A 72,089-nucleotide genomic window follows, 5' to 3' on the forward strand; every position below is an offset into this window, starting at 1 on the left:
GGGGTTGAATAGCCCTGAAAAATCAAACACAACCCTTTCTCGTACGATTAAGCTAACACATAAAAAATAGATTAAACAGAAAATAAAGCATAAAAACGAGGCACCGAATTTGACTTGGTTACAACCGGGGAGGTTGTTAATCCAAGGATGAAGATCGCACTAAGAGCTCCTTCAGGCGAAGAAGCCTCGTTTACAGCAGTGTAAGCACAGAAAGACAGAAGCTAAACTAAACAGTGGAAGCACACAAGTGTTGTTTACAATTTCTGAACTGATGAAGAGCTTCTGGACCAAGGCTATATTTATAGCCTTGGTCGGGGCGCCTGGAAGGGTTCCGGGCGCCCTGGGGGGGATAAAGTTTTATCCCCCAACGTTCAGATCGCGTAAATCGCGATCTTGGTCAAAATCAGGGTCCGGGCGCCCCGGACAGCTCCGGGCGCCCGGATTGGTTCCGGGCGCCCCGGAGCAAAAAGTCAACTGCGGTTGACTTTTTGTCCGGGACCACTTCTCCGTTAAGTCCCCGTCTCGGTCCGGGTCTTCTGCTCCGGATCCGCTTGATTGGGTGATCTCTGACATCCGGAATAGGGCTCACCCGAGCCCATCTTCCGGTCTTCTCGAGCGTGCTTCCCTCCGGCTTCTCGTCCCTCGGAATTGCCGCGTGTCCCTTCTCGTCCACCAGCGTACTCATCCGCAGACTTCGTCCCTTGATTGCACCCCGTGCCAACCTTCGTGCTAGCTGCGTCTCTTGCTCCCTGAGCAATCTTCCGCTCCGGCTTTCGTACCTCGGAACCATCGCGCGCACTTCCTTCTCGTCCGCCGGTGTACTCTTCCGCAGCACCTCGTCCCTCGGACGCACCGCGTGCCGTCCTTCTCGCTAGCTGCGTCTTCCGCTCGAGTACCTGTGCTCCTAAGCTCCTACACACTTAGACACAAGGTTAGAAAACAACAGAACCTAACTTAACTTGTTAATCACACCAAAAACTAACATTGGGGTTCCAACATATAGAAGCTATCCAGTAACTGCTACAACATATTTAGGGTGAGTTTAAAATTTAAAATGTATACCGTGTAGAAACTACTTAGTAGTTCCATTTTAATTTTTTATCAAAAGGACATCTCACCTCCTTTAAAATGAAACAAATTATTCTCTAGCATTATTCTCATTATTATCTTATCTATATTTCCCACTTAAATTTTGAACTGGTCAAGTGTATTTGTAGCAGCCATGAAATCGATTTCTTAGCTACTTCACGGTAGCTACTACACATCCATGAAATTGATTTCTTAGCTACTACACGGTAACTACTACAGAGTTATAACAAATATTGTTTCATAGCTATTATAATATGAAAAAAAATTAAGACTCAAATTATTCAAAGCCTTCGAAGAATACTTAAACAACATTTTTTCAATATGAAATTAGATCGTTACAAGTTTCACCTCATAACTAGTTGTAGATCTCTAAACGAATTCAATTTAATATATTGTACGTCTAGTTATTCAACCAAGTCAAAGTTATAATCTCTCAAAATTTGTAGTTTAATATTCATATACGTTACGTTGTAGCAACTATAAAATCGTAACTGCTAAAACTGCATTGTAGATCAATTATAACAGTTACGAAACTTTAATTGGTACAACATAAAATATTAAACCCTTAATTTTAAGAAATCATAACTTTTGACTAGGGTTGAACTATGGGATGTATAATATATCAAATCGAAACTCATTCAGATATCTATAATTACTTATGTGGTGAAACCCGTAATGGCTAGGTTTCAAACTTAAAAAATATCGTTTAAATTTTTTTGAAAGTTATGAATAATTTTAATTTTAAAAAAAATTATATTATAGCAGTATTGAAATACTAACTGTTACACCATAAGTACTCAATGGGATCTAGAATTTAGATAGTGAATAGTGAATGCGTGTCCGAAGTGAATAGTATATAGGAGTGTATTTATGTTATTTTATTGAAGCGAACGTCCAAAAATGAACCCTCTTTCTATTTTTGGCCGAATATTTTTTTTTTTCATAATATCTGACTAAAAAAAATGTGATACATGAGGAATTGAATTGTATGGACAATGTGAAGATGTGAACTGAGAGCCAGCCAAAAGACTTGAAATTAGTTCATGATATAGCTTCAAAAATTGACATTAAATGTGGAGAGAAATAAAAGGTCTTCAGATTTAAAGCACAAAAAACATTATGAAATTGTGTGATTTTTGCTGCTCAAGTGTCGTTTTCAGCACATTATAAATGTTTTTTTTTAATATCGTTTATCGAGATTTGGCACTAATCCGACCTTATATTCTGCCCAACTAAGTGAATTCAAAAAGCACCATTGATTGTCATAATCAGCTTCACCAATAATTTAATAATTGTGTCGAATATGATTATTTGGGAAATGCAACCTGCTTTTTATAAATTATTTATTTGGTCCATTCAACTGTATCAATGGATTAGCTTCTTAACTAATACGTGACAGAATTTAGACAAGATAGATTCGGTGTGCCATTGTTGTGTTTCGATTAATGCAATAACTATCTCTAATTACTCTAGTTCACGCCCAACTAACTAACTCAATCTCAACCGTCCAATCCTGTTTATCGTTCTTCACCGGACGGCTGCCGATATCCCGTCGTCGCGGCTTCCTAAATCCCGATATAAAATGAGGACTTTTGAACAGACTGTGCTCGTCTTCTCGATCTGTTTTGTGGGGATTCGAAAGGGCATTTGGCGGTGCTTAGGCATCGATTACTCTTCAATCCTTGGGCGTCTGGCGATAAATATACGGTTTTTTTAGGTTATCATCAGGTGTGCCAATTTTGTTATAAAAGATTGAATTTGACATTGGCTAGAAGCAATCTTCACAAAAAAAATAACATGCAATAGACAGATAAATAAAGAAATAGAATTTAGAATATAATTATCCGGTTGATTATCCTTAGAGAATTTATTACCGAGGTGCTGCAAGTCCCAACTCTGGTGTCGGGCCCCGTGAGCGCAAGGCCTACGGGCTGGGGATTTACACCCCCTGCGCGCGTTAATCGCGCACGTGACGCCCGGTTTATAGATTTCCGGCTATTTGGACTTGACCCGTGCATGCGTGTAGGTCTTCTTATCATTGCTAAATAAGGATGGAAGGACTTCCTATATAAGTTCTTCCAAACTTCTCCACTTAGCAATGTGAAACTAAAAACATTATAAAAAAAAATAGTTTGAATTTAAAATAAAATTCAACATTCTCCTTGCTCTCTAGAGTGAGAAGCTTCATTTCTTGGATTTTAGGCGTGCGTTTAGGTCACTGTTTCTGATGTTTAGGTTGGATTTTAGGCGCTCTGTTGAATACTCAGCAGCCAGTGATGCTAGCGTTCTTCTCGGTTTTCTTCATGGTTTGGATAAAGTTTCAGCAGTTTCAATGCGATTATCTTCTAGATTGGTAACGTTAGACTGAGGGAATGGAGACAAGGACAATGAATCTTCATTCCGCTCTTAAAAGGTTGTTTAGACAGTAATGCCTGAGGCAAATGTTGTACTTTTCCATCCTTAGTTTGTAGTCTGTAAAGAGGTTTAGCAATTTGACTTCCACTAAGAAATAAATGATATGTTATTTGTTAGATGAGACTTAGTTTAACATCGTGGCAAAAGGTGAATACGTTTGCCCCCAGCGTCCCCATCAATCCGTCCCAAGGTCAATACAGAGGAGGTAAATCATGGACGGCTACTAGCCTTTGGAATAGTGACTAGCACATAAGAGAGGTATTTACCTCGGTTTTGCCGAGATTCGAACCCTAAACCTCATTGTGGCAACACCTCATGCGCTAGCCACTAGACCCATCCGAGAGGACGAGACTGTAACTTAACATTGTGGCAAAAGATGAATACGTTCGCCCCCAGCGCCCCCGCCAACCCATTCCAAGGCCAACACAGAGGAGGTAAATCACGGGTGGCTACTAGCCTTTAGAATAGTGACTAGCACATAAGGGAGGTATTTACCTCGACTTTGTTGAGATTCGAACCCCAGACCTTATTGTAGCAATACCTCATGCGCTAGCCACTAGACCCATCCGAGGGGACGAGACTGTAGCTTAACATTATGGCAAAAGGCGAATACGCTCGCCCCTAGCGCCCTCGCCAACCCGTCCCAAGGCCAACACGGAGGAGGTAAATCACGGGTGGCTACTAGCCTTTGGAATAGTGACTATCACATAAGGGAGGTATTTATCTCGGCTTTGCCGAGATTCGAATCTCATACCTCATTGTGGCAACACCTTATGCGCTAACTACTAGACCCATCCGAGGGGACAGACTGTAGCTTAACATGTGGCAAAAGGCGAAATCGCTAGCCCCCAGTGCTCCCGCCGCACCCGACCCAAGGTCATCACGAGGGAGGTAAATCACAGCATCCTGAGCGAGCATGTGGCAAGTGGGGTGAGTTACATAGGGACCGGAGATTTACGCCTCAACTACCTTGAGTTTCGATCCTGTAACCTCATATAGCAAGTATCTTACCACATACTAACTCGGATGACCTGTAAAATGAGACTGTAACTTAACATGCTCATTACTTATGTGGAGCATCTATTTCAAACTGACCATGATGTTAGGAGAAATTAATCCTTGATCTGTTGCTGAATTATTGTGATACCCCCACTTTCTCAGCGTTTTGACTTTTTTTGCACCCATTTTTTCTTTCCTGTCTCCAAGTGCTACAAGCAAATTTTGTTCCAGCACATAAATAATCAACTGATTCTGCCATCCTGTAATTAGAATTTCTTGAGCCACTAAACAGATTAAACTTTATTCGTATCAAAATATATATATATATATATATATATATATATATATATATTCAGTATGATATTGCCACTAGATCAATTGTGGCAGAGTAAAAAAGGTTGTTGTTTTTTCTCTATATGGGGAAGTATCTATAAGTTTGAGGTGACATAAGCTAGCCATATGATATCTGTTATTAGAGACGTGTCAACTCCTTTGATATTATTCTAGCATTATCAATCTGATATGCACCTTTATTCAATCCTAGCTAGTCACTGCTCTCACCAAAGACTTTTGATACTTTGGGGCATCAACTTCTTGTCGACATGGCAAAGTCATGGGTCGGGTCAATTGCTCTTGTCTAATCTTGGCATAAGCTCATGATTAGCCGTTGATACGGTGAATAAGATGGACCCCTGAAGTCGGGGACAAAGTTAATTAAATTGGTTGATGTGGCGATCAAAGTCAAGGAACGGTCAACACTCGGGACCAACATGATCACATGTTTCGACCAAGTGGTCTAGTCTATCGGACCTTTGGTCCGATCGGATCTTGAGTCCCTCAGGGTCGATGAAACCTTGAGTTGTTTCAGTGTCATTTGGAGCTAAGCCCGCTGGGCCACATGGGGTTAACATGGGCACGTGTCTCGGCCGAGTGGTTTGGCCTATCAGGCCTATCGGACATACTAAGCACACACCCCGGTCGGGCTCTTTGGCCGAGCAGAGAGGCCGAGCGAAGGCTGAGTCCTCGAGAGGATCATCCTTCTTTAACCGACTCGACCATGTACGCAACGAGGTCCGATCAGGCGATAGAGGCGACTCAACTGGCTTACCATTAGAGCATATTAAGGGTCCATAAACCCAATGACCTAATATTCCTTTTTGGCGTTTTGTGTAATGGTTGTCAGAGAATCACATGAATATTCACTATGGAGTCTTTACGATGGATCCACCCTGCAAAGCGCAAAGGTGGTGGGTCTATTTTTAGAAAGATGTTAGAGTGTCAGAATGATCGGTCCTTTTTTGAAAATGCATCAATATTCGAGCATAAAGGAAAATTGACACTATATAAGGGATCTCCTCCTAAAGGTGCAGGTAAGCTACGCTACGCGACATTACGCACTTAGAGCTTATTGTTGCTTTCTATTGTTCACTACATTCTGTTTCATCCCGATCACTTAACTGACTTGAACGTCGGAGTGTCTACTTCGGGAACCCCTCCCTAGCCCGGCTACCGACGTTTTCTTACCTCCACATTCTTTTTTGACAAGCAGGATCGTTCGACACCTCCTATTCTCGGTACAAAAGTCTTTTCACGGTCAACAACGAAGCTACCTACCTAGCGCACCACCTTCTCCGATTTCAGACAGGATCATCTGTAAAATGACGGCTGGTCCTCACATACATTCATTTGATTCAACTTTACTTAAAACATAGGGTTTGATCCATATTAGTATATAATAAATGAGTATCCTCTAAATTACTATTCCCTTCATGTTAGTGAGGGGTGTCTATACAAGACAAAACACTGAAAGGGACTTCTCTTTAGGAAGAGAGCATAGGATGACCACATGATCAATCGATCAAACACATTTTCCAGCCTGCTCTATGAGCAAACTGCAATCATGGCTTCTCCTAAGAGTGACCCCACCCACAGATTGTTCTTATGCATGGTTTTTCCTCCTGCTTTTCCTTTTTCTCTCTAAGTTTACTCAAATCATAATTGTGGTGCCTTGAAGGGGCCCCTATTTTAGACCTTGCGACCAAGATAGCTCGAGAATCAGGGAATGTCCATGCAGTTTTAATTACTAGTGATCAGTATTTTTGAAATAGGATTAGGGAAGAACCGATGGTACCGACAGTTTAATTTTGAAAATATATTCTATGCCTATGCCTAAATTTTAGTCTCTAATCGGAGCCAGATAGTGTCAGTGGTGTTGTGTTGAGCATGTCAACATGAGGAGAGGAAAATCCAAAAGAAGGCAGACACAAAAGGAAAAACAAAAAAGAAATTAACTTACCTCATCACAAAAACCAGTAGATCGACTGAAGCTCTCTTTGGTATCACAATTTCAAGTAAATTTTATGTAGTGGTCAAAATGTGAAACGGTAAATTTGTTCATACCAACCAAAACAGTTTTTGCCTTCAATTTGACTGCAAAATATATTAAGGATTTTACTACATCTTCAAAAGAAAATCTAAAAAATAACTAAACGAATCACAAATTGGTGTGAGATGATTTGTACTTGTAGAGGGAGGAATGCACATGATGTCCTTAAAATGTACTGTCATTAAAATGTTCCTGATTTCCTAATACCTTTTAATATGATTTCCCTGCTAAAGCAATCAAATAAGTTATAAGGCAAAAAAGGAGCATAACAGTGGATGCTCTTCTGACCTTCTGAATTTATTATTCAAGCAATCTTAATACATTATTTTGTGGGTTGTATTTTTATTTCGATCGATGCTTTCAATTTTTATCTTGTAAACTAGCCGCAAAACCATTCTACACAATTGGATCTTATGAGAAATTTGACCTTTTCGCAACTCGTTACAAACCTTCCAAATTTCCTCTTATTTTCATGGCCAACTAATGGTTGATTTACAGATGCTAGGAAGCACTCTCGTAAGTAGCATTATCACAACAGTGCGCGTTTTTGCAGTTGGATTTCTTCTATGTTGGAGTATTCACAGAAAAATCGACATTTAGGTTCTCTCTCAATGGTTCAAATATTTATTCATCTTTATCAGGCAGGGCTTTAGTTGAAGCTGGAGACCTTGTAATTTAAACTATTATGTATCCAGAAATTTTGGATCATAAATGACATTTTGATCTTCAAGATGCAAGTTTTTTAATTACAACTTGTATCTATTTCTGCTGCAGTCACCCAACGTGCAGGTGCCAGGACCAGTTGTTATTGATTATGTTCTTATGGCAAATTGTTAATTAGTCGGTATGCAATTGGCTGAAGACAGACTATGAACAAAGAGCAGAACCTTATCATACAACTGGAATATGAACACACAAGGATTTAGTGAAGAAGACTGAGATGCAAAACTTTGACTGTCAACAGTTAAATTCTTTTGCTGTAATTTCATATGCATTTGGCAACCTTCCAAGCAACAGACAGAACAGAATCTTGCCATACTTTTTGTAATGCAGAGTAATCTTCAATCAAGAGGTTTTGTGAAACTTTGGTCATAAACAGATCACTAAGTTCTATGTGTCATTTAACTAATTCTTATCATCTCCAAATTCCTGAGTCATTCAGTTTGATAATTTGTTTTCTGTGGACTATGCATGAAAATTTACATTGAAATGAATTTCTGCGTGTTCATCTACTGAGAAACTTGCCAAACTCATTACAATTTTTTTAGATGTTTTACATGGTTGGAATTGAACTGCACAACTAACCCCACCAAGATCATTATAAATATAAGAAGCATTTCTTTCAAAAGATGAAGAACTGATGGGACTGGGGCCTCAAAAGACTCGTGTATGTGATCAGGTCTCCTATTTTTTGTCTCTTAATATCATCATGTAGTAATATAGCCTCTCTATAGTATAATGTATGGAAAAAAAAAAAACTTCTTTCAACAGTCTGATTTGTTCTTGCAATCTATGATCCCTTTGAAGGCAAAATTGTGCATTTGTGCTTGTATTAGACTTGGTGTAAAGTTAGTCATTTATGAATGATAGTAAGAACTAAGCATACACTGGTAATTTGTATGGAGGATCCCAGTGCTTCATGTAAATTCCATTATTTTAACTTCAGTTTTGCTCCTGTACTTTAGTCATTCATTATCAAAAGTATCATCAGCAGACCTTACATTTCTTGTCACCATCAAACCTACATAGAGTCCACTCCTACCAACCTCAGTGAGAAGTGGGCAGACCTTACATTTCAACTTGGGTTTCTCTTGAAAAAGATAGGATTGCAAACATAAATAACTCTCCCCCTATTATTTTTTTTTTCTTTTCCAGTGGCATAAGTGATTGGAGAAAAGTTCCATAGTCCTGAAAGCAGGGTGAGCAGGTATTAAGTAAAAAAATTCTTTCTTTCTTTCTTTTGTGTGTACTCTAGCTTTTCCAGTTTGGAAGGTCTTGCATGCTTATTGCCAGGGGATCCTCCTACCTGTAAAAAAAAGGCTACATTATGCAACCTGTGTCTGAAGGATCTCTACTAATGATTATAATTTACTAATGAGCTTAAGCTATAATTTTCTAAAACTCAAAACTAAATAATATTGCATTCTGCACTGTCACTAACACTGTTAGGCATCTATCTCCAGAAAGGGGCATGGTATCAACATCATGCATTCTTTATGTTAATTTATTTGTTGTGGAATGTCTCTGCAGGGCCTAATTAAGGTGCATAAACTAATATAGGCAAATAAACTTAGCCTGTCTTTTTCTTCTTTCGATGAATTCAGCACACTGGTGAGTACTAGTGGGAGTAGATGCCATTGTGCTGCCTAGGCGTGATACCCTAGCAAAACCACTCACTGTCTAGGCCAATTTTTTTAAAGCCAACCTCTCAGAAAGAAGCATGGCAGAGGAAGAAGAAAGCTAATAAGGTTAGCCCCCATAAACAATTTCTCTTCGTATTGTGATACAGTTTTCAGCTTTATATGTTTCTGTTTGGCATTTTTTTATGGAAACAAGTAAAAGCTTTAATCTTTGTCTGCATCTTTAAACATGTATCTTACTTTGTTGATGAAGGGAAATGAATGAGTCATGTTGGTTGGTCTGGTAGGGGACATGGGCTAGGGTTCTTGAGATTCTCAGAGCCCCAGCGAATAAGGGAAAATGTCAAGTAGAGAATTTTGCACTAAGCTTTGCTCCCTCGATGGTTATCAATTATCGTGTGAGGAAATTTTTTGCTGCTATGTCTTACATCAGTGACTTAATATTATGAATGATTAGAACTAGATTCTTGCTGAGATTTTGTTGGATTATACCATAACAACTATGTTTTCTTTCTGTCAAGTTTGTCATTGAGTGGGTAACAGAGACTTGAGCTGAAAATTTGTAATCGATCAAAATTGAAACATTAATTAATTGCACAATTGACATTCAGCACCCATTCACAAATCAATCTTCTCCATAGTGCTTTTGTCTTTTGTTTTTAGCATATGATATTCTAATAAGTAATAAGCTCTCATTGTCATCATCATGATGTTAAGAAAAAGTTGACCCTTAGTGCTTAATTTGTGATTGATGTTTTTAATTGGCAAAAATAATAATAGGAAACGTTTGATGCCGTTGCATGAAAAAAAATTGTTTATTTTGCTAAAGGAATTAGAATGAGTGTTGGAATTTGCATGCTCCATAGTTTAATAAGCTGATCATAAAGGAGGCAATTAAAGATCTTCTAATTGGTTTGGTGAAGGAACACTTGCCTTTTATCTACTAAAATTTAGTGTTATCTCCTAGCAAAGTTAAATTATGTAATATATCATTGTCGGTTCACAATTCAATATCAAGAAAAAATAAGTCTACAATTAATTATTGCAGGAGTCAGATCACCACAATTCAATTAATTAATTCCATTCAATTATAAAATAATCCGATACACAAACTTCCGTCAATATAAAATTTTAGGAAAGGAGTTGGATTATATTGAATCTATTATTTCAGAAGACCAAAATTCTTGTTTAATAGAAGAACAAGATAACTATTTTACTTCAAAGAGATATCAAATTGGATGATTAACTTATTTTATATTAGAAATAATAATAGGAAATTCAATAATATGGATTCATATTTATGATATTCCATGATCTAAATAATTAATTGAATCCAATGAAATCACTATGGTATGATTATAAGAGATGGGACGAGCTTTTTAAAACTTATGATGTTGGACTATTCGTCAAAATTTGTGTGTTTTCTGATTATTATTGTGATCGATGAAAAACTTTCGTTAACTTTAAAATTAATTGAATATGTAAAGATTGAATAGTTGAATTACCAAAAACTGAAGTCTTTTGTTTTTATAAAGCAAATTTATAACATTACTAAGATTATTTTCAACATTCAAAGATGTGACAACAAGATCATAATATCATAATTTAATATTGGGCTAAAGCTCTCCTCCTTAAAATATTCAGAAGTTGCACCATGCCACAGCTCTAGCTAGGCAGTATATTACTTCTCTCCCTCCCTCTCATAAACCCACAAGCCTCTGCTCCCTCCCTTCGCCGTCATGCATTCCATCTTTCATGAAGGCATCGAGGCCTCCATCGCCAGCTCGTCGCCTCTGCTACCCTCTAGCAGCTGGTGGCCGCCGCCCGTCTCCTCTTCCTCTTGGAGCTACCAGTGGCAGCCGCCGCCGCCGCCGCCACCTCCCTGCGGCCCCGTTGTCGTCGCTAACTTAATATCCTCGCCGTCCTCGTACGACGAGCCCAGCATGGACGACTCCTCTGCTGACCTCCCTACAAAGCCAGTAGCCGAGAATCATCTCTGGAACCAAGTTCTAGTGTAAGTGTTCCAAGTCATATTTATCTCTAACTATTTTAGATCGATTAACGACGTGAAGCTATCTTTGCTTATGGCTCCCCAAGTGATGATGTCCGTGGTGTGTTCGAGCCCACAACAGCCTTCGACTACTTGAAGAAAATGGACAGCAACTGGGAGTTAAATCTGAACCCTAATTCCTCCCTCAGCTGGTTCATTGCTCCTCCAGTTCCATGCCATGATCAAAAAGCTTCCACGAGTGGCTGCTTCTTCCATGAGGCCAACGCTCCATGGAGTTTATCCGACGGGATTCCCTTCGATGGATGCTCAGACGCTAAGCGATCGACGGCGAGAAGTGGCCAAGGAAAGAAGAAGAGAAGTGAAGAGACTGCTGAATCACTCAAGAAGTCCAAGTGTGGTAGCTCATCAGTTTCATCTCAAAAGGTTGGGATTTTGTTTGTGTTTATAGATTTGATCATTTTTTTTTTTTCGTTTGCGGATTCGGTTTTAAGCAAATTTCAAACAGATGCAGGTGCCTAAAGCAAAGATAGCAGAGAAGATTAGTGCTCTCCAGCAAATTGTCTCACCGTTTGGAAAGGTATAATTTTTTTTTAATCTTTTACAAAAAAAGAATCGATAAATAGATATCGACAAAATCTATAGTCCGATTAATGTTAATTTGTTTTATGGCATTTTATTTCTGGCAGACAGATCAAGCTTCAGTTTTGATGGAAACCATAACTTACATCAGAATTTTACAGGAGCAAGTGCAGGTAAGAACTGCAAATATCATAATATTGCAAAGCCTAATTTTGTGTAAAATAATAATAATAAATATTTGTGAATAATTTTGTTTCATTTATTTTTATTGTCTGCCATGGCAATGCAGCTGCTGAGTGATCCATACTTGAGGTCGAGTGCCATCAAGGTATAGATAGAACAATCAAATTGTCAATAAGAAACAGTTTTATTTTTGTAAAAAAAAAAAATTAATAGTTTATGTGTTTTTAGGGGCAGGATAGTTCGTGGGACGGAGAGATGGAGACGACGGTGGAGTCAGAGGCGTATGAGCTGAGGAGCAAAGGGCTTTGCTTGGTTCCTGTTTCTTCCATCCCTCCACTCGAGAGTGAGTCGAATGGACCGGGATTTTGGATGCCGGCATTTCACAGCTGCTTGTATTGATAATAGCTCGAAGATGTATCTTCTCGTATAACCTTGTGATTATAGTCGTAGACAAAGAGAGGGTAGCTAGAAGTACTATCTAGAGTGACTGAGCATAAGGCATTTGTAAGTGTCGTCTTTGAAGTCCACAGTTGAATTCAAAGTTCTAGTATGTAGATGAGAGATAGGGACAGGGAATTTACGATGGCAATTGAAGTGTAAGGGATGAGAATTTGCAATAAAGCATTGGATGTACATTAAAAAAGAGTTTAATTTCCTCAAGAAAAAGTCTTCAAACAAAACTAAGAAACTGATACATTTGCAAAAGACCAAAAACTTCAAAAAAATTCAGATGCAGTTGATACAAGATAGAACACAGTCTACACTTGAAACAACCATACTGAGTCAATATCGGAGCATGGCAAGAAAGAAAACAACATAGTCCCATCAGCTATTTGGTGTCGAAAGTCAAATTAACTTAGCAGCGATTCGAAGGTCTGGAATGCCAGGTTACAAATCCAAGCTAGTTGGGAAACTGAGGGTGTGGCACTCTAGATTCCTCAGATTAAGCTGTGGATCAGCAATTAAAGCAGCAGATAGGGATGAGCTAGTTGATGTAAATGCATGAAATATAGAAGTAACATCATGTGGTTGGCTGATATTCAAAAATTAAGTTTTCAATGAAGCAGGTTAGGTAATTAGTTACGTGTTGACGTTTTTTTGGCTATCTTAGCATCTGTCCTATCTTCAACATTATCCTTGCGGTAAAATTGCAAAGGCAGGACTCCCTAATAGATAAGATACATGAGCAAGAATAGACAAGTACTATGTCAATTGAACTTACTAGTGGAACCTAAACTCAGCAATTCATTCTTGTTAGAAAAAAGTTTGGCAGCAGAACTTAAAAGAGACTACAGGTTGAGCTGATGAATGTTCATTGCATAGTATCAATGGTTAGAATGTTACTAGCACGAGGGAACCTACGAACCTTAAAAGTTTTTGAGAATGCTTATATGCCACAATAATCAGGTTGTGCATAGAAAATTGTTTCCTATCATTTGCTAAAATTCGTCAGATACATCTTGAAATGGCTAGGTAAGAGAATCCAAAATTGACTATCTGAAGCTCTGGGACAATTTGGACAGTTAGGAATTAAAAAAAAAACAAATTAACAGACTATTTGATCAATGGAGTCTCCTATTATGAAATGTTATCGGGCTGGGCTGATTTTGGAATATTAGATACAGCTAGGTGTGTTCCATTTTATCCTTTGTAGCAGGAGTCTCTCACCCTTCATGTCTCCTTATATGCATTTCAATCCTTTCATACTAAATTTCATGATTTCCTATCCCTTTATCCAAAAAACCACTCAGCATCGTTTATGTTTCATATTAATCTACAAATATAATAATAGGTATTTGCAAACAAGCTCATTTCTCTTTTGGATACCATGCATGTTTAATATCTAAACTACAATCCAAGAAATTAGCTAAAACAAAACATACCACAACAGCATTGCCAGTCTCACAAAATTTTGGGATACAAATGAGCCTCACTAACTGCTTCTCAGGCCCTGCAAACAAATCAAAATGTGACAAATATAAATCAGGCATATTGAAAACAAAATTGTAGCAATGATTTTTACCTTGTACTAATGTGGTTTCGTATTTATCCTGATTACCAATAAAGTACACATGTGGACAACTTTCAATGAGGAAAGGATCTCTATCGGTGAAAGGATAACATCCTAAATATGGGAAAATGACAAGAAGTGTTACCAACAGAACAAACCAAAATAGATAGATCAATGAAGTTATGACATGCTACTCATCTAGACAAGTGAACATTACCAACAGTGTTTGGAGCTGTCGGTACAAGGTGCCTCCATTTCAATGTCTTCTCCAAAAATTCAAGTCTGTTTTTAGCCTCAGAATATTTGAACAAATCATCTATATTCTGGCCAGATGTTCCAAGAAACCTATTAATCAGTCACCCTGTTAAAACTTGTAATTACACAAGGAAAAAAAAGTAGATTACAAGTTTGTTAAGTGCTCACAGAATGTCATCCAACTCAAACTGATGAGGATTTGTGCATGACATAAATGTGTTATATGCAGATGCTCCAGGAAACAAGCATCTGTTTAGAGGCTGGCTTAAAGAGCACAAATGAATACATATAAAAAATTGATTATTAAAGAAAGTCACTACCAATAGATGAGTTTTGTTGAACGAACACATGCTGGTTAGAAGGCAAGATCACTGGTCGGTATGAGAATAGGAAAGTAGACAATCACCTGTTGAGGTAAGGAAAAGTTTGCCGGATCATTGGGTCCTGGCATTATATCAACAGGCATAGCTGCAACAAGCTGCAAACCCAAAATAGGCAAGTGAATGGAAAAGTTTGTTGTTCACTATGTCATGTGCATGATATAAAACAAATTATCCTCTAAAAGAGAAGAAAATGAATTTTATAGAAAACTCTTAACCACAAGGTTTCTTCTTTCATAATCTGATTTGTTAAAATGTTTCTCAAGGTGTAAGTTGACGGGGTTGAAAGTGCATACCTGATTCAGTAAAATATCTAGCTCCTTTATTGGTTCTGTTAAGGTAGACTGATCCCTGGGAGCAATTGTCTGGTCTCACATGTATACAAAAGAAAGGTAATAATCCTTATAAACCTTGAGAAAAAATTACATGAACCAGCACAAAGAAGCCCTGGATGCAAACAAAGAACCTATCCTTAAAAGTATATAAATCAGTAGGAAAAACCTTAGAGAATTACATGACCACTAAGAAGTACTTGTGGAATTTGTACTGAATTTCCAGCAACAACAACGTGGACTATTTGCGATGCAATGCTTTGTTCCTGTTGTACGCAGAAGCATAAATAAACTCAAACATTGGTCTCCCTCCAATGACCCAGCGAAAGATAGAACGTACATTTCTATCACCTAAATGACCCGTAATATGGTCAACAAGAAGTTGGAATTGAAGTGGATTAAATATGCTGCTTCCAATACTCAATCCAGATACAAAAACAACATACTTGTCTTCTCCTGCAAGAATGATGAGACAACCTAAGATCCCGAGTTGCAAAGGTGAAACATAAGTCACGTTCTTGATACACTGAACTGAGAAAAAATATTATTCTTTTAGACACAACTATTCATTGATCATGTAACATCACAATAAGCAGATAAAAGGAACATGGAAATATCTTTTTTTGGTTTGAAGAAAAATAGATATATCTTTGGACAAGAAAAAAAATTGTGAATAGGAATCTCCATGTGATTCAAAAGTTTTATTGTTGCAGATGTTTGTGGTCAATTCACTGCATGACATATATGCATTACGCAGAGGCATATGTGATCAATATTAAATATTCAAAAAAAACTATATTGGTATTTAAAATATTTATCAGTTGCAAAATTTAACACCTACAAATTCCAAACAACTAAAAAGGGTCGCCTAGGGCTTTATTATAACCAAAACATAAAATGTGATGAAGTCAGTGCAAACAATTATTTCATTTCACTAAAGTACACAAACTAGGGTCTCCTTAAACATCAGATTAGCTATCTCTGATTGCTCCCATTGCTTGAAGATAGACTTCTCTCGCTAAAGAAGTTTGAATTTGTTTTACCATCAGAACTTGTACATGAGCACACTGGCCTTCCTAATAAGTACACTAACTAGCTATTGTATATAGACATAATGTTGAGGAAAGGTAAAATAGAACAGTACTTGAGCTAAGTGGCAGTTCAGTTTGAGGAGGTATCCCAGCTTCGAGCATATCTTCAACAAAAAAATCACCTTCACTAGTTTCCTTCCCATGAAGGGCAACAACAATACCTGAGAGAGATAGTGATAATATTATGCTGTGCGAAGGACTCCCTTTGACTATCTGAAAACTGATGATGAACTAATTACATATAAATTTTACAAGATGTATGTACCACACTATATATCAAAAAATAATAATAATAAAACTATTATAATGCAGTTTGCACCTGTTACAAAAGCAGAAGGGTCAAGCAAACTACCCGTAAGTGTAACCCTACCACTTTCATCTTCCAAAATAAGATGGTCATCAGGGTGCACAAAATTGTGAGGCTTCACAAGAGGAACTTTAGATCTCTGTAAACAAAATTGAGAGTTGAAAGTTAAGATTGGTCCTAGTAAAGACATGCACCTTCATGGTTCAACACTGGATGGTTGATTTAGGTGTACCTCCTTGGAATACTCATCAAGTATAGAAGGCTTAAGTTTCATGTGTTTGTATATCGTGCCAACAATTATGCACTCTTTCCCTTCTTCAAGTCCCAAAATTGTTTTAACTGCAGGAGAAAAGAGGAATGAGATACAAACAGTAAGTCCTAACAAAATTCTTAGTTTCTTATTTACAAGAACCCAAAGTTTTAATTTTGCTTTCTAGTAATTGAGATCTTGAAATACAATAAGGAACCAAAGAAGAATTATTTATTCTGATTTTCCAAACGATTCAAAAATCACATATGACTAAGATTGACTAGTCATACTAATTGGATGTCAGCACAAATAATCTGAGACAAGACAAATGTTTAAACAACAACAAATAATATCTCAAATACATTCCACCTTATTAATGTATTGTAGGAAATTGCCTTCTGTTTCCTTTACACAAAGGTATCCATCTTCCTAAAGAAGCGAAAAAACAAAAGATCTCAACCCTGTCACAGTCTTCTCTTCATACATCAACTTTGATTGAGTATTTAAAAAACTCAAAAAATATAGCATTTTCAGAGTATTTCAGCTGCACAATAGAGCTCACATATCAAGGCATCACTCAAAGAAATTTAACACAAGATCCTCAACATAAGGGCAGTTTGATGAATCAAGCCAATAGTGGAATGGCAGACACTTGGAAAAAAAAAATTGTCATTAAAAAGTATTCAGGTAGCTAAAATAGAGGTGAAAAGGCAAATGATTTTACAGGATAGAAGAAAATTTTTCGCTGATTCAAAATTGACCAGTCATCAGAAAGCTTTATAATTGAAATAAATATTTGGAATCTACAACACCTAACCATGCAGTTATTCAAAAATAAATAAATACAGCATCACTATGTACTTGAACACTAAGGCTTTAGTTATGCTACTCTACACTCATATGTTAGCAAATAAAACACTTAGAGAATATTTCAAATCCAATCAAAACTGTTAGACATCCAAACCCATCACTCCGAAATTATACAGTCACCAGAGAAATCCAGGAAATCACCGGGAAGGTTGGGCTTCCAATTGGGAACGAGCGAGTAAAGAAGATTCCTCATGTGGTGGAGCCGACTGAAATATATGTGGCTGTACTGCTGCCCTTTGTACTTCTCCTTGTGGATCTCAAACCTTTCGTCCTGCAACCGAACCAAATGATCAACATGAAACAAAAACAAAAAAAATAACAAAAATAGCATAAAATATAGGCTAGATGTAGGGATCAACCGTTACCAGATTATTGTATATAGCTTTCTCCCTCTCGAAAAGCTTAGAACTTGCTTCGTTCATCTCGACGTCTGCTCCCATGGTGGGAAAAAGAGAAGAAGGAAAGCAGGAAGTCGGGAATGGAGCTATATCCCGTAATTCCTAGAGGGTATTCGAGGTCAGAAGCAGATATCACTGTGATTTACCAGCGCTCGATGAACATTTGGCAAGTATAGCCGGGTGGTCGGAAATTAAGAACAATTCATACCATACCTCCTTCAGGTATCCGAAAGACGTGCAAGGTCCCAAAGAAACGGAGAGGCGGGTGAACGATGCTGCCTTCCGGAGACGGCAAAAACCACTGCCGGATAGAACGTAGGGGAGGAGAGCGGGGAGCGGAGGCGACAAGAGAAGAGAAGAAACGAGAGCGGGTGAGATAGGGTTTATAGGTTCCAGAAGACGAAACAAAGGTGGCACGTGGACTGCGATGGTTGGCAAGAGCAGTATTCGGTAGGCGAAGCATAACAGGTGATCTTTTTCTTCTTCAGTACGCATAGCGGGAAAGCAGAAGAAACAAAGCGATTTTAGAACCATTTTCAAAAATATTAGATTATTAATTACATTGTAATTATTATTAGCAAAAAAAACGTCCCCAATTTTTTTTCTAGTATGTGTAATAAATTATAGATGTGAATTAATTTTTTATTTTTATTTTTGAGATGCTTTTGCAAAGCATTATTTTAAAAATAAATTGGAGAAAAATCCCTCAGCACAGTTTAAACTTTACCCTGATCGCTATATAAAATATTTATTCTCACTCTCTAACTAAATATAATGAATATTAATTTACCTAATCTTCTTTATTTTTATAGATATAAAAGTCTAAAAGGAAACGTAATTTTTCCTAAATTTATCATCATTTAAAAAGAATTTGATTCAGCTTAAGTCAATCTATTGGTATGAACTCCCAATCGATTGGTCAGGTGAAGAAAAAATCATGCTCAATTTGATAGAAAATATTAAATTCTAATTTAAATATACTTAATTTAAGAAAAATTATACTCCTTTTGAATTTTTTATACTTATAAAAAATAATTAAGTAAATCAGTATACATTACAAAATTGTATAAAAAAAATTACATGGAAAAAGTGAGAATATTTTTTTTTTTTTTTTTTTTGACCGAGGTGGAAGGATAATTTGTTATTAAGGAGTTTTGAACCATTTTTCCTTATTTTAAAAGGTTCAAAATATTTTGAAAGTTAAATAAGATTGTAATATCGAAAGTGATTTCACAGTTTTACTGAAAGTACTGTATCCCTGAATATGCATGTATCCGATGATCAGATTCGGACGTTGAATGGACGATAAATCCTCCCTTCAGAATTTATCCAATCCTCTATAAGAGCAACGTCACACAAAAATTTCATTAATTCGATTGAAAATTGAGTTAATCAATTCGATTTGTTCAGAAAAAAAAATAATTTATTTGGTTTAAATTAATTCGGTTAAATTTTAATAGAATATTCAGTCCTAAATTCATTTAACTTTATAACATAAAAATATTAAAAAAATTTGATAAAAAATTTATTTACTAAATTACTATGAGATAAACTTGTCTCAGTCTATCAGTTCCCAATTGTATTTGATTCTTTTTTTTTCAACTTTATCATTTAAAAAAAAAACAGTTTTTCAAGTATCAAACTACCTAACTTTTAATCTTTTCTTGAACTGGTCCACCTAGATAAATCCAATCTTTTGCCATATAAGTTTGATTTAATAAATTAATCATTCAAAGCACTATAAGTCACACTTCAGTCTACACTCTTAAACATTACCGGTTCACCAGTTCTTCTTTATATATATATATATATATATATATATATATATATATATATATAATCCTAGGGATGATGGGTAAAAACTTTCTTACTCTATAGAAAATACAAGAACTTGTATCACTGGTACAGATTTCAGCAAGAGACAACTGCCAGAGACGATATGTGAGATAAAGGTCCAAAAATGGAAAAAATTTGAACTTATAAATTAATCAAAGGAGTAATTAGTCAACATTCTCCAACCAATATCAGTGTGTTATTTTGAAGTTTCTTAAAACTGAAGCAAGTTACATAGTCGTGTTTGAACTAATTCATCTTCTTCGAATTGCTTTCGCTTGCCAGTACAATTTTTCAGTATTGTACATGAATGGAAATACAAGAACTTTGTTTCAGTGATCAAGATCTCGGAAACAAACAACTAAAAGAGATGGCATGTGAGGAAAAGTTACAACTTCCAGTTACCCTACACACTTCAACCAACAACAGTGCATTCTTTAAAAATTTCTTATGTCTAAGAGTGGATTGCCACCACTTCCCAAACTAGTCCCACCAAACTTATCAAACTTACAGGGAAGCTTCTTGCTCTTTATTTTTTGCCCCCACTTCTCATTTTGATCCTTCCAAGTAGACATCAGTCAGTGGGACAAGAAGAATTTAAAGTAAAATAATCACACACATACATCAGTTTTCAGCTTCTTGGAGAAAACTCCAATTTTTCTTCACTGCATTCTGTTCTTACCTCTTTAAAAATTCGCCTGCCAAGACCCTTAGTGGAGGAAAATATAGTCGACTGGTGGAGGAAGAGTAGTCTTTCTCAATCAAACATAAAGAAGTTAACAAAGGACTAGAAAATGCTAGCTTTAGGTTTCTTGAACTGATAAAAAACAATATCTTTTAAAGCTTTTAATGGAGGACCAGAAGTTAATATATATTCCAGATGCTTAAACTTACATAAGTTTGTTTGTCTACAATATTACACAACCCTCAGACACCAATCTACAAGAAGAAAGTCTTAACTTCTCACTCCCGCTCCTCATTTTGATCCTCCCAAGTCAACATTAGTCAGTGGAACAACAAAAATTCAAACTAAATAATCACACACTTCCATCTGTTTAGTTTCTTGGGGAAGATTCAAATTTTTTTTTTCAGTGTATCTATTCTTACTTCTTTAAAAATCCACCATCTGAGGCCCTTGGTGGAGTAAAATATTAGCCCAGTGGTGGAGGAAGAGTTGTGTTTCACAATCAAACTTAAAGATGTTAATAAATGACTAGAAAATGATGGCTTTAGGTTTCTTGAACGGATGAAAAATTACATTTTTAAACGTTTATTCAACATCTAATGGTGGATACATATTCCGGATGCTGCAAGTTAATTTCTTTTGTTTGATTTCTAGTGTACTTTATTATATAAAGACATCAATTTACAAATAAATGGCCTGGTCACAAGAACAAACCCTAACCAGAGAGATGCAATTTACAATTTTACTTTTTCTAATGAAAGAGTTAAAGAAGAATACTTTAGGGGAGGAACGTACTGGAGTCGCGATCCTCTCTAGCCTGGGCCACTTCCTCCGCCGCAGAGGCGGTGGAGGTGGTAGCGCATGAGCCCTCAGAACTAGCTCCGCACGGCCTTGACGGCTGGGCGGCGGGAGCGGCGGCGACGACGAGAACCCGGCGGCAGGAGGGGCAGTTGGAGCGGGACACGAGCCAGGTGTCGATGCACCCGACGTGGAATCCGTGTCCGCACTGCGGCAAGATGCGGATCTCGTCGCCGCCCTCGAACTCCAAGAGGCAGATCGGGCACTCGGCCAGCCTCGCGTCGGCCGCGGCGCCGTAGGAGATCTTGGGAAGATCCCTGAGCGCCTTCTCTGTGAGCCCCTTGCACAGCGGGGAAGCTGAGGCCCCCTGGCGGAGCCAGGCACAGCGGGCCACGAGCGCGAGCCCGACGACGCAAATCAGGGCGCAGAGCAGCGCCGCGAGGATCACCACCGCGTCAGAGTCTACGGATAACGGCTCCGACGGCTGGGACGCCGGTAGCATGCCGGAGTTCGTCTGCAGGAGCCTCGCCGCCGGGGGCATTGGCGCACCGAAGAGGGATGTTCGATTGGATGCCGAGTCGTCTGAGCTCAGAGCAGACGGGATCGGTTAATATATCATTAGCCGAAAATAAAATACCAATTTTGCCCTCCGATAGTCCCCTCCTCTTTTTTAAAATATTCTTAAATTTTAATTTAAATAAAAATGACAGGCATATCTAATTTTGTAATTGTGAAAGATTTACGAGCTAAATAATTTTGTTCTAATAATAAAAAAAATCCATGAAAAAATTGGATAAATATTATTATAAATATAGTTTTGATATCTTGATATAAGACAATTAAATCAATTCAATAAGAAAGAGACACAATGAAGAAAGACAGACACCAAGAGAAATCACACAATTTAGATGACATGAGAGAACAGAAAGGGGAAAGAGAAAACACACAATTTAAACTTCTAGAATCAATATTTATGATGAATTCAAGCATCAGATTTGATAAAAATGATAAACCTTTTCTAGAGATCTCTACTTGAGAAGGTATTCATAGAATTTGCGTGAGCACCCATTGTGCCTGAAAGAGGTTGGATATCTCATTCCACCTTCTGCATCACTCTACAGTCCCTGTCAAGAGACAGTGGAGCTCATTGGCACACAGCCAAGGCACTGAAATGGATAGGCAGCATGAAGTTTATCAGGTTCACTTATTCAATGTAGAAATTTTATAAAAAAATGGCATATTGGGAACTTATCTCTGCATATATTGTGTGGCTGCCATGCCACCTTATCCAATCAAGATTGCTTCTTGGACCTCGAGGAAGGTGAGTCCCTTCCTCATGAACTTCATTCCATCACCATACAAAAAAGAGTGATGATGCTATCGCCAATCGCTCATGGTATGTATGTCTCTTTGGAGCACTTAGCATATAGATCTCTTATCAGCAACCCTTGAGCTCTTTAGTTGAGCCATGGCCAGCCAGGCAACTCTTGCCTCTTCCAGCATCCCCTGCAACATCAGGTTCAACAAGGTCTCTCTCATTCTACATATAGTTTTAACAGTGATTTAATTTGCAGGTGTATGAATGCCTTGTCGAATGATCTAAGTTCAATTTCATGCTTGCAGAAGCTAGAGTTTGCTGAATTCTCAGGGCTGAGATCGAGCATCACCTTTGTAGGACATAGAAGTGAAGCATCCTTCTCAGATGTGTTGGCTTTTGTGCATTGCTTCGCCAATCGCCAGGCAGCCAGAGCTGTTCCTACAAAGGGAGTGACAGTGTCAAGGGATATACTTTCCAACATTTTAGGGATTCCAGATTTAATCATCTTCAAATTATTAGAGATCATATCTCAAAAAGTAGATCCGCCGCCTAGAGCCGCCCCATAAGTATGAAGGGAGGTAAATTTATTCAGGTATACAGACGAGAGGCGCATGGTAAGATGAATTCCATATAATGAGTTCCTATAAGATTCGATCTCTAGCTATTATACTAGAAACGTCATACATCGACCGTTGTGCTATGCCTTGGGGCAACTTAAGGATCATATCTAATCTGACAAATTAAGCATTTTTATTTATCATGATCCGACAAATTAAGGATCTTTACTTATCATTGTTTCCCTGTAAATATTATATCAACAAGACACTAACTGTGAGCTAAAAATCAATACAATATCAATTTTCTATCTTGGTATAAAGGAAAATTCCAGCGATCTTATAGTTGGAAATCTATAACAACAAGTTCTATCATGATGTCATTTACTATCCAAATATCGACAAAACTAAACCAGAAAAATTACTCTTTGAAAATCCTAGGTACTATTTATGTTAAAAGGTCATTGCTTATTCTAATTCATGTCTGAGGAGTCCACAATCCCAACTGAGACAATAGTGGAATGAAGCCGATGTAGAGGAGATTAAAGTTAATCTTGAACATGCAATCCGAGAGTAGCAAGACCAACATCGTTTCCTCATTTGGCTTCTATCAACACTTTTAGATGAAGTATTGGGTCAAGTCATTGACCCCTCATGCACCACTGCAAGGCACTTGTGGATATCATAGGAGAAAATGATGGACTCACAATCTAGTGCATGCCTCATGCAACTCCGGCTCCAACTATAAACAATGAAGAAGGGTGAGTTGTCCATGACCAAATATTTACAAAAAGTGAAATCCAACTCGGACGATCTCACAGGCATTGACATCGGATTCCAGAGACTGATCTAGTGCTCTATACTCTTAGAGAACTCGGATCCAAATATGAATCTATGGTGGTTGCCATAACAACCAAGAGTGAAGAAGTAAGCATAAAAGAGTTAATTGACATGTTACTTACTCATGAGCAGAGACTGGAATAGCTGCACACCACCGAGCCATCTTTTGTGGCATATGTCTCTCGAATTGTCTAGGAGAAATTTCCGTCGAGACACCACTCTAGATAGTCGCCACCACTCTAGATAGTCGCTACCTCAGGGGGCCCTCTATTGGGTGCCCCTTTTCTTCGAACCCTTCAAGGGCTCACAACTCTCATAGGTCATCATCCACTTCTTCATTGGGTCGGTATCAAGCCCAATATTTAGAGAACCCGAGTCCAACTCCTTTCATAACAACCCATAAACTCCAGACCCATAATCAGCAATGCAGGGGTTGTGCATATTGTGGAGGTCGGCATAATGAAAATAAACGACCCAGTGTCACCTATGTGACAGGTTTGGCCATGTCACTGCTAACTATCGTACATCGCACCAGTGACAGATCCGTAACAGAGGGGGTCATTCTATGACATTATATCAATGTCATTTTGACCAGAAATTTAATTCTCCACTACCACCATCAGCTATGATAGCTGAACCTATCACAGTCTCTAATTCTGCTTGGTACCCTGATCCAGGAACCATCGATCATCTAATAGTAGATTTAGAGAACCTATATGTTCACTCCCCGTATCAAGGTACGGAACAACTTGTTGTTGGCAATGGTACGACTCTTCCCATATCTATTATTGGTGACTCCCCTATTTTTAGCCTTGCCATATTATTACAGCTTTGAAATATATTACATGTTTTTGGTATACTAAAAGCCTAGCTTAGGCTTTTAGTATAAAATATTTATCTAGAAATAAGAATTACATTGGTCAAATGTCTATATTTGTGATAAATGTAGTTATTCAATTAATTTATATTGTAGATAACATGGTGTGTGGTGTCACACACAGAAGATCATGTTATCAGTACCTTATAAATTATAAACAGTAGCTCACGACCATGATGGAAAGGAACAAATCATTGGAAGGTCGTAGTGTAATTAGGTGTTAGTTTATCTTAACTATATAATTACACTAGTACACTAAGAGTGTATTGAGTAGGACCATTAGAGGTCGTTTCTTTTATACTAACTTTATAAAAGAACAAAGACCTCAGTTATTATGGAAGTGTGTGCTCTTAATCCTAATATAATAACAAGCACATATATTTGATATTTATTTCTTTAATTTATCAATGGGTGAGATTTAGTTCGATGAATCAATAAGCCCGATAAGTTGGGAAATGATATCACTTATAGTGTGTGTTGTTGATTATAGAAGGAAACTGTGTCCTAGTAATCTAGGTTGAGAATGTCCCCAAGAGGAGCTCATAAGGATTGTCATGTTAAACCCCGCAGGTGGACTTAGTCGACATTACGATGAAGTTGAGTGGTACTACTCTTGAGTTAGATATTAATTAAGTGAGTTGTCAAGAACTTACTTAATTAGTGGACATTGTTATCTTAAACACTGGAGACTAACACACTCATGATAAGAAGGAGCCCAAAATGTAATTTGGGATCGGTGCGATAGTTCAATAATAGTTCTCTAGTGGAATGAATTATTATCGATAAAATTAAGTTGTGTATTCGGCGAACACGGATGCTTAATTTTATCGGAGACCAAAACCAATTCCTCCTCCTTCCCTATCGTAGCCTCTAGTATATAGAGATTTATACCCACCGTGATACCCACCTTCTTACCCATCCAACGGGTCGGCCAAGCTAGCTTGGAACCCAAGCTAGGGCCGGCCAAGACCAAGTGGATGAGCCTTGTAGGTGGCCGGCCAAAGCTTGGGTCCCAAGCTTAAGTGGCCGACCACTAGAATATTAAAAAGGATTTTTATTAAAATTATTTCTTATGTGGATATCATGATTTTAAAAGAGAGTTTAAAAATTAAAAATTTCCTTTTATAGCTTTCTACAAAAGATTAAGAGAAGAGATTAATCTCTTTCCTTATTTGTAGTTTAAAAGGATGGTTTTAATTTTTGGTAAAAATTTTCCTTATTTGTAAATCATCTATGATCCTGTCTGGAAGTTGAGAAAACGAACCTGCCGGTATGACGTGTCTGGAAGGTTGACCGCATCCCCATGACCCGGCTGATGAGCTGTCCCCTACGTTGACCAGATCGTCAGAAGTCCTCCTCCGGTCAACTGTACCTGTATCCAGCGACCGGGTTCCCCCGGTCTCTGGTACCTCGGTGCTCGAGGCGAATCCCACAGACATATAAGTAACCGCATAATAGTATAGTGATAAAATGAACATATACTGAGTACGAGAACGTACCCTGGCCCAGGGGGGTGCCCTCGGATGGATGAGTGAGCTGATCGCGGGGCTGATCTAATCGTCGTGACCGCAAGAGATATGTAAACGTCCATCGTATGAGTAGCTGGCTCCTGATCATGTAAATGACCCAATAGTAGTAACGAGAGTCATAATGTCCGGCACTATGCGTATATCATATTCCATCACGAAGCTACAGTAATCTCTGTAGCAACCAAGAATAAGGCTGTTAGATCATGCGACTTCACTGAAAGTCCGGCGTAGGTCCTCTCTTCGATGAGCTTATAAAATAAAGACAGAGATCCTTAGAGCGTGAATGGCCTCGCCGGCGACAAACAGGTTGTCGTGGTCGTGGATGATGAAGCGAAGGAAGACGAGGGCGTCGTGCCCGCCACTACAGAGAGGAACACCTTCACCTTCGGCGACTGCCACTTCATCCATGTTACCACCACATGGATCGGCCGCCTCACCCCTCTGTGTACACCTCCACAGTGGTGTTCGGGCAAGGGGAAGCCAACTTTGGCGGAGGCTCCGGCTAGAGGAGAGGCATCGCCTCTGTTCCGGCGGGCGGCGACTGGTGAAGGAGGAGAGGAGTGGCCGGTCTATCCGTCGGCGTCATCGCGAGGAGGAGAAGTCCCACAGCAGAGTCGCAAGGAGGAGAAGGGAAATGGCGGCCGCCGGCGGCCGGTGTCGGCGCTGGTGAGGGGGGGGAAGAAGAAGTGCGGTGGCGGCGGGCTCAAAAACACGAACCCACTTTTTTCTTTCTGTGGTGAACCGTGCCCAGCTTTAAAACACAACCCTATTCTTGTTAAGTGACCAAACTGCCCTTTTTTCCCCTTCCTAATTACGTCCGAGCCATCCCCATATATCCGCATCAATCTACATGTTTAAAAGAGAGTTTAAAATTTGAAATCTTTCCTTATTTGTTGATTAAAGGAGGATTTTAAATTTTAAGAAAACTTTCCTTTTTAATCATGTTCATGATTTAAAAGAGAGTTTAAAATTAAATATTCTCTTTTATAAGTTTCTACAAAAGATTAAGAAAAGATTTGATATCTTTCCTTATTTGTAGATTAAAAGAGATTTTAATTTATAGAGATAACTTTCTTTTTATCCACATGTTTAAAAGAAAGATTTTAATTTATTAAATTTCCTTTTTATAAACCAATCATGAAGGGATAAAAATTATTGGAGAAATTTTTATAAATTTCCGGAAGCAAATAAGGAAGTTTTAATTAGTGTTTAAAATTTTATTTGCTTGGAGATATTATTTGTTATGGCCGACCATTGAAATTTGAAAAGAGAAAATTGTTTTAATTAAATAAATTTTCCTTTTCAATGGCAAAATTAAGAATTAAGGAAGTTTTTATTAAATTTTCCTTATTTGCCAATACCAAGGATTATAAAAGAGGGGGTAGAGGAGGCTTCAAGGCTAAGGACTCTATTCTATTTTTCTCCTTCTTTTCCTTGGTGTGGTGGCCGGCCCTTCCCTTTCTCTTCTCTCCTCTTGTTGTGGCCGAAATCTATCATCTCTTGGAGTTTGGAGGATGTGGTCGGATCAAGGAAGGAGAAGAAGGAGAGAAAGCATGCATCCCTTGGAGCTTGGTTGATGGAAAATTCTTCATCCTTTGGAAGTTCTTGTGCTTGGCCGAAACTTGAAGAAAGAAGGAAGAAGGTGCCTAGGTGGTTCTCATCTCGGAAGATCGTTGCCCACACAACGTTCGAGGTTAGAAGAGGAATACAGTAGAAGATCAAGAGATCTTTCTAAAAGGTATAACTAGTAATTTTTTCTTTCCGCATCATACTAGTTATTTTTGGAAATAATACTAAATACAAGAGGCATATGATTCTAGTGTTTCAAATTTGTTTTCGATATAGTGTTCTTTTGTTTTTCTTTTCCTTGTGATTTGATTGTTCTTTTCGGTTGACCTAAAGTTATTTTAGGAAATTAAATATTAGCTTTCCTTAAAAGGTTTTGTCTAGTCGGTGGTGGTTGCTCCCATATCCAAGAAGGCCATGTGCCTCGCCACGTCAGTACTGGGAACCAATTTTGGAAATTAATATTTAATGGAATTAATAACTTAGGTGATTTGGATCAAACGTGTTAAGTTCCGCAGGAGATCCAAGTCAAAACCTAAAAGAACAAATAGATTAAGTTTTGGATCAAATGTGTTAAGTTCCGCAGGCGATCAAAAAAATTTAATTTAAAAGAACACATGGTAGCTAGGAAAAGGTTCAGACCTTTGTACAAAATTTTTGTACAGTGGAACCTCTAGGTTTTCCGAGTAGCAACCAACACCTTTCATAACAACCCATAAACTCCAGACCCATAATCAGCAATGCAGGGGTTGTGCATATTGTGGAGGTCGGCATAATGAAAATAAACGACCCAGTGTCACCTATGTGACAGGTTTGGCCATGTCACTGCTAACTATCGTACATCGCACCAGTGACAGATCCGTAACAGAGGGGGTCATTCTATGACATTATATCGATGTCATTTTGACCAGAAATTTAATTCTCCACTACCACCATCAGCTATGATAGCTGAACCTGTCACAGTCTCTAATTCTGCTTGGTACCCTGACCCAGGAACCATCGATTATCTAATAGTAGATTTAGAGAACCTATATGTTCACTCCCCGTATCAAGGTACGGAACAACTTGTTGTTGGCAATGGTACGACTCTTCCCATATCTATTATTGGTGACTCCCCTATTTTTAGCCTTGCCATATTATTACAGCTTTGAAATATATTACATGTTTTTGTTATCACTAAAAATGTACTCAGTATTGTTTGTTTTATAACTGACAAAAGTGCCTTTTTTGAATTTCATCTGACTTAAGGATCAAGCTACAAAGGTGGAACTACTTTGAGGTATCCTTAAGGATGATCTCTATCATCTAGCCCAAACCAATGAGCCCTCTATCAAGAAGTCTGCTTGTCATGGTGAGCTCTCTTTTGCCAGCACATGGCATCATCGTCTAGGACATCAGGCGTCAACTATAATTGCTTATCTTATCTCTCATTATGGTCTACCTATTTTTGGCAATAAGATTATCTCTTTCTGTTATACATGTTAATTTGAAAAGGCCTATAAACGGTAATTTTCATTATCTCAGTCTCGAACTACAGGACCTCTTGATCTAATACATTCCGATGTTTGGGGTGTTGGCCCCTTGACGACCGGTTAGAGGGGATAAATAGCCTGCACAATAAAAACAAACAAAATCCCTTCTCGAACTTTATAGCTTTATTAGTCTAACACTTGCATACAAAAAAAATAAGAGACTGAAAAAGAAGAGGCACAAAAGGGTTACTTGGTTTGCAATCAGGGGATTGCTAATCCAAGGAAGTTAAAACTCACTAAACAATCTCTTTCAAGCGGAGAAGCCTCTTACAGCAGTTGAAACACTCAATTACAAAACAAAACTAAAGAAGAATCAATTAGAAGTGTTGTTCTGATCTTCTGGGACCAGGGTTGTATTTATAGCCCTGGTCAGGGGCGCTTGGAAGGGGCCCAGGCGCCTGAAGGAGGATATAATTTTATCCCCGTTGCAATGAATCGCGACACGTTGCGAAATGATGAAGTTTTGATTCCGGGCGCCTAGAAGGGTTTGGGTGTCCGGACCAGTAAAGTCAACTTCTAGTTGACTTTTTGGTCCAAATCTTTCACTCCGATTCTACACACTTGGGTGATTTTAGTCATCCGGAATAGGGCTCACCCGAACCTATTTTTCGGCCTTTTTGAGCAACCTTTCGCTCCGGCTTCTCTTCCCTTGGAAACGTCGCACGCCTCCTTCTCGTCGCCCACGTACTCTTCTGCAGCACCTCGTCCCTCGGACCCACCTAGTCTGTGGGCTCTCTCCAGTGTCGTCCTTCTTGCTAGTTGCGTCTTTTGCTCAACTTTCTATACTCGTAAGTTTCTGCACACTTAGACACAAGGGTTAAACCACCACAAGACTTAACTTGACTTAGTTGATCATATCAAAAATACTTTGGAATATTAACAATCTCCTCTTTTTTGATGTGAGCAACCCCAAGTTAAGTTAGGATAAATTACAAACAAATAACAGTTATAAATATTTACAAGTACAAAAATTATAAAAAAATTATACTATCCTCCCCATAGACTTAATCTTCATTACCCCCCCTTTGATCAAATTAAAAATGGGGCACTTTAAAATACTACTTGGAAAGTCTAAACTAAAAAGTCTAAGGGAACACTCCAAAGAAAAACTGAATCTATAAAGTTTTTAAAAAAACTTTGAAAAAATTTGTTTAAAAAAATTGGATAGAGAGAAATGACTCTCGAGACAATTTATAAATTCAAAAGTATGAAAAAATATATATAGAGTAATAATGTGTTAAAAAAATTGAAAAACTTCCTTTAACATAGAATATGATATACTTTTAGAGAAAAATAAATTTTGCTAAATAATTAAAACAATTTAACATTTAGGAAATTTTGAAAATTTTCCTACAGATAAGTGATAAAGTTATCTTTCTCGGAAAAATTAACTTCTAATTAATTTCTAACAAAAATTTTGACAAACACTTGAAAGTATTAGTTAACAATTAAATGTTTCACAATTAGTAATTAATATTCATTTCAGTAATTAACTTCCAGACTGTGGCGAGACACTAGATCTTCTTGATATTGAAACAACAACCACTTCTAGACAAAGTCTTTTAATGAAAGTAAATATTTAATAATCTCTCTGAAACCCCCAAAAAATAATTAATCTAAATATGATTTTGGAACCCAAAATAGATTTCTTCTTACCAGATTAATCAAAAATTTCTTAGGAATATATTTCTGTGATATTTTCCTAATTTGACCCTTATGGTATTTAAAATGTCAATTTAAACCATTATATCTTCTCACATTTTGAATATGTGAGCATGCACGATTTTTCAAATATTTTATTTATATTTATATTTTTCATTTTTCATTTTTATTTTGTCGAGTTCTTCTAATCGATAAGTTATATCTAAGGTTGATTTTAACTATTTATTTTCTTTTTCTAACTTACAGTAATTTTTCGATAATATTTTTACGAACTGAAAAACATGTCAGGAGGAAGAGACCGTACCTGACTTAACTTATCGATCCCATAATTTGAAGCTCTCCCTGAAGTGTTGCTTTCTTCTGATATCGCTCCCCCTTCATCGATGCTTTTGATGCTCATTTCGGACGAGCTTGCTTCGTCTTCATCTTCTTAGTGACTTGTCACTAGCGCAAGTCTGACGAGGGCTTCTATTTCTGATTTGGACGACGTTTCATCTCATGTCGCCTTTAGATTTCTATACTTGTTGGTTTGAGCTGGCTTCTTGTTCTTTTCTTTATCCTTGTTCTTGCTCTTCAATTTTGGACAGTTATCTTTCACGTGCTCTTCTTCATTGCACTGGTAGCATCTTACTTTTATTTTTCTTCTGGTACCCTACACTTGATTAAATTTTTTAATTTTAAATAACATTTTAAATTTTCTTATCATGAGTGTCGTTTCGTCATCATCGAGAGAAGATTCAGAATTTTGTTCGTCCATTTTTGCCTATAAGGCAATGTTATGCTTTGACTTCTTCTTCAGATTTGTACATCTTGTTTCATTGACTTCAAATGTTGAAAATAATTCTTCTAAAGTACTTAATTCTAGATCCTTAGATATATAATAAGCATCTACTAATGATGTTCATTCAGTAGTCCTAGGAAATACGTTAAGCGCATACCTTACTGAATCTCGGTTGCTTACCTTTTCTCCAATATTCGTGAGTCCAACTATGAGTTCTTTATTCTTGAGTGAAGGTGTGCAACGGTTTCTCCTTCTTTTAATTTGATGTTGTTGATCTGGTTACTGAGCAGATCCCGTCTCACAAGTTTTTTCTCAGAGGTTCCTTCGTGTAGTTCTAGGAATTTCTCCCATAGCTCCTTGGCAGACTCATAAGCTCCGATCCGATTGACTTCTTGTGGTAGTAAGACGCTTAGTAGATGGAACTCTTCTTTGCCATTTTCCACGAAGTCAGCTTGCTCCTTCTTCATCCATTGGTATTCTTCTTTACCCTCAGGTGTTACAAAATCAATTTTCATTATTGAAAGTAAATCAAAATCTGCCTTAAAGAATACCTTTATCTTTTTCTTTTAGCTTGCGAATTCCCCCTCGAACTTCAGTGGGTTGATGCTCGGTCTAGCCATCTCATATGCTTCATTCGTCGGTTAGTCCTCCTGAAGCTGTTGGGCTCTGATACCACTTGTTGGTCCCTTGGCGACGGGCTATAGGGGTGAATAGTCTATAAAATAAAAATAAACAAAATCTCTTCTCGAACTTTACAGCTTTATTAGTCTAACACTTGCATACAAAAAAATAAGAGACTGAAAAAGAAGAGCCATAAAAAGGTCACTTGGTTTGCAATCAGGGGATTCAAGGAAGTTGAAGCTCACTAAACAATCTCCTTCAGGCGGAGAAGCCTATTACAACAGTTGAAACACTCAATTACAGAACAAAACTAAAGAGGAATCAATTACAGGTGTTGTTCTGACCTTCTGGGACCATAACTGTATTTATAGCCCTGGTTGGGGCGCTTGGAAGGGGTCCAGGCACTTGGAGGGGGATAGAATTTTATCCCCGTCGCAATGAATCGCACCACGTTGTGAAATGATGAAGTTTTGATTCCGGGCACTCAAACCAGTAATGTTAACTTTCAGTTGAATTGTTGGTCTAGGTATTCCACTCCAATTCTGCTCGTTTGAATCCGGGTCTTCCGCTTTGGTTTTGCTCACTTGGATAATTTTGACCATCCGGAATAGGGCTCACCTGAACCCATTTTTTAATCTTCTCGAGCAACCTTCTGCTCCGTCTTCTCATCCCTCGGAAACATCGCGTGCCTCCTTCTCGTCCGTCCGCGTACTCTTCAGCAGCACCTCGTCCCTCGGACGCACCGAGCTCATTGGCTCTCTCCCGTGCCGTCCTTCTTGCTAACTGTATCTTTCACTCGATTTCCTGTGCTCCTGAGTTCTTGCACACTTAGACACAAGGGTTAAACCACAATAGAACCTAACCGGACTTGGTTGATCATATCAAAATTGTTAGAATGTATACTAAGACCTAACTTTTTATATAAACATTTATTTTGAAATGAGAATCACATTGATCAAATGTCTACATTTAGTTAAATATAGTTGTCCATTTAATTTATATTGTAAATAACATGGTATGTGGTGTCACACAGAAGATTATGTTATCAGTTCCTTATAAATTATAAATAGAAGCTCACAACCAAGATGGATTGGGACAAATCATTTGAATGGTTGTAGTGTAATTTGATATTAATTTATCTTGACTATAAAATTACACTAGTACATTATGTGTGTATAGAGCAAGACCATTTGAGGTTGTTCTTTTTATATTGATTGCATAAAAGAACAGAACCTCTATTATTATGAATGTGCGTACTCTTAATCCTGATATAATAACAAGCACATGTAATTAGTATTTATTTTTTTAATTTATCAAAGGGTGAGATTTATTCATTAAATCAATAGGCCCGATAAGTTGGGAAATAATATTATTTATATGGTGTGTTGTTGATTATAAAAGGAAACTGTGTCCTATGTATTAGGATGATGATGCCCCCTTGAGGAGCTCATAAGGATTGTCATGTAAACCCTGCAGGTGGACTTAGTTCCGACATGACAATGAAGTTGAGTGATACTACTCTTGGAGCTAGAATTAGATGTTAATTAAGTGAGTTGTCAATAACTGATTTAATTAATGGACATTCGGTATCTTAAACATAGGGAGATTAATGCACTTATGATAAGAATGAGCCCATAATGTAATATAGGATTGGTGCGATAGTTCAATAATAACTCTTTAGTGGTATAAGTTATTATTGATGAACTTGAGTTGGGTGTTCGGGTCGAACACAGGAAGTTTAAGTTCATCAAGATTCAAGAGGCCAAAATCAATTCCTACTCTAGGTCCTTGTTGTAGCCTCTATGTATAAAGTCTCGCATCCACCCAAGTCATCCTTATGGCTTGCCACATCCCTGCTTAGTGCCCAAGCAAGGGACCGACCACCCCTTGCTTGGTGCATAAGCAAAGGGGCGGCCAAGATGGGTTTAAAAGTGGGTTTTTAATTTTTCAAATATTTCTTTTTGTAGTCATCTACAATGTTTAAATGAGAGATTTTAAATTTTAAAAACTTTTCTTTTTTGAAGTCATCCACATGGTTTTAAAAGAGAGTTTTAAATTTAAAAAATCTTTCCTTTTGTAGCCATCTACAATGGTTTAAAAGAGAGATTTTATTTTTGTTAAAACTTTCTTTTTTTGTAACCATGATTTAAAAGAAAGGTTTTAATTTTAAAAAATTTTCTTTTTTTAGCCATATACAATGTTTAAAAAGGAGATTTTTAATTTTAAACTTTCCTTTTGTAGCCATCCACAATAGGAAATTTAAAAGAGGGATTTTAATTGTTATTAAAATCTTTCCTTTTTAGCCATTACCAAGGATTATAAAAGAGGATAGATGGTGCATTAGAGGAAATAATCATCTACACAATTTTTATTCCTCTTCTATTCTCCTTGTGGCCGACCCCCTTATATTCTTATTCTCTCTTTGCTTTCTCACCTAAGGTCGCGGCATCAAGAGGCTTCAACCATCTTGTGGCCGGCGGGTTGCAAGGAAGAAAGAAGAACAAGAGGTGATGTTCCTAGCTTTGATCCCTTGGTGGCCGAAAGTCTTGGAAGAAAGATGGACTTGGGTGGTTTTTGCGTCTTGGTACATCGTCACCCACACGACGTCCAAGAGGAGGAGAGGAATACAGCAGAAGATCAAGAGGTCTTTAAGTTGCAAAGAAAGGTATAACTAGTTAATTATTTCCGTTATGTATTAGTTTATTTTTCCTTTGTATGGATCTTGAAGTACCAACACAAGAGGCTAATGATCTTGTGCTTTGATTAAGGTCTCTGTAGTTTAACTTAGGGTTTACTGTAAGGAGTTTAAATATTCAATTTCTCTGAAAGACTTTGACTAGGAAGTGGTGAATGATCTCATACCCAAGAAGGTCGAGTGTCTTGCCAACGACCTAGAAGTCAATCCTTGAAATAGATATTTAATCAACTTCAGTAATATGATTTAATTTCTGATGAACACATGGGTTGAACTTAGATTAATAATGTTAAGTTTCGTTTGCAATCTAAGTTTAACTTTTGAAAAGCACATGGGTTGCTATGAAAAGTTCTATGCTTGTACAAATTTTGTACAGGGGAAACAGAACGGAATTTCGAGTAGCGCCAACAAAAACTACCTTGGGGGACTAAGATGGGGGTCATCGCCTATTTTCTTTACTAATGGATATCACTATTTTATATATTTTGTGGATGATTTTAGCTGTTATACTTAGATATATCCTTTAAACATAAATTTGATGTACTCCTAATTTCTTTACAATTTTGAACTCTTGTTGAAAATCAGTTTAGTAGGATGATGAAAGCAATATAGACAAATTGGGGGGGGGGGGGGGGGAGGAGAGTTTCATACAATCTACAGTCGCCCTGAAATATGAGGTATTCAACATTACCTATAATGTCTTCACACAAGTGAATAGAACGGTGTTGCTGAACACAAAATTCATCACATCACTGAGATGAGTCTTGTTATGCTAGCCCATGCCTCTATGCCCTTACTTTATTAGGATGAAGCATTTCTTATTATAGTACACTTGATCAATCAATTTCCCACTACCACATTGGATTATCGTTCCCCATTTAAGATGCTCTTTAAACGATCTCTTGATTATGGGTCTTTTAAAATATTTGGGTGCAGCTGCTTTCCTCTTACTCGTCCGTACAATTGTCACAAGCTAGCTTTTCGATCCATTAAGTTCGTTTTTTTGGGATATAACCTATCTCACAAGGGTTATCATTGTCTTCATATTCCTACAAGGAGACTATTTATTTTTCGACATATAGTTTTTGATGAGACCTCTTTTCCTTTTGTTGATCAAGGGATTTTGGATTACTTCATGCTCTCTCATTAATTACATTCCCTACTCTTGTCGTACTGGATACATTTATAAGTCTCAAGCCACTTGTCAATGGTTGCTCATCTTCACCTCTTGGTAACACATCCACTGTCACTAGAGATACTGCTCCTCTAGTCGATGTACCCTCCTCAAATTCTCCACTAGCACCATCTAATACAGGCCTTCTCAAGGCCCCTACTTGTTCTCTACCATCCTCCTTTGGATTCTCCACTGGCACCATCTAACACAGGCCTTCTTTAGGGCCCCTTCTTATTTTCTACATCCCATGACCACTCGTGCCAAGACTGGATCTCTTCATCCTTGTGCCATTTTATCGCTATGGTCCCTTCTAAGCCGACCAATTATTCTGGTGCCAATAAGGATCTTGCTTGGTGAGATGTCATGACATCGGAGTATAACGCTCTCATCAACAATGGTACATGGTCTTTAGTTCCTTGTACAACTCATCAAAATCTTGTTGGCTATAAATGAGTATTTAAATTGAAACACAATTCGATGACTATTGATCGTCATAAAACCCACTTGGTTGTTAAGGGCTTTCACCAACAATCGGGTATTGACTATGTTGAGACTTTTAGTCCTATGTTCAAGCTCACTATAGTTTATACTATATTATCTCTTGTTGTCTCTTGGTAATGGCTCATTCATCAGTTTGATGTGAGTAATGACTTTTTACATGGGACATTGCACGAAGAAGTATATATGTCTTAGTCTCTTGGTTTTATTCGACCTACTATCTAGACTGTGTTTACAGCCTTCACAAAACTATATATAATCTGAAACAAGCTTTCAGAGGATGACATGCAACATTATGTACATCATTACTCAACCTTGGATTCCTTGAGTCTAAATCAGACTCCTCTCTTTGTCTATCACTCTTCATAGGTAATGACATATGTTTTGGTTTATGTAGACGATATAATTTTTATCAACAACTCACTATCTCACATTGCCTTTACTGTTGACACACTGGGTGAGCTTTTCCCCCTCAAAGATCTGGATCAACTGTATTATTTCCTTGGTATTGAAGAGACTCTCACCACCCACGGTTTGTTCCTATGCCAGTCACGCTATATTAGTGATCTATTGACTAGGGCTCAGATGCATTAATTCAAACCTCTTCACACTTCGGTTACCTCTGATCATCTCTCTTGTCATGATGGTGATCACCTGGCTGATTCTCAGCCCTATCAGAGTATTGTTGGTGCTCTTCAGTATCTCACTCTTACACGCCCAGAACTTTCGTTTGTCGTCAACTGTGCTTGTCAGTTTATGCAATCTCCTACTATGTCTCACTAGGTGGCTATCAAACGTATTCTTTAATATCTTCAACATACTCAGTGCCATGGTATTCTTATTTGACCCTTCTCTTCTTTGAGTCTAACGACTTATTCTGATGTTGACTGGATAAGTTACCCTGATGATCATCGATGTACCACAAGCTACTATATTTTTCTTGACAACACTCATATCTCATGGAATTCTAAGAAGTAGCAAGTGGTTACTCACTCTAGTATTGAATCAGAATATCATGTCTTGGCGCATGTCACTGTTGAATTATGCCGGTTCCAATCACTTCTCAATGAGCTCTATGTTCCCATGTTGCAACCACAGGTTCGCTGGTGTGACAACATTGGAGCCACACTTCTCACAGCCAATCTGATTTTCATGCTTGTACAAAACACGTTGAGATTGACTTTCATTTTGTTCACGAGCGTGTTGCTCGGAAGACACTTATCATTCAGTACATTTCTACTAAGGATCAAGTTGATGATATTTTCACAAAGAGCTTACCCTCACATCATTTTGCCCTTCTTCAAGACAAACTCACAATGTGTGTCTCCCCGTTTCACTTGCGGGAGGGTATTAAGGGATATACTTCCCGAGATTTTAGGATTTCGAATCCGGATTGCAATCATCTTGAAATTCTTAGGGATTATATCTAATCTCACAAATTAAGGATCTTTATTTATCATCGTTTCACTATAAATATTGTATCAACAATACACTCTGATCAAGACCTAAATATCAATACAATATCTATTTTCTATCTGCAAGCTGAAGGTCACGATGAATGGCTTTGGAAGAATAAGCTGAAGGTCACGGTGAATGGCTTTGGAAGAATAGGTCGAAACTTCCTCCACTGTTGGCATGGCCAAAGGACTCGTCGTTGGAAGTCACTGTTGTCAACGACAACGACGACATCAAAAATGTATGACACGCCTTGTCATTTAGTTTTTCTTAATTTGTTGGTTGCTACTCGGAAAACCTAGAGGTTCCACTGTACAAAAATTTTGTACAAAGGTCTGAACATTTTCCTAGCTACCATGTGTTCTTTTAAATTAAATTTTGGATCGCCTGCGGAATTTAACACGTTTGATCCAAAACTTAATCTATTTGTTCTTTTAGGTTTAGACTTGGATCTACTGTGGAACTTAACACGTTCGATCCAAATCACCTTAAGTCATTAGTTCCATTAAATATTAATTTCCATAATTAGTTCCCAGTACTGACGTGGCGAGGCACAAGGCCTTCTTGGATATGGAAGCAACCACCACCGACTAGACAAAACCTTTTATGGAAACCTAATATTTAATTTCCTAAAATAACTTTAGGTTAACCGAAAGGAACAATCAAATCACAAGGAAAAATAAAACAAAAGAACACAACATCGAAAAACATATTCGAAATACTAGAATCGTAAGCCTCTTGTATTTGGTATTATTTCCAAAAATAACTAGTATGATGCGGAAAGAAAAATTACTAGTTATACCTTTTAGAAAGACCTCTTGATCTTCTACCGTATTCCTCTTCTAACCTCGGACGTTGTGTGGGCAACGATCTTCCGAGATGAGAAACCACCAAACACCTTCTTCTCCTCCTAGCTAGGTTCGGCCAAAACAAGAAAGCTTCACCAAGGAAGAAGAAAAAAAACACCAACCAAGCTCCAAGGGATGCAAGCTTTCTCTCATTCTTCTTCTTCTTCTCCAAGTAGTATCCGACCACCACAAGAGCTCCAATGCCAAGAGAAAGGTTCGGCCACCACAAAGAAGAAGAGGGGAAGAGAGGTTGGCCGGCCACACCAAGAATAAGAGAGGGAGAAAAATAATAGAGGTTGTCACTCATGAAGGCACCCCAACCCCCTCTTTTATATTCCTTAGCCTTGGTAAATTAGGAAATTTAATTACAATAAAATTTTCTTAATTTCCTTGACATGATTTAATTGAGAAAAATAAAATAAAATTTCCCAATTAATCTTATAATGGCCGGCCACATCATAGAGAGGAAAAATTAGGCAAGTTTCAATCAACAAATTAAAACTTCCTAATTTGTTTCCGGAAATTTTAAAAATAAAATTTCTCTTCAAAAATCCCTTCATGGTTGATAAAAAGAAATTTCTATAATTTTAATTTTTCAACATGTAAATAATTTCCAAAGAAAAAATAAAATATCTTTCCAATTTACAAATAAGGAAAGAGATCTAATCTCTTTCTTTAATCTTTTGTAGATCCTTTTAAGAGAGATATTTTTATTTTAATTCTCTTTAATAAATTATATCTTCCACATAATAAAAAATTAAAATTAAATTTTTTTTTAATTTTATTATGGCCGGCCCTCTCTAGCTTGGGTTCAAGTTAGGGCCGCCACCCAAACTAAACCTAGGTCGGCCCTAGCTTGATTCCCAAGCTAGCTTAGAAGGTGGGTATAGATGGGTATATAACTCTATAAATAAGAGGCTACGATAGGGACCGAGAGGAGGAATTGGTTTTGGTCTCCCGATAAAATTAAGCATCCCGTGTTCACCCCGAACACACAACTTAATTTTATCAATAATAATTCATTCCACTAGAGAACTATTATTGAACTACCGCACCAATCCCAAATTACATTTTTGGGCTCCTTCTTATTATGAGTGTGTTAGTCTCCCTGTGTTTAAGATATCGAATGTCCACTAATTAAGTAAGTTACTGACAACTCATTTAATTAATATCTTAGTCCAAGAGTAGTACCACTCAACCTTATTGTCATGTCGGACTAAGTCCACCTGCAAGGTTTAACATGACAATCCTTATGAGCTCCTCTTGGGGACATTCTCAACCTAGATTACTAGGACACAGTTTCCTTCTATAATCAACAACACACACTATAAGTGATATCATTTCTCAACTTATCGGGCTTATTGATTCATCGAACTAAATCTCACCCATTGATAAATTAAAGAAATAAATATCAAATATATGTGCTTGTTATTATATTAGGATTAAGAGCACACACTTCCATAATAACTGAGGTCTTTGTTCCTTTATAAAGTCAGTATAAAAGAAACGACCTCAAATGGTCCTACTCAATACACTCTGAGTGTACTAGTGTAATTATATAGTCAAGATAAACTAATACCTAATTACACTACGACCTTCTAATAGTTTGTTCCTTTCCATTTTGGTCGTGAGCTACTGTTTATAATTTATAAGGTACTGATAACATTATCTTCTGCATGTGACACCACATACTATGTTATCTACAATATAAATTAATTGAACAACTACAAACAAATGTAGATAATTTGACCAAATGTGATTCTTTATTCAAAACAAATGTTTACAAAAGCTTAGGCTTTCAGTATACACTCCAACAATCTTATAACGACCCAAATTTCCTCATTTTGAGCCCCAAAAATAATTCAAAAATATTTAGAAATGCTATAGAAAAATTCTAGAGATTTTTAGAAATTTTTAGAGTATTTTTATGTAATTTTTGGAGTTCGTTTGATATTTTTACCAAGGAGAATAAGTTAAAAAAAAAAAGGGTTGTAGAAGCTGGGTTTCGAACCCAGCACCCTGGACCCAAGCAAAACCGGACTAACCAACCGAGCTGCGCTCGATTTGTTAATCATGTATGGAGCGATATATATTTAAGTAGTAGTTAGGAACAGTAAAATAAATTGGAAATAAAAGTGCACGGCTAAGGAATAGAAGCCAAGATCTCTGACTTGGTTAAAATCTGGCTAACCAAGTGTGCTGCGGGCGGTTTTGTTTAAGAATAGATAGTAAAATTAATTAAAGAAGTTAACCGAATATTGAGTTATAAGAGAGAACTTAGGGATTAATTTTTCCCGAGACCTAATTTTCTTCCCCCTCCCTTATCTCGCGCGGCGTCGTCCTCTGCTCGCGCGGAAGACGAAGAGAAGCTAGGGCTTCTTTCGACGGCCGACCAAGGTTCTCCAAGGGATTTTCTTCACTATAACAATGCCCTCGTCGAGGAGATTTCATGGACACGAAGAGGAGCCGAGATCTTCACTTCTCCGGAAACTCTAGAGCCTTCCCCTTCGGCTGTGAGTCCAAGAAACCGCTGTAAGTTGCTACTCACCTGCAGTAGGATAGCTCCGAGGTTTTATTCCTTGTTCCTTTCCTTTTTCCCGAAAGCTTGGGACAGATTGTAGGCGCTCTGTGTTTTTGATCGGATTCTATAACATGCTGTTTAGATTATTATTCCATTTGTTCTTTAACATGCTGTAGTATTTCTGCTGTTGTGAGCTTTTCTGTTTTTTTCATTGTTGCCGTGGCACACAACAATCAGAATTTGATTGTACAACATGGGAATAGCTTTTGGATTTTATTGTACAGCATGGGAATAGCTTTCGGATTTTATTATACAACGTGGGAATAGCTAGAGGTTTAAGAGTAACATGCGTTCTTTGTTTTCCTTTTTAGTTGGGCAGTAGCATGCTTGAAGAATTGTTGCTAGGGATATAAGAGATTTGCTTTCTTCTTTTTAATCTGGCAGTAGCATACTTAAGGAATTGATATGCATGTGTATAGAATTGAGCATGAGGAATTGATTTGCAGTTTATCTCTTTTAGCAGCGCAGAATTTTAGTTATCTTTTAGCATCTAGTTCTTTTGCGGTAGATCATGTTGTAACATGCTTGAAAATCTATAATGCTCTTTAGAGGTATAAGTTTTCGCAGGTCTTACATAGATTTTATAAAGCTATTATTATTGAACCTCTAAAAGCAAGTTTTATAGAAGTTAAAGTTTCTACCAGTTCAGTTCTTTTGGGTGTTATGAGGTGGCACGTACAACCCTTAATCTAAGTACATAATGTTAGTTTTCCTTGCTATTTAATAACATGATCAGGTCTGTTTAATACCATTGTAAACCTAGTTTCTTTATTATTCTATAAGCATGAGCAGCTTGTTATGAATTCTAGATTTTTGGTTAAGTAGGTATGCATATTTTATTAAGTTTAAAAATGCAGAGTTTTATAAGTATAGTAAGCAGATTTTTGATTTAAGCATTTCAAAGTGAGAATTGGCTTAAACATTTCAGTTTCTTTTTAAAGAAGTATTTTTTTGAAGTATTAACAAGTATAAGAAAGATAAAGAAAAGAAAGAAAAAGGCCAAGGCCTTAAGTAGATCCCAAAGTCAAGACTTTAGGGATTTTGGCACACAAGGTGCTAAAGAAAATGCCGAGGCATTATATATTAGAAGTATTAAGAGATAACAAGTATTTTACTTTTATCAATGGCACTGTACTGGACTTTCAGTAGTCCTTGGGCTGGGCTCCCATAGTCGGTTCCTAGGTTTAGATAACCTAGTATGCAGGACTCTCAGTAGTCCTTGGGCTGGGCTCCCATAGTCGGTCCCTAGGTTTAGATAACCTAGTATGCAGGACTCTCAGTAGTCCTTGGGCTGGGCTCCCATAGTCGGTCCCTATGTTTAGATAACCTAGTAAACCCTACTAGATTCGGGACCAGCTATCTCGGGTCTATGGTACTATGTCTGGGCCCAAGAAGAAGTTGATTATTATTTTGAAGTATTATAAGTATAAGTTTTTGAACAAGTAAAACGAGTTTTACATAAACATAAAGTATCAAAGATTAAGTTTAGAACAAATGAAATAAGATTCATATAGTTCTAAAAATTAGTAAGTTTAGTTCTTTATTCTACCATGTTTATCTAGCAGATGCGTAGTTTTCATGTTTACCTATTAGATGAGTAGCATGATTAGTTATTAGAATTACATGAGTAGATTCCTTAGCTTTTCCTTGCTATTAGTTTGACATGAGCAGTTATGTTTATGCTTTATTTCCTTTTTAGAGCATATAGTTTCTAGTTCTTTTTGTATACATGCACATTCGTTAGATAGCGCTTACTAAGCAAATTTTGCTTATAGACTACACTTCCTCTTACTGCAGATACAGGAAAGGAAAAGATATAGAAAGGAAGGCGACAAGGAGGTGTTCGAAGGATGTGTGATGCCAGGACTATGGAAGCCTTGGGACTAGGAAAGAAGTTTTAATTTTAGTTTCCGCATTTTAGTTATTGTAAACATTTGAGTTGTATTTTAAGTTCATGTCATTTGATATTATTCTGTTTAGATTGCATGTAGGATGAGTTTAGTTTAGTAAGTAGATATTTGTGTGTTTGATACTTATTTAACTGCGTGGTTGATTGATATGTGTTCCAGCCGCATGTGGCTGAGTATATATATTGCATGTATTGTTGAATAAGGTCACCGGTACAGGGGAGATTCTGCCGAAATTTTTCGGTAGGGTTTCCATGTGATTTTTAATCATACCGGTTAAGTAGAGTTAGTAGTCAAGTAACAGTCATCCTTAGAGAGTAGTTGTAGTAAGAAGGGTGGTCGTTACAAATCTCCCACTTATACTAATGACTAAGCTGCCATTTCTTCTACCATACATCTGATTCTCATTCCCTCCACATGCCGATCAAAAGCTTTCGCCGGAAGGGCCTTAGTGAAAGGATCTACCAGGTTATCCGCTGATGTAATCTTGGCGATGACAACTTCTCCTCGCTTCACGATATCTCGTATCAGGTGGTACTTGCGCTCTATATGTTTACTTGTCTTATGAGCTCGTGGTTCCTTCGAGCTTACAATTGCACCGCTATTATCACAATAAATCGTGATAATTTTGGGCAAACCAGGAATCACATCTAAGTCCATTAGAAAGTTCCTGAGTCATACTGCTTCTTTAGCTGCCTCAGAGGCTGCTACATACTCAGCTTCCATGGTTGAGTCTGAAACGTATTTCTGCTTAACACTCCTCCATGAAATGGCTCCACCTCCTAAAGTAAACACATAGCCTGATGTAGACTTACTGTTGTCCCTATCTGATTGGAAATCTGAATCCGTGTAACCCACAGGGAGCAAATCGTTTGCTTGGTAAACTAGCATATAATCTCTAGTCCTTCTCAGGTACTTTAATATATGCTTTATCGCAGTCCAATGTCCTTGTCCAGGGTTACTTTGATATCTGCTGACCATGCCCACGACAAAACATATATCAAGTCTCGTACATAGCATTGCATACATGAGGCTTCCTACGGCTGAAGCATAAGGAACTGCTTTCATGTCTTCTATCTCCTTTGATGTCTTTGGAGACATCTCTTTAGATAGATCTATTCCATGCCTAAAAGGTAAGAAACCTTTCTTGGAATCCTGCATGCTAAAACGAGCAAGGATTGTATCTATATATGAAGCTTGGGACAGACACAACATTCTTTTCTTGCGACCCCTTATTACTTTGATCCCAAGAATGTGTGCACACTCTCCTAAGTCCTTCATATCAAATTGTTTGAATAACCATACCCATACGTCTGATAATACCTTGACATTGTTGACAATTAACAAAATATCATCTACGTATAGTACAAGAAATACCACCACGTTTCCATTACACTTCTTATATACACAAGACTCATCCGGACTCTGAACAAATCCATATGACTGGATTACTTCATTAAACCGGATGTTTCAAGACCTTGAAGCTTGCTTCAGTCCATAAATGGACCGATTGAGCTTGCACACTAGATGCTCTTTGTCTTTTTCAATAAATCCTTCTGGTTGCTTCATATGGATGTTCTCTTCAAGACTTCCATTAAGGAAAGCTGTCTTGACATCCATTTGCCAAATCTCATAATCCATATGAGCAGCAATGGATAAGAGTATCCGGATAGACTTAAGCACGACTCGGTGAAAATGTCTCCTCATAATCGATTCTCTTTTTGTGTACCCTTCGCAACAAGCCTAGCTTTGAAGGTTTCTACCTTCCGTCTGTCCCTTTCCTTTTGTAGATCCACTTGCATCCAACGGCTTTTACACCATCGGTGGTTCTACAAGCTCCCGCACCTTATTAGAGTACATAGACTCTATTTCGAATTCATCGCCTTTTGCCAAGACGCGGATCTATATCTTGGAGTGCTTCATATATGTCGGGATCGGGTTCATGTTTACCCGGATCAAGTCCAAGACTCTCCCAAAACATGAATCTCTCAGTCTGCTTTACAACCCTCCCACTACGACGAGGCACCGTCTGTGGTTGTGTATCATGTGTGACACGTGTTGCGGTCTCTTGTGGTACTTCATCTTGTACTGCTGGTACTAAAGTAGATGTGTCCTCTCTTAGTTCTTCTAAAACAACTTTACTCTGGGCTTGTGATCCATTATATAGTTTTCTTCTAAAAGCGGGCATTGGTGCTAACAATGACCTTCCGGTCTTTAGGACTATAAAATAAACCTCCTTTCGCCTTTGGGATATCCCACAAACACGCCGAACTTCATACGAGATTCTAACTTATCAAGATATGGTTTCATCATACGTGCCGGACTACCCCAACCGAATATGCTTTAGACTAGGCCCATTTCACAATTCTCGGGAGTAGAAGAAACTGATTTAGAATGTACTAAGTTCAGAATGTGTTTCCAGAGCATATCCTCAAATGAATTTGGTAATTCAATAACTCATCATCGATCTAACCATCTCCATAAGAGTCCTATTCCTTCGCTCGCCACACCATTCTGCTAGGGTGTACCAGGTGCTTAGGATTGAATCCCGGCCTTCGATAAGTAATTCCTAAACTCTCCTAAGAGGTATTCGCCACCACGATCGGAAGTAGTGTCTTGATACTTTTACCTAGTCGCTTCTCCACATCACCTTGTACTTTTGAACTTATCAAAGCACTCGTGCTGCGCATTAGGTAAATGTATCCATATCTTGAATAATCGTCTATGAAAGAGACAAAATATTCAAAACCTCCTCTTGCCTAGACAGACATAGGACCACACAAATCAGAGTGAACCAATTCTAACACTTCTTTGGCTCTATACCCCTTGGCCTTGAAAGGCCTCTTGGTCATTTTACCTTCCAAGCAAGATTCACAAGTTGAAAAAATTTCCAACTCTAATGAACCCAAAAGTCCATCGGCTATAAGCCTCTGAATCCTATTTAAGTTAATATGACCAAGCCTTAGATGCCAAAGATATGCTTGGTTCATTTCTGAAGGTTCTTTTCTCTTATTTGAGTTAGAAGATGAGTTATAAATTTCCATGTTTTGCTTTGTGGGAGAAATTGGATTTAAAGTATACAAATTGCCAACTAATGCACCAGAACAGATAATCACTTTATTTCTTTTAATAACTACATCGTTACTAAAGGAAACTGAATATCCATCTAAAAACAGTTTAGAAACTGAAATTAAATTCTTTCTAAAACTGGGTACATAAAGACAATTTCTTAAAACCAAATTTTTATTTCTACTAAAAGATAAGTAGACGTCTCCCACTGTAACAGCCGTCACCTTAGTAGCATTGCCCATGTAGACGGTAATCTCTCCTTCAGTTAGTCGTCGGGTTTCCTGGAACCCTTGCAAGGAATTGCAGACATGATCAGTGGCTCTTGTATCTAGACACCAGGTGCTGGTAGATAACACCGCTAAACATGTTTCAACAACTAGAGTATGGGATATACCTTTGTTATTCTGATTCCTACGAGGACAGTCCGCTTTCCAATGCCCTGACTGCTTGCAGATGAAGCACTTGCCTTTCGGCTTCTTCATTCCAAATTTAGGTCCCGTACTCTGAGATTTATTCACTTTCTTTGCTGAACCAACTTGTTTCTTCTTCTTCTTTCCTTTCAGTTTAGAAGTAGAACCATTTTCAGCATAGTGAATTTGAGAATTGTGACGAAGCAAACCTTCTGCTGCCTGAAGTTCTGTCAGTAGTTCCGCTAATGAATATAGCCTTTTGTTCATATTGTAATTCAGGCGGAATTACTCAAAACTTCTAGGTAGTGTTTGGAGGATCATATCGATCTGGGTTTCCCCATCAATTTCTCCTCCAAGGATCTGTATCTCGTTCAGATAAGTCATCATCTTTAGGATATGATCCCTTACAGGAGTACCCTCTTGCATGGTGGCTGTCATTATCTTTCTCATGGCTTCTTGTCTAGAAGCCCGATCTTGATGACCAAAGAGTTCCTTGAAATTGTTCATAATATCATAAGCTGTTGGTAAATCTTGATGTTGATGTTGCAATATATTTGACATTGAAGCCAAAATGTAACACCGCGCCATCTCATCTGCTTTTACCCATTTCCTATGATATTCAATCTCCTCTTGGGTAGACTCACCAGTGGGTGCATCAGAGAACTCTCACAGGACAAACTTATAGCTTTCAGCAGTAAGAACAATGTCCAGGTTCCTTTTCCAATCTATGTAGTTAGGACCAGTAAGTCTATTCTGTTGTAGTATGATGGACAGTGGGTTGTAAGTCATCCTAAGAATCACAAATAACTTTTGGTCAGAACTCTAAATTTAGAATAATATTGATTCCTCAAACAATACTATTTTAAATTAACCAACACCTCAAACCACCGTGAATTTTGTATGCCACGATAGTGTGGACGTATACAAATTCAACATTTGTAAAAGGAGGGTTTTAACCCATTAATTTTATTATCTTGTCAACCTAACTTTTTGACAAATAAAATTAATAGTTGGTACCATTTGGTCACACAAATAATAGCAGTGACTCCGATGGGGAGGATACTATTAGTTGTGCCTGAGTGTATACCATTACTTGACACTAAGTCCATTAATAAGATTGTGCCCCTTCCGATGGGGAAGATCACACGCTCTTAATTAACTTCCTATAGTCATCTCAAATGGAAGTTTGTTCTAGTGATCCACAAACAAGCTCATCCGATATGGAGGAAGGCACTCAGAGCCAACGCGCAAGCTTGTTTGCATCACTTACAAACCAGTAATGGAGAACATGAGTTTTACTTAAAAAACCCTCTCCCACTTAATTATTTATAAATGAGGAATTTTAACTATGCTAGCCTACTAAACATGTATACTAACATACACACACAGCACAATATAAAAGCAATAAATAGAAAATCTAATTTTCAACTATTATGGCTTTTATCTATGGTTGTCCTCTGTGTGTTGTCATCCCAAGCTCCTGCCATATTTGGCCACCGCCACCGGGTCTAGCTGTCGCATCCTACTTGCTCCTTGTTCCGCTGTGCCTCTGGTCCTCAGAAGGTTCCACGCTTTGCAAGATTCGATCCGCGACATAAATAGAATTTTACAATTTTGATCCTATATTCCATAAAAGGAATGTACATGTATCTAGATCAAAAATAAAATCCTAATAAAACTAAATACAGCTCCTGCTGTATTTTATAATACAATCATGCACACACATATAAATGCCCTTGACATGTCCAAGGGTCCAATCACACACATAAAACTATAAGCCATAATAGTTGGATCCTGCATCCACAAAGTTAGCACATCCTACTATTATCCTGCCTAAATTATGTATGACATATGCATAATTAAACTAATACCAAATACATAGAGGCAAAACCCTAGCTCTGATACCAATTGTTGGTTGCTACTCGGAAAACCTAGAGGTTCCACTGTACAAAAATTTTGTACAAAGGTCTGAACATTTTCCTAGCTACCATGTGTTCTTTTAAATTAAATTTTGGATCGCCTGCGGAACTTAACACGTTCGATCCAAAACTTAATCTATTTGTTCTTTTAGGTTTAGACTTGGATCTCCTACGGAACTTAACACGTTCGATCCAAATCACCTTAAGTCATTAGTTCCATTAAATATTAATTTCCATAATTAGTTCCCAGTACTGATGTGGCGAGGCACAAGGCCTTCTTGGATATGGAAGCAACCACCACCGACTAGACAAAACCTTTTATGGAAAGCTAATATTTAATTTCCTAAAATAACTTTAGGTTAACCGAAAGGAACAATCAAATCACAAGGAAAAATAAAACAAAAGAACACAACATCGAAAAACATATTCGAAATACTAGAATCGTAAGCCTCTTGTATTTGGTATTATTTCCAAAAATAACTAGTATGATGCGGAAAGAAAAATTACTAGTTATACCTTTTAGAAAGACCTCTTGATCTTCTACCGTATTCCTCTTCTAACCTCGGACGTTGTGTGGGTAACGATCTTCCGAGATGAGAAACCACCAAACACCTTCTTCTCCTCCTAGCTAGGTTCGGCCAAAACAAGAAAGCTTCACCAAGGAAGAAGAAAAAAAACACCAACCAAGCTCCAAGGGATGCAAGCTTTCTCTCATTCTTCTTCTTCTTCTCCAAGTAGTATCCGGCCACCACAAGAGCTCCAATGCCAAGAGAAAGGTTCGGCCACCACAAAGAAGAAGAGGGGAAGAGAGGTTGGCCGGCCACACCAAGGAATAAGAGAGGGAGAAAAATAATAGAGGTTGTCACTCATGAAGGCACCCCAACCCCCTCTTTTATATTCCTTAGCCTTGGTAAATTAGAAAATTTAATTACAATAAAATTTCCTTAATTTCCTTGACATGATTTAATTGAGAAAAATAAAATAAAATTTCCCAATTAATCTTATAATGGCTGGCCACATCATAGAGAGGAAAAATTAGGCAAGTTTCAATCAACAAATTAAAACTTCCTAATTTGTTTCTGGAAATTTTAAAAATAAAATTTTTCTTCAAAAATCCCTTCATGGTTGATAAAAAGAAATTTCTATAATTTTAATTTTTCAACATGTGAATAATTTCCAAAGAAAAAATAAAATATCTTTCCAATCTACAAATAAGGAAAGAGATCTAATCTCTTTCTTTAATCTTTTGTAGATCCTTTTAAGAGAGATATTTTTATTTTAATTCTCTTTAATAAATTATATCTTCCACATAATAAAAAATTAAAATTAAAATTCTTTTTAATTTTATTATGGCCGGCCCTCTCTAGCTTGGGTTCAAGCTAGGGCTGGCCACCCATAAACCAAGCTTAGGTCGGCCCTAGCTTGATTCCCAAGCTAGCTTGGCCGGCCCCCTTTAGGTGGGTATAGAAGGTGGGTATAGGTGGGTATATAACTCTATAAATAAGAGGCTACGATAGGGACCGAGAGGAGGAATTGGTTTTGGTCTCCCGATAAAATTAAGCATCCCGTGTTCGCCCCGAACACACAACTTAATTTTATCAATAATAATTCATTCCACTAGAGAACTATTATTGAACTACCGCACCAATCCCAAATTATATTTTTGGGCTCCTTCTTATTATGAGTGTGTTAGTCTCCCTGTGTTTAAGATATCGAATGTCCACTAATTAAGTAAGTTACTGACAACTCACTTAATTAATATCTAGCTTCAAGAGTAGTACCACTCAACTTCATCGTCATGTCGGACTAAGTCCACCTAGATTACTAGGACATTCTTATGAGCTCCTCTTGGGGACATTCTCAACCTAGATTACTAGGACACAGTTTCCTTCTATAATCAACAACACACACTATAAGTGATATCATTTCCCAACTTATCGGGCTTATTGATTCATCGAACTAAATCTCACCCATTGATAAATTAAAGAAATAAATATCAAATATATGTGCTTGTTATTATATTAGGATTAAGAGCACACACTTCCATAATAACTGAGGTCTTTGTTCTTTTATAAAGTCAGTATAAAAGAAATGACCTCAAATGGTCCTACTCAATACACTCTGAGTGTACTAGTGTAATTATATAGTCAAGATAAACTAATACCTAATTACACTACGACCTTCTAATGGTTTGTTCCTTTCCATTTTGGTCGTGAGCTACTGTTTATAATTTATAAGGTACTGATAACATTATCTTCTGCATGTGACACCACATATTATGTTATCTACAATATAAATTAATTGAACAACTACAAACAAATGTAGATAATTTGACCAAATGTGATTCTTTATTTAAAACAAATGTTTACAAAAGCTTAGACTTTCAGTATACACTCCAACAATGTATGACACGCCTTGTCATTTAGTTTTTCTTAATTATGACAAAGACATACTGTAATAGGCATCTCACCTTCTCAAATATGGCTCCATTCTTGGGACCTTCAAATCCGATGTGAAGGTCGTAGACAATGGGACCATCACGGTCGATGGCAAGCCCATCGAGGTCGTGTCCAAGCTTGACCTTCTCCAGTTGGGAAACACATACAAGTCGATGCCAAGAAGGTCATCATCGCATCACTAGCAAAGGGAGCAGACAAGGGCATAGCTATATAAGACTCAAGGGGTGCGGTCGCATCCCTTGGAATTCAAGAAAAATATTAATACGGTGGGAAAAAAATAAAAAAAAAAATATAGTCATAAATTTTAAAACTTTTTCGTTTTTTTAGTAAAAAATTTCAATGAAAACCGTTTCAACCTAACTCATTCTCCTCGTTTCTCAAGTTAATTTCTTTCTTTATCCGTTTTTCTTCTTCCTCCTCTAATCTCAAACTTTTATTTTCCTGTTTTCATTTTTTTTTCTTTCTATATTTTTTTTTCATATTTTTTTTCTAACTCTAATTTTATCCACAAAATCTTTCGCGATATGTCACTACCGTTAAAGCCCAAGTCACTATCGCCAAACACCGATTGCTATCATCATCACTGTCATTTGTTGTATGGTCGTTGTCTTCACTTGGCTAACGTCGTCGCTTCGCCGATGCTCCATAAAAAAACACTAGTGAAATTTACTTAATTGATTTCTTTTGCTTAGTAGACACCGTTGTTTAATTTGCTACTAGCATCATTGTCATCGTTCGCCGACTCCGTTACTTTACCCCTCCTGAGTGAAAATACTAGCTACACCATTGGGAGCTGACATCCCAACATTCGTTGTGGGCACGAATGAAGGAGATTACAGTCACGACAAATATAGTTAGGTATATTATTTAGACTTTGGTAGCTGCTGTATAAATATTGAGATCGTGCTCTGTTTGTGTAGTAATGCATCCTGCACGACCAATTGCCCTGCTCCTTTTTTCAAGATCTTGGATGAAGAATTTGGTGAGGGCGTTGGGACGTTGCTGATTGTATTGCATGATGTCGATTACTGAACCTAATTCTTGCTTGTATTCATTGCAATTTTTTTGTAGGCATTATGCAGGAACCATGACAACTACTCACCTACACAGGAGATCAGATCTGATATCTTAATTAAGCTTTTGAGATTGGTGTATAGTCAGTGAATCTTATGTTTGGTTTGAGTGCATTGTAGAGATTGTTAGATGCGTCACACAGGGAGTTGAGGCGTGTGAGGGCCGCTGCGCTCAACATTGTCCTCACGAACACCGGTGCGGCAATGTTGAGAAGAAGGGAGTCACGGCGGCAAACGTCAGCATTGCATTCTGAAAGGCGGCCACGGGCCGCGCGCTTAAGGGCGTTTTGATCATCTACGACGTTCCTCTAGTTTCTGTTGACCATGGTGATTTGAAAGACGTATCTAACTTTCAAATATATTAAAGATGATATTTATTTTCTATTTTATCCCTCCATCAATCACTATAGCTTTAATTAAAAAACAATACTAATTTATTGAATTTCAACGAACAACACTATTATAGGCGCTAATTTTCAAAAATCAATATCACTTTAGTGGTTGAATAAATTCATGCAAATTCGTTTAATTAAATTAACAAGTTCGAGTTTGAAAACATTATCAGGTTGACTTCGAGCTTAACAATTTTTGTGATATAAGCTTAACCCGTGTTGAAGTTCAATATGAACTTTTAAATTTTAAATGGACATAATCTTTGATTTAGGGTTCGGAATTAGGCTCTATCCGTCGTCACACATATAGAATTTAAAAATCTATATTTGTTACCGATTATAGCGTAATCGTCAAATTTTCAGCAACAAATTCCTTCATTTAAACCCTTTTCAATAGAGCTGTCAATTTGGGTTAGACCCGTCAGATTAGTCCACCCAACCAAATAATTTAAACGGGTTGGGTTAGAATTTTATCAACCTAAGTCCGCCGTGGATCAACCTGCCTAGGTCCGCGACGGACTTGGGTTAACCCACAGGTTAAAAAATACATGTAAATTAAGTTTGTTGTCAATTTATTATATTTCTTTATTATAATTTATTAAATAGTACTTTTTATTACATATGTGTATTCGTTTGTATCCATTTACATTTAAAATATTTATTTTTGGATATATTTGATTGATAAAATCCTTTCTAAGTAAAACGTTAAAGATATAATTTTTTTTATTTTTATAGGCATGTGGGTTGACCCGCCTAACTCACAACCTGCTTTGGATTTGGTTGGATTGGGGATTTCTCAACCTGCCAAGATGACGAGTCAACCCGCCCCGCACCACCAAATGATTGGCCCGTCATGGGCCAACCCACCTCGTCATAGGTTAACCCGTCTGACAACTCTACTTTTTAGGGTCTTTTTGATATTTTTGATAATTTTTATTTTTTTCGTATTTAGGGTAATTTTTATATTTCTAGTATTTTTTAGAGAGAATTTGTTTTAATCTGTGTATTGATTTAAGTTAAGATAGTAAAAGTAATTATTTTCCTTTTCTAGTAAAAATCTATTTCTTTTTATTACAAGATTGAAATTAAGATATGTTAATTATGATTTCTTTCCTTATTTGAGTTTTTAGTTGTGGCCTATATAAAAGTCATATTTAGATCTTGAATTAACCCTTTAATTTTAATAAAAAATTTCCTTCTTTGAGGATCCTCTTCTTATCTTCTCCTTAATTTTCCTCTTCTTGTCAGCCCACAGATAATCACTATCCTGTCCGATGTCAATTTGGTTCATGAGCTTACGAGTATATTCGTTTAGATACTTACGAACATGCTAGTCAAAAGACTCATTATATATATATATATATATATATATATATATAATTATAATATAATAATATTTTAATAATTGTTATAATTAAATATGAGCTTAAACTAAACTCGTTTAGCTTTTAAATTAGCTATTTTAGGAACCAAGTTCAAGTTGTTCATAAACTATTTAATTTTATTATGAGCTAAGTTCAAGCTTAAAAATTAAAGCTTAAATCAAGCTCGAGCTTGAGCTTGGGAAAACGAACCTAGAGGAGCTCGAGCCTTTTACTATTCGACTCAGTACGATTTGATCACTCCTGATCAAAGTTATTTTGAAAAGTAGTATTACAATGATGTTGATTTTTGAAATATAATACCATATTAATATTATTCTTTGTAATCTAGCACTAGTGCCCATAGGATGTCAAGTTGGCTAGAGGGCGATAATTTACTATAATAAGGAAAGGGTCAAATTTTGGCAGGTGCATCCCTTTAGCCACTTAATGGTCAATTATAAGTTGACTTCATAATTGAAAACCGGTTATGTGTAATAGTTCCTTCTGTAGTTGGTCACTAACCCCGGCCATATATAAGTTGGATTTCATTGGATTTGCTCGAAGGCCCGCTTTATCACCAAAAACCAATAGACAATCCATAATGAGGCTAAGAGTAGAGGCATCAGCCCATGCAAATAACAAGAGGTCATCGACATATGCTATATGTGTGGGTTACACTTCATAACATTTTGGATGATAATGAAAAGCACTTTGCCTTGATATAATTTTCATAGAACGTGAGAAAACTTCTAAACATAGGCCAAATAACAAAGGAGAGAGAGGGTCACCTTGCCTCAAGCATTTTCTTCCACTAAAGAAACCATGCAACCCACCATTTAAACTAACGGAGTAAGAGACCGTGGTTACGCATTCCCTTATCCATCCACAAAATTGTTGGGGAAACCCAAAACCAACAAGTGCGAAGATAAGGAAACTCCAATCAATTGTGTCAAAAGTCTTGCGCAAATCAACTTTGATCATACTGTCACGCCCCAGAGAAGTCCATGCCAGATGAAAATCCAACAGCATCTCCCCTGTACGGGTGACAATATGAAACATTAATACATATAAAATATACCTCAGCCACACTCGGCTGGAATATATATACAAAATATAAACAACATAACACGCAGTTTAATATACTCAGCCTACTCGGCAGGACAAAAATGAAATAAACACAACCACACAGTTTATATCATCAGCACACTCGGTTGGAACAAAATAAATACAACCACGCAGTTTAATAAGCCTACACGGCTGAACGTAAACACACAGCAGCGGAAGACATAAAACGATACGAACGTAAAACTAACAACGACACTAATAAAAATACCTGTTATCACAGACTTGACCCAAAATTCACATCGACTTATTGAAAAACAAAATACACAAAATCAATATACCGCCCCAAACGATAACAAAACCAAAACGAAAACTATCCTTGAGTGTGACATAGGACCCAGGACTGGCAGCCGACATCTCTCCAGGCATCCATGACTCATCTATCTGTTACTTGGCGAAAGAAAACCATTTTGTGGGGTGGTGAGTATTGGAACTCAGCGGGTAAGGAAAGAGATAGTGCATGAACATAACATGTAAGTAGAGAGTGTCAACAGTATATAGTCTCATAAGAAGAATAACAGATACTATAATAGAACCAAAATAAATGCTCATACCTGAAACTATATCCTAGGTTAGGTATAGTAGGTCAGAACTGGTACTAATCTGCTATAGTACTGCTCATACTACAGAAGTAATAATCAAGGTATATACAAATTTCCAATGACTAAACATCTACAATGAGAATATATCTCAACCTAAGTAAGCATATCAGCATATGTGAACAACAACAGTAAGCAATAACAGCATATATAGACAGAGCAGCCAAAGCAAATATAATAACAGCGTATGCACGGATGGTCACTCCCGCCCACCTCTTCGCACCATGACCCCTGTATGGTCGAGAGGCCGGGTCAGTGACAGACTGTACACCACTCCAGCTACCACTCACACGAGTGGCCGAGGGGATAGTTGCATAGTAGCTAACTAGCTACATCTGCGACGGGGTCCTTGCTGCTCGTAACTCCAGCTACCACTCTCCATGAGTGGCCGAGTGCGGCACGACAGGACAAGCGACATCAACTCCAGCTACCACTCTCTTGAGTGGCCGAGGATGCGACCCCTTTTTAACGACTCTCTCGACCGCAAGGGAGAATTGGTCATTGACATGCATGCCATGACAGGATGCGAACAATGCAACAATCATCATATATATAAGCAGAAACAAGTATGTTACATGAAGCCAGCATGTTCAATATCGTACATAAATAAACAACAGTCAAAGCATACAAACATGGTATCTAGTATCTGCTATTGATCATGGACAACAACAAGAGACTGTATAGATATGGAACGAATTTCTCAAAGATTGCGTGGAAGTATCAAGCGCAGGAAAGTAAGAGTAGAGTCAAGGTAAACAGTCCTTATCCAAAATAATTCATGCACTAAGGTCAAAGTACTAAAAGAAAACAAAGCAAGAAGTACCCGCCTTAAATGTAGATCGAGCTAAACAATTCCCGCATCGCAATACTCGTCTCGAGCCAAAGTCCTGCATCACAAATTGTATTTAGCTAATTACATATGTCACAAGTAGCTAAACTACATCCCAACAAATATTAGGAAATACCCTAATCGAAACGATTATCAATTAACCTTAATTAATAATCTACCTCAATTGATCCTAATTTCTTCCATAGCCAATCTAATACTTGATCAACTCATATCATTAACAATGAAATCCGAAAACTCCAAAACCATTCCCACCACAATTTGTCCATAAACCATAAAGCATCATTATCCCACGCCTAAATCATCAAAACTCCTATCTAGAAACTCGAACGACCGAATAAACTAGCAGCAATAAACTCAATCGCAAATCCTCACCATTCCAAGTTATGCAATAAAGCAGTACACCTTCGATTAAAGTCCACAGAGAAACCTCAATTAGCCAAAGAAATGGCTCATCAACGTTTTAAACCAACACATTCCCAAATCCATTCAAAGTCACTGAGAAATAGAACAATACCTCATAGATTTCACACTAGATTCGTAGTTATCCGAAGAAGCCAAACAACATCAAATTCGTTCAAAAGTCCCAAATCTGTGCAAGAATACCTCATTCATGCCCAAAGCCAAACTCTTCTAATCAAAACCGATCAGCCAACAAGAATCCAATCCTTTCCGATGAAGCAAAACCAAGCAATAACACAGAACAAATCTCCCAGAAACCAATCAAAACTCCAAACCAAATAGGGATTCAGAAGCTATGAAAGAACCCATTCAACACCAACTTCAACCCTTGACCCCCAAACCCTTCGCGGAAATCCAGAGAAACCTCCAAGCGTTTGCAAGAACATCACAGAAAGGTAAATCTTAACTCGTTCAACCCAATCAAACAATAAACAAGCTCATCAACTCCCCTAAGCACCTAATCCTTACCTCGCTGAACTTGTACCATCATAATGGGAAGTACTTGCTCACCAGTTAGGGCACGGCACGAAGAGAAGAGGATCAGCGGCTGTGGTCGGGGGTGCTTGTGCGAGGAAGAAGGATCAGGCGACATGTGGCTCGAGGAGGAAGAGGTCCGGCGATAGGGCGGCCGGACCCGAGAGAGAAGAAGGGGAAAGTCGGCGATGTCGTGGGATAAGGGCTCAGGGAGAAATCGCGTGAGGAGGAGAGCCGGCGGGGTGCGGGAAATTCGCGAGAGGGAGAGGGCTCGAGGAAGAGGGACTTTTATAACTTAGGACTTAGGGATTTTTCAATTAAACCCTAGATAAGTTCCTTAATCAATTCGTATTCCAAACAGGCTTTTTCTCACCCATAAGTGCATCCCCTCTAAATACGTCACACAAGCTCCGATTAAATCCCAAATTTTTTTTAAAAATTCCTAAAAATTCCAATAAGATTATTTGTCAAATAACCCTATTTTTTTAATTATTATTTTGTTGTCGTATTTTACATTACCTTGGAGAAATCCACTTACGAGCATACTTTCTCAATAATTCTTGGGCTAAATGAATATTATCGCCTATGGACCAATCTTTGATGAAAGCCACTTGAGCCGGATCCAACAATATATCTATAACTTTTGTCAATCTTGCCGCCAATACTTTGGAGATGACCTTGTAGAAAACCGTACAACATGAGATAGGCCTAAAATCCGAAACTCTTGGAGCATGACCATATTTAGGTATGAGAGCTATCAAGGTGTGATTCCATTGCTTGAGGAGCCGACCATTAATGAATATTCCTTTATTGCCTTAATGAAATCAGCCCCTATGTTATCCCAAGCTGTCTTGAAAAATTTTGCATTGTAACCATCCGGACCCCGGGCTTTATCGACGCCTATATCAAATAGAGCCTTCTTGATTGCTTCCTCCATGATTGTGGCTTCTAGGGCTGATGCTTGAGCTTGAGATAATCTAGTCACATGCAAGGAAGAAATATCAAATGGAGAGCTTTGACCAGCCTTACCCAAGAGACCTTGAAAATATTCCATAAATTCTTCGGCAACTTCATCCAAACTAGTTGTTTGTTCCCCGGATTGTTTGATGAGTGTAATAATAGCATTTCTTTTATTGTTTCTCTTCACCAAGTCATGAAAAATTTGCTACGTCTATCACTATTCTTGAAGTAGATATACTCTTGACACGTTGTTGGTAGAAAAGTCTTTCCGCCTCCACTAGCATTATTACCTTCGTTCTTATTGTGTCATAGTCACTTGGGGGCTCTTCTCCATTAAGAAGGGTTCTTTGAACATCTTCTAACTCTGATTTTGCTCTTGATGTTTTCTCCTTGATATGATGAAAATGAAGCTTATCAAGTTCCCTTAGTTTACCTTTTAACCGTGTAAGTTTTGTCTTAAACGTAAATTGTGCATTGCCATAAACAAGTGCCTCCCATGTGTTTGCCACCAAGTCTTTGAAACCATCATGTAATGTCCACATATTATAAAATTTGAATGGCCTATTGGATCCACTCTCCCTTGCAAAAGTTGAAACTATGCAACAATAGTGGTCTGATAGACAACCGAGGGGCATGAATTCCACATAACTTTCATAGTCCGCAATAAGCCATTATAAATTCACCATAGCACGATCTAGCTTGCAAGAAACTCTTCCATTCATCCATGTCAAATGGCACCCAATAGAGCGAAGATCAACCAAACCACAATTGTCAACAAAGCACTCCAAATCATGTATCTCATAATTAGAAACCGGTTCCCCACCTTCTTTGTCTTGGATTGCCAATGGTGAGTTATAATCACCCATAATAAGCCAAGGTTCCACAATTATTTCTCCAAGGAGGGTAAGAGAAGTCCATAAGGGTCTCATTGTCATGATAGAATGAAAACCATATATAAATGTCACCAAAGAAGATCAAGTCGTAATTGAGCAACGAATACGACAATGTATATATTGATCCGATGTATCGAGAACATCCAAAGTGACCCTGTGCATGTCTCATAGAAGCAAAATACGACCTCTATTAGAATAAATGAAATTATTTGTCATCCCTATACCTCAGAATTTTCTTCGCATGATAACATCTAAGGAGTATTCATTAAGCTTAGTTTCAATAAGTGTTATAACTTGGATTGACATTTGCTTGAGGAGGTGAATGATCCCCCCCCCCCCAAATGTTTTAAGGGTTTATGGAAGCCCCTAATGTTTCGAGATGTAATCTTCATCATCCACGTGATGGGCGGGCTACTTGGTGTTAGTCTTTTTTCACATTTCACTAGGCACTCCAAATTAATACAGATTGAAACTCATTAAATCTAAAGACAAGTGTTGTAGTAAGTGTTGGTGCAATTTCCAGTAGGTCAAGGTTGACCTAGTTGACCAAGCGTAATCCTTGGTCATGGTTTCGATGTTTGACAATACAGAAAGATATGTAGACATGGACAATGCAGGTGCAGTTGTCCATGCGGAGAGATATTGATCAGGGTCTGATCAGGTTGGATGAAGAAGAGTCAAGTAGGTCAAGGTTGACCGGATACTTGACTGGGAAGTCCTAACTGGAATGTTAGGCAGTTCGGAAAGTCCTGGTGAGTGAAGCCAGGCAGTTCGGAAAGTCCTGGTGAGTGAAACCAGACAGTTCGGAAAGTCCTGGTGAGTGAAGCCAGGCAGTCGAGAAATTCTGGTGAGTGAAGCCAGGTGAAAATCCTAGTGAGTGAAGCTAAGTGAAAGTGAAAGTCCTGGTGAGTGAAGTCAGGCAGTTGGGGAAAGTCCTGGTGAGTGAAGCCAGGTAGTTGTGAAAGTCCTGGTGAGTGAAGCCAGGCAGTTGGAAAGTCCTGGTGAGTGAAACCAGGTAAGGGAAATCCAGATGGGTCAAGGTTGACCAGACATCTGGTGAAAAGTCTAAGCAGGGAGCTTGGCACGGGAAAAGTCCAAGTATGGAGACTTGGCTTGGAGATGGCACGAAAAGTCAGAGAGGGCTCGGTAGCTCGTTCTCCGGACTGTGGTCAGAGAGGGCTCGGTAGCTCGTTCTCTGGACCGGACGAAGTCGGAGAGGGCTCGGTAGCTCGTTCTCCGGACTAGGTCAAGAGAGGGCTCGGTAGCTCGTTCTCAGGACCATTTAGGGTTTAGGGCTGGAGCTCTAAACCTGGATCGGTCTGGTGATCGATCCAGTGATACGGCTGATCGGTCTGCAGACCGATCAGTAACCACACAGTGAGCTTCTGTGTGTTATCTGATCGGACTGAAGACCGATCAGGAGGCCGATCAGAAGAAGGCAACAGAGCTGGGAAAGAACAACTGATCGGTCTAGGGACCGATCAGAATAGAGTTTGATCGGTCCCCATGACCGATCATATAGGCTCTGGACCGATCAGGGTGGAGCCTGATCGGTCCAGGCCTAGCCGTTGTGACTCAACGGCTAGGCTATTTCGGGCTTCTGTGTTCTGGCCTTTTTGCCTTGCAGGTTCGCAGGTTGGCTCAGGATATCAGAGGTTATAAAAGGAGATCAAGGGCTTCTACAGCACTTCTTCTACAACTTCTTCCTCTTCTTCCTACTGACTGCTGAAGTATTTCTGCTTGAGCTTTGTTGAGCTCTTCTTCACTGAAGCTTCGCGTGAGCTTCCCTCGGCTGGGACTTCAACTGGACAGTTGGTGAAGTTGCTGCTTCATCCAGTCGACAAGAAGGCAAGCTAGGGTTATTACATTTTTGTATTGTACTTAGTTTCTTGCTGTATTCTTGTACTCCTGTTTATCTTGCTGTTGCAAGACATTGTGGCGAGGTTTCTCCACCCAGAATGAGTGATTATTAGCCGGTTTTCCGGGGTCTCATCCACCGACGGATTGAGAGGATTCGTCCACCTTACGGACACGCCGAGGAGTAGGAGTTTCATCTCCGAACCTCATTACATCGTCGAGTTCGAGTTTGAGGTTTGATCTTTCCTTCTTGTGTTTCTATTTAGTTATTTCCGCTGCGCTAACCCTAATCGTAGGAAGAAACGTGAAGATTTGGGGTCGGCTATTCACACCCCCTCTCTCTAGCCGCGACCATCGAACCTAACAAGTGGTATCAGAGCGAGGTTGCTCTTCGTCGGATTAACACCCGAGAGAGCACAAGCTAGAGATGGATCAACTTGGAGAAGACATCACCATTCCACCTTTCTATGACCGCGACGACTTCGCGTATTGGAAGGTAAGAATGAGGTATTTTCTTATGACTAACCTTGAAAATTGGAGTTGTGTTCAATTAGGTTTCAAGCCTCCAATGGATAAGGAAGGAAAACCACTCGAGAAGAAGAAGTGGACAAGGGAACAAATCCACCATTCCACAATCAACGATGAGGTAATGAAAGTATTTGAATTCTCATTACCTAATGACATTCTTGTTAGAGTGTATACTAAAAGCCTAGCTTTTGGTATAAACATTTATCTAGAAATAAGAATCACATTGGTCAAATATCTACATTTATGATAAATGTAGTTGTTCAATTAATTTATATTGTAGATAACATGGTGTGTGGTGTCACACACAGAAGATCATGTTATCAGTACCTTATAAATTATAAACAGTAGCTCACGACCAAGATGGAAAGGAACAAACCATTGGAAGGTCGTAGTGTAATTAGGTATTAGTTTATCTTAACTATATAATTACACTAGTACACTTAGAGTGTATTGAGTAGGACCATTTGAGGTCGTTCCTTTTATACTGACTTTATGAAGGAACAAAGACCTCAGTTATTATGGAAGTGTGTGCTCTTAATCCTAATATAATAACAAGCACATATATTTGATATTTATTTCTTTAATTTATCAATGGGTGAGATTTAGTTCGATGAATCAATAAGCCCGATAAGTTGGGAAATGATATCACTTATAGTGTGTGTTGTTGATTATAGAAGGAAACTGTGTCCTAGTGATCTAGGTTGAGAATGTCCCCAAGAGGAGCTCATAAGGATTGTCATGTTAAACCCTGCAGGTGGACTTAGTCCGACATGACGATGAAGTTGAGTGGTACTACTCTTGGAGCTAGATATTAATTAAGTGAGTTGTCAGTAACTTACTTAATTAGTGGACATTTGTTATCTTAAACACAGGGAGACTAACACACTCATAATAATAAGGAGCCCAAAATGTAATTTGGGATTGGTGCGGTAGTTCAATAATAGTTCTTTAGTGGAATGAATTATTGTTGATGAAATTAAGTTGTGTGTTCGGGGCGAACACGGGATGCTTAATTTCATCGGGAGACCAAAACCAATTCCTCCTCTCGTCCCTATCGTAGCCTCTTAATTATAGAGTACTATACACACCTATACCTACCTTCTTACCCATCCTACAGGGGCCGACCAAGCTAGCTTGGAGACCAAGCTAGGGCCGGCCATAGGTATGTTCATGGGTGAATTCATGTGGTCGTCCCTATTAAAATAAAAAGGAATTTTAATTTTAAAATTTTCTTATGTGGATAATATAATTTAAAAGAGATTTTAAAAATTTAAATCCTTCCTTTTATAAGATTCTACAAAAGATTAAGAGAAGAGTTAAAATCTCTTTCCTTATTTGTAGATTAAAAGGTTGATTTTAATTTTGGTAAAAACTTTCCTTTTAATTATATTCATGATTTAAAAGAAAGTTTAAAAATTAAAAATTCTCTTTTATTAGTTTCTACAAAAGATTAAGAAAAGATTTAATATCTTTCCTTATTTGTAGATTGAAAGGAGATTTTAATTTTTAGAGATAACTTTCCTTTTTGGAAATTATCCACATGTTTAAAAGAAAGATTTTAATTTATAAAATTTCTTTTTATTAACCAATCATGAAGGGATTAAAATTATTGGAGAAATTTTTATAAATTTCTAGAAACAAATTAGGAAGTTTTAATTAAAACTCTCCTTATTTTGGGGAGAAGAGTGGCCGACCATTATAATTTGAAAAGAGAAAATTATTTTAATTAAATAAATTTTCCTTTTCAATGGCAAAAGAATTAAGGAAGTTTTTATTAAATTTTCCTTATTTGTCAAGACCAAGGATTATAAAAGAGGGGGTAGAGGAGGCTTCAAGGCGAACGACTCTATTCTATTTTTCCTCTCTTTTCTCCTTGGGTGTGGCCGGCCCTTTCTTTCCTCTCCTCTCCTTTGTGTGGCCGAAACTTTCTCATGGTGGAGATAGCTTTGGTGGCCGGATCTAAGAAGGAGAAGAAGGAGAGAAAAGAAGCCTCTTTTCTAGCATCCCTTGGAGCATGGTGGTGGTGGCCGAACCTCTTCATCCTAGGAGAAGTTTTGATGGCCTAAACTTGTAAGGAAGAAGAAGGTGCTTGGTGGTTCTCATCTCGGAAGATCGTTGCCCACACAACGTCCGAGGTTAGAAGAGGAATACGGTAGAAGATCAAGAGGTCTTTCTAAAAGGTATAACTAGTAATTTTTGTTTCCGCATCATACTAGTTATTTTTGGAAATAATACTAAATACAAGAGGCATACGATTCTAGAGTTTCGAATTTGTTTTCGATATAGTGTTCTTTTGTTTTTCTTTCCCTTGTGATTTGATTGTTCTTTTCGGTTAACCTAAAGTTATTTTAGGAAATTAAATATTAGCTTTCCATAAAAGGTTTTGTCTAGTCGGTGGTGGTTGCTCCCATATCCAAGAAGGTCATGTGCCTCGCCACGTCAGTACTGGGAACCAATTATGGAAATTAATATTTAATGGAATTAATAACTTAAGGTGATTTGGGTCGAACGTATTAAGTTCCGTAGGAGACCCAAGTCAAAACCTAAAAGAACGAATAGATTAAGTTTTGGATCAAACGTGTTAAGTTCCGCAGGCGATCCAAAATTTAATTTAAAAGAACACATGGTAGCTAGGAAAAGGTTCTGACCTTTGTACAAAATTTTTGTACAGTGGAACCTCTAGGTTTTCCGAGTAGCAACCAACAATTCTATGTAAGATAGGTGGATACAACAATGCCAAGGAGTTGTGGAACAACTTGGCCAAGCTTCATGAGGGAAGCTCCATTTCAAGTCATGAAGAGGAGTCAAGTGAGCCAAGTAGCTCACATCATGGAGGAGAGGAATTAGAAGTTGAGGGCTACTCAACATCTAAGGAAGAAGAGGAGGAGAGTTCTTCTTCAAGAATGGAGCGAGAGGAAGAAGCTTCTACCTCCGGAAGGGATGAAGAAGAAAGTCTTCATCCATCCTCAACCCTAGGTAACTCAAGCATTTCAATTTCAAATAAATTACACATAATGTGCTTTGAGTGTAGGGAGTATGGACATTACAAGAGTAAGTGTTCAAGGAGGATTAGGAAGACTCCACCGGCACCAAAAGTTAAGGAAGCCGGAGTCCCGATATGCAAGGGCAAGGAGCACGTGGTGTGCTTCCAATACAAGCAAAGGGGACACTATAGGAGCCAATGTCCGAGGGGGAGGCAACCTCACAAGGACAAGAGATCGAGCACATGTATAGGGGGAGCTAGGGCAAACCCTAAGGTAATCTCTAAGGCTCATTATTGCAATTCTAATAAGACACATGCTAGTAGTTTTATTGCAATTGCTAATAATGATAAGCATGTTAGTTATAGGAATCAATATATGTGCTTAGGTGCTAAACATGTTAGCTTGAATAAGGACAACTCTAGAAATGTCAACCCTAGGATTAACTCATCTAAGGTTAAGGGAAACCTAGATAGGAATCCCAAAACTACTAGACATATGCCTAGGAATACCTCTAGGAAAAATGACAAATCAAGTCTTGAGGTATTAGAGAAGGAGAATCAAGTCTTGAGGTCAAGACTTGATACTTTGGAAAAGGCTCTTAAGAACTTGGAGAAGTCATCTCTAGGGTTTAAGGGTCAAAAACCAATGTCCAAGGACAAGAAAGGTTTGGGTCACAAACCTAAGTCCCAAGTGGTCAAGCCCACTTATCATAATGTTCCATTCGATTATGGAACAAAATCTAGGGCTAGTAAGACCATCACCAAGGTCACAAGGGGAGTCACCCCTAGAGTGGATCTTGATGAGTCCCAAATGACCAAGGCTTTAAAGGCTAGGAGGGTCATTAGGAGGGTTGCTAGGAAAGCCATCCCTAGTGAATATTTAGTGAACCCAATGAGCTCAAATAGGTTTTGGGTTCCTAGGAGCGTGATTTCATCACGCTAGATTAGTTAGGGTGTGCCAACCTTACTTGAATAGGTAGTTAACCTAATCATGGCAAAAGGTGGCACTTTAGGATTTTTCAAGGTATAATCAAGCCTTGAAAATGAAATTAAAAGTTATTCCTAAGGTGATTAGGATGTGCCAATCATATTTGAGGAGTTTTCTAGAGTCAATCTAATTGGCACATAGTGATCTAAAAATCTTTGGTATATGATTTTAGATCTATTACACTTAGGAATATAGAATTTATGGCAAAATGATCAAAATTATCAAAAATGACAACTAAAGCTAGAATTAGGTATTTTCTATACCTTTATATGTTATTTGCCATATATTGTGTGTCATATGCCATGTCATGACATCATATTTATTTTATGATCATTTAAAATGTCATGATAATGCTTAGGTTAGTTAAATGTCATGCTTTATTTAAGTTTCATACTTTATGCCATGACATCATGACATTGGCACATGTTTCCATTTATGATACAATTATATGTCATGTCATCATCTTGTGCATTAATAATCAATGAAATTGATTTAAGGACTAAAACACAATTTGATATGGAGATCAAATTGTTATTTAGAAAAATGCATGAGAACTTAGATTAAGCTAACCTAAACTCATATCTCACATCAAAATTGACTTGGATATGTTTGATACACCTTAGATGTGTGTGAGATATTAGGATTGTGAGTTAGGATCAAGGTGCATAGTTCTTGTACCTAGATGAGCCTAATTCTAATTGGGGATCATAGGGAAAGCTTGTGTACAAGTAATGTACATTTAGCCCTAAGATTGTGGTCCCAAATTAAAGGGTTTAAAATCATTTTAAAATTGATTTGAAAAACCTTGATGAAGCTTTTCTAGTGATAGCTCTCATCATTGAGCAAAGTGATACAAAGATGAGTTAATTTTGAGCTATTTCAAAGACTTTTGAACTTTGTATCAAGATTGAAAAATGGAAGATATTTTCATAGAAAACTATTTTTCCTTGATAGTATATGTTATGAGGAATGTATCCTCAAAGTTTTATAATTTCTGGAATTTTCTGGAATTTTATAGGGGTTTCTGAATTTCGGAAGGAAATTTAGAAACTGATATTAGAGGTTGTGGACCGATCAGAAGGGAGTCTGATCGGTCCAGGCAGTTGTGGATCGGTCACTGTGACCGGTCTGGTGACCGATCAGGGCGTGCCAGTTTCGACTGTGCTGTCTGAAATTTCTGAAATTTCAGCAATGAAGTTGGTGTTTTGGATTTCTAAAGGTTTGGAACTCTCCAAGACATTGTTGGTGCAATGGTCAAGGGGGAGTTGACCTTTAGGGGGAGTTTTACCTATTAGTCAAGAGGAGTTGACTTTTAGGGGGAGCATTTTACTCGTTGAAATTTTTGAGGATGAGTGATATGGGGTTATCACTAAATTGATTGTTGAATTTAGTATCAAGGGGAAAATTAAGGGTTTCAATGAAAGGTATGAGACTTTCATTAGGAAGAAACTCTTGACCTTGATTTACTCCTTTTTGATGTGTGTCAAAAAGGGGGAGAATGGAGAATGTCTAGAGAATGTTCAAGGAAGAACATTGGAGTTAGTGGGAGAGTTTGTTGATCACAACGAGTGAAGTTGTGAACAACGATAACTTACTCTTCAGGGGGAGAGTTTGTTGATGTGTATCAATAGGGGGAGAATGAAGGGTTTAAGTTAGGCCTTCATTATCTAAGAAGGAGGTAGCCTTCTTAGAAGGAAAATGTAAGGTTGTAACTTATGTTTCATTACCTAGTGGCATGAAGAAAGTTGAGGCTATTGGATTTAGCCTAACTTAAAGGTATTGTCAAACATCAAAAAGGGGGAGATTGTTGGTGCAATTTCCAGTAGGTCAAGGTTGACCTAGTTGACCAAGCGTAATCCTTGGTCATGGTTTCGATGTTTGACAATACAGAAAGATATGTAGACATGGACAATGCAGGTGCAGTTGTCCATGCGGAGATATTGACAGTGCAGATCAGTTGGATGAAGAAGAGTCAAGTAGGTCAAGGTTGACCGGATACTTGATCGAAGTCCTAACTGGAATGTTAGGCGGTCGGAAAGTCCGAAGTCGGGCAGCTGGAAAGTCCCGGTGAGTGAAACCAGATTCGGAAAGTCCCGGTGAGTGAAGCCAGCCTGAAAGTCCCGGTGAGTGAAGCCGCAATGAGATGGTGAGTGAAGCGGTGAAAATCCTAGTGAGTGAAGCTAGGTGAAAGTGAAAGTCCCGTGAGTGAAGTCGGGCAAGTTGGGAAAGTCCCGTGAGTGAAGCCAAGGAAAGTCCCGTGAGTGAAGCTGGGAAGTCCGGTGAGTGAAACCAGTAAGGGAAATCCAGATGGGTCAAGGTTGACCGGACATCCGTGAAAAGTCTAAGGAGCTTGGCACGGAAAAGTCCAAGTATGGAGACTTGGCTTGAGATGGCACGAAAAGTCGGAGAGGGCTCGTAGCTCGTTCTCTGAGGTCGGAGAGGGCTCGGTAGCTCGTTCTCGGACCGGACGAAGTCGGAGAGGGCTCGTAGCTCGTTCTCCTGACTAGGTCAAGAGAGGGCTCGGTAGCGTTCTCGTGACCATTTAGGGTTTAGGGTGGAGTTCAAACCCGGATCGGTCCGTGATCGATCCGCGATACGGCTGATCGGTCCGCATCGATACACAATGAGCTTCAGGTGTTATCTGATCGGACTGAAGACCGATCAGGAGGCCGATCAGAAGAAGGCAACAGAGCTGGGAAAGAACAACTGATCGGTCTAGGGACCGATCAGAATAGAGTTTGATCGGTCCCCATGACCGATCAGATAGGCTCTGGACCGATCAGGGTGGAGCCTGATCGGTCCAGGCCTAGCCGTTGTGACTCAACGGCTAGGCTATTTCGGGCTTCTGTGTTCTGGCCTTTTTGCCTTGCAGGTTCGCAGGTTGGCTCAGGATATCAGAGGTTATAAAAGGAGATCAAGGGCTTCTACAGCACTTCTTCTACAACTTCTTCCTCTTCTTCCGACTGACTGCTGAAGTATTTCTGCTTGAGCTTTGTTGAGCTCTTCTTCACTGAAGCTTCGCGTGAGCTTCCCTCGGCTGGGACTTCAACTGGACAGTTGGTGCTGTGGTTGGATTCCCGTGAAGTTGCTGCTTCATCCAGTCGACAAGAAGGCAAGCTAGGGTTATTACATTTTTGTATTGTACTTAGTTTCTTGCTGTATTCTTGTACTCCTGTTTATCTTGCTGTTGCAAGACATTGTGGCGAGGTTTCTCCACCCAGAAGGAGTGATTATTAGCCGGTTTTCCGGGGTCTCATCCACCAACGGATTGAGAGGATTCGTCCACCTTACGGACACGCCGAGGAGTAGGAGTTTCATCTCCGAACCTCGTTACATCGTCGAGTTCGAGTTTGAGGTTTGATCTTTCCTTCTTGCATTTCTATTTAGTTATTTCCGCTGCGCTAACCCTAATCGTAGGAAGAAACGCGAAGATTTGGGGTCGGCTATTCACACCCCCCCTCTCTAGCCGCGACCATCGAACCTAACAGTAAGGAGTCTCTAGTTGTATTTTTCTAAGGATAACTAGTAAATATGTGAGTGTTCTAGAATTGATTCAAATCGAAGTATTACATCAACAAGGTCAATTAAGCTTTTTCATTCACATCGCAAATTGAATCCTTCTACAATCAAAAGTAATGAAGAACTATTCAATTCAAATTCTAATGCATCATTAATTCAAATGAGTCACCAAGTCTTCAATTCTAAATCATGATCAACAAAGTTAGATAAATGAAAACAATGAAATTCATAGTTTACCAAATTAGCATTCAACTCACTGTCATAGTCGAATTCAACAATTAATCTCAAAAGCTCAAGTCAAATATTCATCATTCAAGCACATTCACAGTCACAAGAGTAATGGTATAGAGTAAAAACTTTCTAACTAATCAACCTAAATTAACAAGCTAGTAACAAACTGAACTACAAATTCTAAATAGAACACGGATTGTAAATTAAGTATGTAGCTTAAACATGATTTGAATTGCAAGAGTTCAACAAATTCATATAGCAAAGCTAAAGAATCAGAAACAAACTGTAAACACATTAAGTAACCGAACAGGGGTTTTGATTATAGAAATCTAAAGGAAATTAAGAGCAAAGCTAAGAAATCAATCAAAATTGCAAAGATAGAAAATCAGATTATCAGATATGAACAAGGTAATGGAAGCTTCAAATATCAATAGTAGGAAAAGGTAAACGTTCAACAACCATAGTTCCAAGCCGCATGCTTCTTCCCACTGCCGTCACACAATGCCTCCTCTGGGAACGCCCTTCGGGAAATCACCGGAAATCAACCAAGTTCACAGCTAGCACAAACAATGCTCATAGCCTCTGGAGAATGCCCCTCAAAGCTCGCATTCGCCTGGCAACGCAATGCGCGAGGAACAGAGGATTCGAACCTGGTAAGTGCTTGACTCGATCGATTGAACAATTGATTCGAGTGTCACGATGAAGTGGTGGTCGGAGTGTATTCGGTAGCTTCTGGGAATGCCCTTCGAGCACCGTTGGCTGATGGAATTCACGGCTCGGGGAAACACCCTCAACTCTGTGCGTGGATGAAACTACAAAATCCGAAATTGCGAATGGGGAACACCCTCTATCGCACTCCAATACCCTCGGACGTCGGTCGTCGAAAGCTCAGAGATCGCTAGCGATGAAGAAAGCTAACTCTTAGATCTGGAAGTGTGAACGGGAGGCTTCAGCGTCGCTGAAGAAGGAGAAGGAACAGTGCTTAAATCGCGAAAACGTCGAGCTCAGGGAACACTGTAGTTTCTCACGCGATTTAAATCAATCTCACATCTGATCGGATGATCCAGATTGCTTCGAGTCTTGATCAACAGTGAGAGCTTCTCAGATCTAGATTAAAAGCTTCTGGGTCTTCATCAATGGCTGTGATGTATTTCCTCTTAGCTTGGATGGACCAGATCCTTGACGGATGACTTAGATCTCTCCGATCTTCAATGGACGGTCCAAATCGCTCCAAGGCTTGATCGTCTTGTTTAGCCCTAGATTTGATTGTAAACGTGGTCTGATTTGATCGGGTTCATGACCCTTTTGATGCCTACAAAAAAATATCAAAATATTAGCATCAAATACCACGATTATAGGATAATTTACAATTAAATCTAAGATCAAATGCAACTATAAAATGTGATGTAAATATGAATTCAATCTATGAAAATATCATTAAAAACTCGAATTATGAATCAAGATAATATAGCCAAAATATGGTTACCAAAATCCCCCACACTTAGTTTTGGACGTCCCGTTCAAGTCAAGAAAAAAAAACCTAAAAATCATCTCCACAATAATCCCCTAGCAATACCTAGAAGATGGTAAAAGGTAATTAACTAAGGTCATCTAAAGATCACAAACAATCATGAATACAATCCAAACAATAATCAGTAGCTTTGGTAGTTTCAATCCAATTGAAAAATTAAGTAAGTTGCAATCTCACTAGGTATTCACTTATTCTATCTCTCACACTCAAACATGTATAAGTGGAGCTCACTCAATGCAACTCACAAACATTTCACTACCATAAGCTTGGTTATTTTCTACTTCTCCACCACCATAAAACATAGCATATATGAGTCAAAAAGATTTATCAAGAATTAAAATGAAATCAAGAAGAACAATTAAAGTGGATGAAATAGGCAAAAGAAAAGAATTTAATGAAGAAAATGAAAAGATGAGAGTATTGGAGGAATATACTTGATAAGTTAACCAATTTGATATGAAAAGAGATGAATATCATTTGTCGTTACCAATTCAAAAGATCAAGATAACCTCTCCTTCAATTTGATAGTTATCCATAATTCTTGATACATTGTCTCCACACTTGATATTCTTTGTCTTGCCACTTTATTTTCACTGATTTCCACTTTAATTCCTTTTTTTTTCACTGATTTTCCACTTCAATTCCATCACTTGGAAGCTTATGAAGAAGAGTTCCCTCCCCCACACTTAAAACATTGGTCGTCTCGGACAATGAAACATATCATGCTTTCCATTGCCTA

The 72,089-nt window shown here is 38.1% G+C and overlaps 4 protein-coding genes across 8 annotated transcripts; 2 read left to right on the forward strand and 2 right to left on the reverse strand.

Annotated features, from left to right (window-relative positions):
• Positions 1 to 10,949: 10,949 nt before the first annotated feature.
• LOC121971221 (transcription factor bHLH113-like) lies at positions 10,950 to 12,665 on the forward strand. Of its 2 annotated transcripts, none has more exons than XM_042522379.1 (6): positions 10,950 to 11,263; positions 11,347 to 11,683; positions 11,772 to 11,837; positions 11,947 to 12,012; positions 12,129 to 12,167; positions 12,251 to 12,665. In XM_042522379.1, the coding sequence occupies exons 1-6, from the start codon at positions 10,989 to 10,991 to the stop codon at positions 12,419 to 12,421; spliced, it is 954 nt and encodes a 317-aa protein (XP_042378313.1). In that variant the 5' UTR covers positions 10,950 to 10,988; the 3' UTR covers positions 12,422 to 12,665. The 2 variants fall into 2 exon arrangements, with proteins under 2 accessions (XP_042378313.1, XP_042378312.1); XM_042522378.1 differs by having other exon boundaries at positions 10,951 to 11,263; positions 11,766 to 11,837.
• On the reverse strand, positions 12,633 to 18,266 carry LOC121971220 (DNA polymerase delta small subunit-like). 4 transcript variants are annotated; one of them, XM_042522375.1, is made up of 15 exons: positions 18,130 to 18,266; positions 17,884 to 18,018; positions 17,660 to 17,789; positions 16,631 to 16,737; positions 16,411 to 16,537; positions 16,145 to 16,252; positions 15,341 to 15,531; positions 15,183 to 15,266; positions 14,965 to 15,033; positions 14,695 to 14,766; positions 14,457 to 14,548; positions 14,251 to 14,378; positions 14,046 to 14,147; positions 13,906 to 13,973; positions 12,633 to 12,970 (listed from the first exon to the last, which is right to left on the reverse strand). In XM_042522375.1, exons 2-15 carry the CDS (start codon positions 17,956 to 17,958, stop codon positions 12,911 to 12,913), a joined length of 1,413 nt encoding a protein of 470 aa, XP_042378309.1. In that variant the 5' UTR covers positions 17,959 to 18,018; positions 18,130 to 18,266; the 3' UTR covers positions 12,633 to 12,910. The 4 variants fall into 4 exon arrangements, with proteins under 4 accessions (XP_042378309.1, XP_042378310.1, XP_042378311.1 ...); XM_042522376.1 differs by having other exon boundaries at positions 17,884 to 18,051; XM_042522377.1 differs by having other exon boundaries at positions 15,341 to 15,456; positions 18,125 to 18,266.
• A 1,698-nt stretch (positions 18,267 to 19,964) lies between these two features.
• Positions 19,965 to 22,385, reverse strand: LOC121971222 (probable E3 ubiquitin-protein ligase ATL44). Its single transcript, XM_042522380.1, has 3 exons — positions 22,246 to 22,385; positions 21,230 to 21,814; positions 19,965 to 20,482 (listed from the first exon to the last, which is right to left on the reverse strand). Exons 2-3 carry the CDS (start codon positions 21,771 to 21,773, stop codon positions 20,460 to 20,462), a joined length of 567 nt encoding a protein of 188 aa, XP_042378314.1. The 5' UTR covers positions 21,774 to 21,814; positions 22,246 to 22,385; the 3' UTR covers positions 19,965 to 20,459.
• A 133-nt stretch (positions 22,386 to 22,518) lies between these two features.
• LOC121971223 lies at positions 22,519 to 23,342 on the forward strand. Its single transcript, XM_042522381.1, has 2 exons — positions 22,519 to 22,760; positions 22,856 to 23,342. Exons 1-2 carry the CDS (start codon positions 22,701 to 22,703, stop codon positions 23,114 to 23,116), a joined length of 321 nt encoding a protein of 106 aa, XP_042378315.1. The 5' UTR covers positions 22,519 to 22,700; the 3' UTR covers positions 23,117 to 23,342.
• The last annotated feature ends 48,747 nt before the right edge of the window (positions 23,343 to 72,089 follow it).

The sequence above is a fragment of the Zingiber officinale genome, chromosome 4A (assembly GCF_018446385.1).
Source record: "Zingiber officinale cultivar Zhangliang chromosome 4A, Zo_v1.1, whole genome shotgun sequence".
Lineage (NCBI taxonomy): Eukaryota > Viridiplantae > Streptophyta > Magnoliopsida > Zingiberales > Zingiberaceae > Zingiber > Zingiber officinale.

Excerpts from the sequence above, each read along its gene's own strand:
- LOC121971221 (XM_042522378.1), top strand. The coding sequence starts at position 10,989 with ATGCATTCCATCTTTCATGAAGGCATCGAGGCCTCCATCGCCAGCTCG. Across the intron at positions 11,264-11,346 it reads CTCTGGAACCAAGTTCTAGT|TGATGATGTCCGTGGTGTGT; the intron begins GTAAGTGTTCCA and ends TGGCTCCCCAAG. Across the intron at positions 12,168-12,250 it reads TGAGGTCGAGTGCCATCAAG|GGGCAGGATAGTTCGTGGGA; the intron begins GTATAGATAGAA and ends ATGTGTTTTTAG.
- LOC121971220 (XM_042522374.1), bottom strand. Across the intron at positions 16,738-17,659 it reads TTGGAAGCCCAACCTTCCCG|TTAAAACAATTTTGGGACTT; the intron begins GTGATTTCCTGG and ends TTTCTCCTGCAG. Across the intron at positions 16,538-16,630 it reads TTGATGAGTATTCCAAGGAG|AGATCTAAAGTTCCTCTTGT; the intron begins GTACACCTAAAT and ends TTTTGTTTACAG.
- LOC121971222 (XM_042522380.1), bottom strand. The coding sequence starts at position 21,773 with ATGCCCCCGGCGGCGAGGCTCCTGCAGACGAACTCCGGCATGCTACCG. Across the intron at positions 20,483-21,229 it reads TAGAGAGGATCGCGACTCCA|TCGACTATATTTTCCTCCAC; the intron begins GTACGTTCCTCC and ends TTCCTCCACCAG.
- LOC121971223 (XM_042522381.1), top strand. The coding sequence starts at position 22,701 with ATGGCCAGCCAGGCAACTCTTGCCTCTTCCAGCATCCCCTGCAACATC. Across the intron at positions 22,761-22,855 it reads GCAACATCAGGTTCAACAAG|AAGCTAGAGTTTGCTGAATT; the intron begins GTCTCTCTCATT and ends TCATGCTTGCAG.